We start from the raw sequence: 72089 nt of genomic DNA, 5'->3' as shown, positions 1-72089 counted from the left end.
TGTTCATTGCGGATTATTCATAGGGAAGCAGTATAAGTGTCCATCCATAGGTGAACAGATGAAGGAAGCTCTTTCAATGACAACACTACCCCTACCTCGCTCCTTTCTCCACTCCTTTTTTTCTGAGCAGCTGCTGCCTTTAGAGCTTGCCTAATTATCTTCCCTCCCCCTCCTCCTCTCCACTGCTTTTCTTCTCCCTCTCCTTTCCTTTCCTTTATTCATTCTTTCTCTTCTTTGTTTCCTCTTTCTCACTCTTTTCTTCCTCTGATCCTTCCTTCCCTCCCTCCTTCCTTTTTTCCTTCCTCTCCTTGCTTGCTCTTCCTTCCTTCCTCATATCTGATATCAAAATGACATCCTCACTACCTATGCTTCCTAACGAGAGCCTTGCATACATTTCTGAGTAATGGTTGTTATACATGTCAAGGCTTGAATTCTATGAATATTATATAGGCTAATAAATCCAGCAAAGAACACATGTAAAAATAAATTTTCTTATAGAAATATTGCATACACTGAGTGCCAGAGCATTTTTCCCCTCCTCAAACACCTAGTAACGAAATTTATTGACATATAAACTTAATAAGCTGCTAATTGAGTAATTATTGATTGCAGGAAATGTGTTCTTAAAAGTCACATTAACAATTGGCAGAGAGGCAAAAATAGAACAGACTCAGTTTTTAACTTACTTTATAGCATTACCTTAAAATTGTGAAGAGTTAATCTTATCACACTACACATGGCTGAATTTATAAAAGATAAAATCACAAACGAGTAATGCACAGTTACTTGTTACATATTCTTCCCATTACAACTGACAGCTTCATTAATCATACAGTGTATTTTACTATTAGAAGCTATAAAGGAGATCAAATCTCTTGTAATTTTTCTTCTTCTCTTTCATTTGATAAGTGTGTTGTTTCAGTGTGCAGATAAAATATGGTGTCAGTCACCAACAGTCTCAGGAGATTTTCATTTTTCCAGTAAGGATATCCTTGCTTATTTGCAATGTAAAAATTCCCTAGATCAGGCATCATTTCCCTATAACCTGACCATCGGATCATGTAAAAAGTCTGTGTGCACCTATGCACAAATGTGGTCAACCAGAAGTAAAGGCTGGGGGATAGGAACGACGTTTTTGGTGACAGCGTGTATCGCTTACTGAGCATTGAAGGCATTAATGATGAACACCTCTATTCATCACATAACATTGATTCATAATTAAGGTTCTTGTAAATTACACAGACTGCTGACAGATTTCATAAGCTGTTCTGGTGAGAGGTGGCAAATTCTACAGTTTTTCACAGATTGCCATTGAAGCCGTTGAAAGCATAAATGAAATATAAGAATATTTGCTAATAAATAAGACGGTCTATGTTATTCCCTTTTGTGGTGTGGGTGGAAAAAACATGTTTAAAAAGGTTACCTTCCTACTTGGAAAACAAAGGGTTGTTTTCTTTTTACATAGCCTAGAAAGAAATCCTGAAAGAGATGCTGTCAATCCATACAGAGAAAGCAGATGGACACATTTTAATTTTTTTCTAATTAGTGGGGAAAACGGAAACATGTCTTTTTTTCCCTCTCTTGTCAATTGAGAGAGGGGAGAAGTCAACCGTAAAAATTCTTCTGTGTTTTTCAGTGTTTCCATCTTTTGATTTTTCAAAAGTCTAACTTTAAATAAGATTCTTAGAATTTCTTAGTTTTGGTGATTTGTGTGACACTGATGTACTGTAATTTATACAAGAAGTACTTCAGTGTTGTTTTTCAAGTGCTTCTTGCCAACCTAAGTATTCTAAATATAAACTGAAGAAATTCGGTCTGGCACAAAACAGCTGATGAAATATTCTGGGCTCACATTCCACTATTTTCCCAGAAGACCTTCTACGAGAAGCAGGGAATGTGAAGAGATCTTGATGAAAGTGCAAAGACGTCTGCGGTCCCGGGGCGGGGAGGCTCCATTTACTCCACCATGAGGGGCCTTTCCACTCGGTCACGCAGGCTTCATTTTGGATGGGGACACGGTCGCGGGTTCATCATTTGTGTGGGGGGCAACGGCTCGTTTTCCAGGTGACAACTCTCCCCAAAGAAAGGTGCAATTGGGGCAGGTCCATGGGGTAGGATTTCCACAGATGTGGGACTGGTAAGGGATTTCCTCGATCCCCACCAATGACTAATCAAACCTGCATATTTCACAACACATTGGAGATCTGAGCAACTATTTGGTGAATATGAGCGGTATAAAAAAACAAACGAACCAAAAAAAAAAAAAAAATCCATCTGCACATGTCACCCCCGTGGCGTTTTCTTCCCTTGTGTTTACACAGATAATCCTCTCAGGTCGGGGGTTTTTTACTGATAAAAGTTGAGACATGGTTCTTATAGTTGAGATATGATTCTCAGATAACTTTGGTTTGCTAAGGTTTAAAGACAGAAGATTAGCTTAAAGCTTCAACCAGGGATTTCTATTCAATGACATCAGATGGTCTTGCTTGATGTTACAATACCATGGTGGGGGTGGTGGTTGGGTATGGGGAGGCAGCAGGGGGTATGGAGAGGTCATTCAACAGGGATGACTCCACAGCTGAGGTAACAAGCACTTTCTTACATCTTGGGTACTTTCTCTGTTTTTTCACAAATGCAGAGCATCATTTAGGTTACAGCATTTATGTTTCTTCAAAGCAGGAGATTGTTCAAGAAAAGGCTCACTAGAAGGGGTCATTGGAAAAACTATGGAATTTCTAAATGTTTCCGACGTGGTTATGGTTACAGTGCTGAAGCTTCCTTTTGAAGATGTGATTTGATTTTGCCAGGCCACCCAACCAAGTGTGCCTCAGTTTCTCAGGATGCATGGGTGAGTAGAACTTCAGGGGAATTCAGATGCTTGAAGCCCTTTCCTCCTCTTTCTGGAAAAGTTTCTTAGGAGTTTGTTTCTATACTTGTTCTTTGCCTATTTCAGACCAGCCTGCAGTTAGACCCTGGCAAGTGGGGTCTGGCCCAGGCGGAGAATTGGTGGACCTTATTCCAACTTCTATGACCTTGGCCCCCCAACCCCCTCCCCCCCTCACCACCACTCCCACCCTCACCCCTACCGTGATCTCATGTCTGGGCAGCAATATCCTACTAGTACCATCTCAGCAGGATACTCTGAGCCTGGAAAAGACCCCCTCCCCTACCTATTGTATTTCCCCTTTCAAGAGGTCTTCCACCCATGTCCCTTCACTCCTACTGGGACGTCCTTGATACTTTAGCCTGGCTCTGTTCCAAGTGGGTGGGCTAGTAACTCACTCAGCTTCTGGACCATAGGAGATTGAGGCACCACAATGGGGCAGGGTAAGCAGATATTAAGTAATTCTCATGTAAATGGAATACAGGAGGGTTCAAGGGTCTTGTTCTTGGGTAGTGGGTCATTGGTGGGTCTGCTGCTGCACCTGAAAGAAGCAGGGGTGGCTGCTTACCTCCTCCAAGGGCCTTCTTGACTCAACTCCAATGAGCCCTGCAATTCACTGTCCTCTCTTCCCCACAATGAGTGGTGAGTTTTGCCCTCCCAGGTCTAGCTTAAGCTGTGTAGGAGGGACTGAATGTTTTTCTCTCTCTGACCACGTTGTCCCTGCACAGTCACCTGCTGGGAAACATTGAAAGAGATCCCCATTCTAGGATGCAGTGGGTATGGCCTAAAGCATTCAAAAGAAGACTTGGTTGGAAGACGTGTTGTTCTAAGTTGATGCTATAACATACAGAAAAGTAGATTTAATAGTGCAGAGAATGAGTCCTCATTCACATTTTCCTGGATGCTTTGGATAAGACGTGCAGTCATGGTCACTATCAAGGGAGCACAGTAACTGACTTTGAGAATGTCACTAGAGGCCAGCATTCCCTGGCACAATGGATGACACAGCCCATGAGTAGTATGTAATCAGCAAGAAATAAATGGCACTAGGGGTCTGTGTGAGGCAAGAAAGTCATTGCCTCCCTTCAAGCAGGTTCCTGAGGACCTGGATGGGCATTGCTATTTTTCCATGCAGAGGGAGATTTGAAATTCTTCGTCTGTCTATAGATCACTATACCTCACGTGAGTCCATGAATTTTGTAATGAATTTTGAAAATCAGAATTGTCCATACAGAGAGGGTCCCCACAAAAACAATATTGCACAGACTCCCACACACTCTAGGGGCAGGCCTCCTTCAAGCAACATCTGTCCAGGGTTTAGAGATGTTGGAAGTAAATCATGACACGTGGTGTCATTTTGTTGTGCGGTGATGGTGGCTTAATTTGCCACGGAGACACGTGATTATCATATTTGGCTTTCATTAGTACAGTCTCCCCCCTGGTTCAGGGTTATCCAGTCTATTCTTGGATAATCTTCTTAAGAGTATAAATATTTATTAATTTATTATCCCCTATTTTGCCAAATGCAATAATAATTTAATATGGAATAATGTCAAGCACACAGTGGGTGGTCAATAAATTTATTTGGAAGCAATGAAGTGGTATGCCATATATATCCAGACAAATAGAAGGTGGAGTCTGGTAATTTTAGCCTCTTTTCTTTCCCATTGGTGGTGATGGGAAAGTGCTCCCTCTCCCTAAGCAAAAAAATATATCTCAATATATTCCTGTATCAATATCTATATTTAATTTTCTTTGGATACAAAAAATGGAAAAAGCGAAGAAGGCTGGTTTAAATTCAGACATACTCAAGTTAAAAACAGTAATCTCCATAATGTCAATATCATTCAATGAAAGAGAAAGGATAAAGTTTGGGGGATCTCATTGTTGCCAAAAGATGTTTTATTTAGTTGATTTATCTGAATCAACTAGGTTTTTTTTTTTTTTTTTTTCCTTCTGCACTTATTTTGTAGCCTGTCTTGGTTGAATACTTGTTTAAAACTGTCAGAAAAATTTGGTGTCAAATAAATTGCTACCACTAAGCCTGCATATTATGAACACCTAATGGCTTTGGGAAGTAGAATAACAGTGAATTATTTAGAGAGACTGCTTGGCATTATTGTAAAAAGAATATTTTCTGAACTTGAGTGTTCAAGCTTGTCACTATGGATCCAGGAAGTGGAGGGGGAATGATCTAGAAACATCTAGAACAGTTGATTTTCTGGCTCTATAGTTTGGATCCTGAGGGATGACAATATTTTCTTCTTGACTCTGCTAAATATTCTGGGGTCTTGCTTTTATCTCATTCCCCATGGACCCTGCTCCAAATAATGTAGTTGCTTATTATGTATCATATAGAGTTTTCTCTACCATGATCTCTCTTCACACCATTTTTCACATTTTGAATAATCTCTGATATTTTCCATTTCTCCCTCCAGTTCTACTTCTTCCCCCTGCTTTGTGTCTTGCTAGGCTGAACATTATGAACTGGCGTCAGTGGCTTACTTGCCCTTGGCTTCTGATTGGTTTTGTCAATGGAAGGCACCATCAGGAGTTCAGAGGGCATAAGGAGATCCTGGGGGTGTTCTGCGCCTTAGCCCTTTCCCTATAAAGCCACAGTTGCTGAATTTTCTTCTGACAAGTGCATGATCATTAAAGCTGTTTCCAGTGTCAATAACTGTTCCCACCTTTTCTTTTTTTTTTTTTTCAGACTTACGAGTGGCCATGATTTCCCACTATTATTAGTTCTAGAGTATTTCTTCAACCCAGTACATTTCTCTGTACTTTGCACATATGCCTTCATTGTATTCTTTTTTTTTTTTAAGTTTTTATTTATTTATTTGACAGAGATCACAAGTAGGCAGCGAGGCAGGCAGAGAGAGGTGGGGGAAGCAGGCACCCCGCTGAGCAGAGAGCCTGTTGCAGGCCTCGATCCCAGGACCCTGAGATCATGACCTGAGCTGAAGGCAGAGGCTTTAACCCACTGAGCCACCCAGGCACCCCTCATTGTATTCTCTTAATTGTCCTTTTTAAATGTGCCATTTCACTACCTGTACAGATTCCTTCTGTCTCCTCTGGTTTTTCAGGGTGCATATTGTTTCTAACTGTTATAAACAGAACAGGTCCTGGGTTAGGCTCAGATTGCCACGTGACTATATATATATTTTTTCCATTTTCTCCGTCTCGTCCTAGAACATTCTGATTATCATTGATTAAATGTTAGGATTATGTTTGGCATAGAATTGAAAAAGCTCAATTAATGTTGCTTAAACAAGGTAGAAACTCAGTTCTTTCTTGCATTAAAGAAGGTGAAATGCAGATGCCCATGACATTTATGGAGTCCTCCTGAAGGCATCAGGGAGTCAGATTCTGTCCTTTCAAAACCTGTAACCAAGGGTTAACAGGACTTATAAGTACAACTTCAACTTCTTACTCAAATCTCCTTGTTCTCAGAATGCAGCCTGCCACCAGGTGTCTGTAATATTCTTGCCTGACACCATGATAATAAAATGCTGATTTAGTTTATTGCAAAGATCAAGACTTTACCAAGAAGCAGGCCAAAACCAGTCAGGACTTGAGAATGCACAAGGGTCCCATGGATGAAGTTTGGATTTAGAAGGGCCTAAAACTCCACCTTGGATTGTGCTAAGGATGCCATTCTTCTGGTCATGGATGGCAGGACAACATAGGCAGAAGACCCATGCAGGTGCAGACAACAGAATGGCTGTCACCCTTCCCTATGTACTAACTTCCTTTAGCTGATTCTGAAGTCACATAGCTCTTCTGCCCTGTATCCAGATATTTTTTTTCTGTTTGCCATTAAATATCTCTGTGTCCCCCCTTTCAGGAAGGCAGATTTGAGGCTTGCTCTCCTGTCTCCTCATTTGGGTGTCTCTCTAATAAACCCTTTCCTTGCTGTACCACTCAGTGATAGGCTTTGCTGCCCACTGGGCAGATGGACTTGGGTTGGACTTGGGTGTGGTTATACTTTCCACCTATGTGGGAAGGTCCTAGATGTCTTTTGGATTTCTAGGCAATATATCTGTCTTTGGGGAGAAAAATGAGGGGAGGACAGTTGGGGTCTATGTCTTCCCAGCAAGAAGGCATCCTGAAAATACAGCTTAACTGTGATTAAATTTCATCGGCCAGAGCTAAGTCCAGTGGCTACTGATGCAAGGGGAGCTAGGAAATGCAGTCTTACATCTGGCTGTCAGTTTGCTCTACTGAAAACCAGACTTTTGATACAAAAGAAGGGAAGGATGGTATGGGGAGACAACGTGAAATCTCTGTCAAAAAATGTAACCGCTGTATTCTGCTGATCCTGTGAAGCTTTCAACAGTTTCTCTCCTGGCTATGTCTATCAAATAGATAGAAAACATGCATGGTAGTGATTTATTACTTCCAGTTTCTTATTTATAGAAGGTGGATTGATTTGTCTGTCTTCACTTACTCCTCTTCTTTCCTACATTATTGTTAACATTCTGTAATATATCCTAACAAATTTATGTAATCTACTTGCCTAAAGATATCTCATCACTTCCTTATCACAAAATCTAGTGTCATCTTTCCTGTTCTCATTCTTTTTAACTTTGTTTCAACAATAAAATTCTCCTTCCTTAAACATCTTGCTTGGCTTCTGGCTACAATTTTTTTCTGCTATCCAATACCTCTCCAGATGCACCTGTTTTGGTTTCCTCTGATGGGCTGTCTTCCTAGCTTCCACTGATACACTCTACCATTTTCTAAAGTTTTAGGCCTCCATTCGCCTCTAGGTTCACCCCTTGACTTAATGATTAGATACTATCTTACAGTTGAACTATATTTTGTAATGCCCCCAAACTTGGGCTCCAACTCCAATCTCATGACTCTGAACTACTTTCAAGCAATTTCTCAACATTTCAAAGATGATCTATGAAGCCATAATGCTCTTCCTTCCCAAAGAGTTCTCTTTCACACATTTTTCCCTAGTCTCTGATATGCAACACTTTGAATCACCTTTTCTCAGGTCATTTTATTTAATCTATCATGTAGTCCATCGGACTCTTCTTTTGAAATTTCTTTTAGTTCCATTCTTTCCTATCCTACAGCCAGCCAAATGTTAATACTAGATGCTGAATCAGTATAAAAACTTTTCTCCTCCATCTCCCTGTGTGCAGTTTGTGGTGTGTGTGTGTGTGTGCATGTATGTGTGTGAGTCTTGCTAGTTTTTACTGTATGGTAATCATAGTTGAGGGTTTATTGAGCACATACTGTATGCCAGGATATCGTCCATGTATTTTACATGTATTACATCATTTAATTCTTACAAGAACCAAAGGTGAATGCATTATTGCTATTTATATTTTTCAGATGAGGAGACAGGGGTGCTGAGATATTGAGTGACTTGTCTAAACTCAAATCCAGCAAATGAAAAAGCTGGGACTCAAAGCAGGCAGTCAAGACCAGAGTCTGAACTCTTCAACTTCTGTTATATTGCCTCTTCTGTTGCTATTCGGTTAATGGATCGTGCCATACTGCAACTAAAAATCCTTCAGTCTGCCTGCGGCATCAAGTATAAACTCATCAGTCTCATTTTCTTGGCTCTCTGTAATCCAGCCCTACTTGATACATCCAGCTCTATTTATCACTGAAGCTTAATATATATACTGTGGTATATTGCTTGTTTCATTTTCTCAGTTCCAAAATTCAATTTCTTCCTCAAGCTGCAATGTATTTGCCTTCTCCTGAAGTAATGCTTTCTTGTTCCTGTATCTTGGCAAGCCATCTCCATGCTGTCTGGGCCCCAGAAATCACATATCCCGGAGCTGCCACTGCAGGGCCTGTCCCTTCTCAGACTCATCCCCAGAGTGGAGGGCCTCTGTGTGGGAGAGGGAAGTAAGATGAACAAAGACATGGAAATATCCTCCACTTTGGTGAGTTATTCCTGCCATCCTTTAAACCGGAGCTCAGATACGATCCACCTTATGAATTAATAATCATTGCCAATAACCATAAAAAATAGAAGTTTTCTGTAAAATTCTATATGGGCAAGGCCCCTCCTTTTGAAATGGAGAAAACTGAAGTGGATTGTATTTAAATAATTGACCAAGTTTTCATTGGTTCTAAGTAAGAGAAATGGACTAAAACCCTGGTTTTCTGGCCCCTAAACCAATGTACAGGTCACTCTAGGAATACCTTGGAATTGCACAACAAGTAAACTGGGTGCGTCTTTCTTCCTCCTCATGCTGATTTAATTATTGTCCCCACTGGGCTTCATTGCAAGGTTTCATCTGAACAAAGTAATCTGCGACTGAAACAATTTTGAGACCCAGTATGTTATACTGAATCTGCCCTTCCACCTGTCTGTGTATGGCCCACAAACCAAGAATGGCTTTTACATTTTTAAATGATTAAAAATATCAAAACAAGAAGGCTATTTCATGCCACATGAAAGTTATATGAAATTGAGTTTCAGTGTCAAGGAGTAAAATTACATTGGAACGTATCACACTCATCCGTTTGTGTGCCGCCAGTTGATGGCTGCCTAGGACGTGGAGATGCCTAGAGTGAACAGTGGTGACAGAGACCGCACGGCCCAAAGAGCCTCAAATATCCTCTCTCTGGCCCTCTCCAGAGCCGGCTGCCTACTCCTGTGTTGTACCATGTTACAGAAACATGTCTTACTGAGCTCTTCTTTCTCTGAACTTCTATGCCACTTATAATTCATATCGCACAATTTAGCTGCCTTGCGCGCCTTGTGCGACCACTTCAGAGTTTTAAAGAATTGTTTCATGTATTCTAACTTTTGTCTTTTCTTCCAGACTTCAAAACTCCCATGAAGGCAGGAGGGAGATCTTACACAGCGTTTTTACCCTCCTTCTCCCTTACATAAATAGTTTGTAACATTACTGATCGGAAGGACAGGTATATTTTTGAGTGTACGACAAGTCGGCGTTGAAATTCATTGAGTCCAGGGTCTTACACTAGTTTCCTGTGGAATCCCGGACACTGCATTCATTTGCGAGGGCTGCAATAACACTACACCACAGTCTGGGGGGCGTACCCAAGAGAAATTTCTCTTCTCACAGTTCTGGAGGCCGGAGGCCAAGAGTAAGGGATCAGTGGATTTGCTCTCTCCAAAGGGCTCTCTCTTTGGCTTGCAGATGGCTGCCTTCTCCCTTTGTTGTCACGTGGCCTTCTCTTTGTGCAAGTGACCCTGATCTTATAGGACATCATTCACATTGAATCAGGGCCCCATCTTTATGACCTCTCTGAACCTTAAGTACCTGCCTAACACCCTATTTCCAAATGAAGTCCTGCTGGGAGGGTGAGGCTTCAGTATCTGACTTTGGGGAGGGCATCATTCCGTCAAAACGGATATCAAGAGACAATCTTTTGGGATGCTGCTTTTCTAACCAGATTGTGATACGCTGGAGTAGAAATCAAGGGGTAAGTAAGCATAACATAATGGTTTCATTGTCAGATTGATCAATACTAGTTCAACATTTAATACCGGACTCTCTCTGTTATTATTACTGACTCTAATGGCATTGAGCCTGATTGACAGCATTTACTTTTCTTGTTTCTCATTTCTAGAATGCAAGGAAAGTCTCTATAGTTTCAGACAAATCACGTAAAAGAACAAAGTACAACACTGGAGACCTGGAAGGAAAAGAAAAGAAAAAAAAAAAAAAGAGTATTGTGTCAAGTATACGAGCATTTTCAATACTTACTAATGTCCTTAGAGCAGTTTTCTGTAACCACATGTGGGAACACTGAAAGAAAAACAGCCAAGCAGGCATCCTGTCACTGCCATGTGGTGTCTGTGCTGTCAAAACCTCTCTCTGATAGGACAGTGACTTGAGGCTGTTCATGATCACCACTAAGTGCTTCAGGACTGGTCTCCTGCGCAGTATTGGGCCCAGCAAGTTCTCTGTCCAACTAAACGGGCCATGCACAAAGCAAACTTACTGTCTGACTTTGTCACAGAAAATTTAAAAATTACATAACTTTATAAAGAATAATTACTTAAGATTTCGAGGTGGAGAAAAATATAGAATTATTTTTAAACTTAAAAGTGAAAAAATTGGCCTAACCTAAAGAACATATGGAAGAACACATTTCTGAATCGCGCTCATACTGCTAAAAAAAAAAAAAAAAAAAGTCCTTCTCTAGTCTCAGTTTTTCCCCCACCAGTGATATGCCAATTCCAGTTCCAAATATGTAAATCTCACCACTGAGGTATTTGAGAGTGTGGTTGGTTGTTCAACCAAAATCCCGCTGAAGATTTCCTATCACTGTTAACTTTGATTCCTGTTCTAGATCTCTCTTTCAAGCCATTCATAGCTACTGGTTGCAGGAAGGGATGGCAGGGGAGAGGTACAAGTAGGGTGTGTGCATGCGTGTGTGTGTGTGCGCGCGCGTGCGCATCTGTCTGTGTATGTGTGTATCTGTGTGCATGCATACACACGTGTATGTGTATGTGTGATATTGGAATTGGTAAAGAGGTGTGTCCTGTTCAGAAGAAAACATAAAAAGGGTTAAGCGAAGTTTTTAAAGTATTAAAATAGTATTTGGTAGTTTATTTAGAGGACTCCATACTTGCTTTAAGGAGGTTGTGTGCTGAAATGTGCAAAGGATGGTCTTTGGAGACAGCAAGCAGACCCAGATTCCAGTCCCAGTTCCGCCATGTGCTTTCTAGGTGACCTTGGGGAAACTGGCTTACTTCTCCAGTTATCTAATGGGCGCACAATAGGATTATTGTTTCTACCTCAAGGGTGCATTTTTAAGACTTTTGGTTCTGCAATAAGAAGTTAAAAAATCGTGCAAAAATTAGTGAAACTAGCTCAAAAATGACCTCATTTAAACTTCATGCAAAATACGAAATAGTTATGCAAAAAGAATGCAAACAGCGTTACTGAAATAGTGCAAAAATTGTTCATTTTTTGGATGAATAGTTCCATGTAATTTTATCATATGCACACATTTGTGTAACCACCACCTAATTGGAAATCAAAACTGACCCATTACCACTTAGAAACTCGTGAGGGTGGTTTTGAATGCTGAGTAACTGTCACAGCCTATAGACTCCTATGGCTTCCTTTCAGGGGAATGTTTCCTGATGTTTCCTCCTCCAGGAATCTCAATTATGATAATGGGGCAGGGTCTTTTTTGTTACCAGGCATTTTATGATAATATCTAGGAAGTGTTTACATTAACATAGTTTTGGAAATGACAAAAGGATTTGTTAAAAATTTCTGAACTCGCTGAAACAAGAGTAGTCTTCAAAAGGCTCTTGAGGTTAGAGATATCTTCTGGGAGAACTAGGGAACTTGTATTAAACCTAATTTCTTTGCTCCTCCAACCAGTATCTACCTCTGGGTGTTCTGTGTGGTCAGATCTGTGTAGGGAGGCCACCTTCTTAACATCAGGGCTGGGATTTTCTGTCATACAGTTTTTAATCTTTGCTGACCCACTCTAGGCTGTATAATTTAGAAGTTCTTTCTCTCTTAAGTTCATCTGTTCTTCTGCAAATATTTACCGGGTGCCTTCTCTCTAGCGAACACAGTGCCAGGGGCCTGAGATACAGAGATGAATCCCGGTCCTAATGGAGGTTCACACCCAGCAGGAGTGCCAGCCTAGCCGATGAGCGATTACAGTACAACGGGGTGGGTGCTGGGGATGCGCGAAGTCCTTTGGAGGGCCCAGGGAAGGTTGCTAGCCTGAAGCTGTGGAGAGTATTGAAAGGCTTCACTGGTAAAAGGACATTTAGCTGAGTTCTGAAAACCCCAAAGAAGTTAGCTAGGCCAAGAGAAAGAAGAAGAGTCACCAACATACAAGTGAAACTGACGTACAAGTGAGCGTGTACACCTGCTGTGGATACAAACTAGAGTGGGAGACGGCAGAAGGACACGGAGAGGCGAGGGGGCCGGGTCACATACCGTCTGTGCCTGAGTTTGACTTGGGGCTGTGTCTCCATGCCTGAAATGACCCAGAGCCCTCACTTGCATTGATTCAGGACACCTTTGCTGCACCATCCAGCTGGGGGACTCTCGGTAGAGTGAAACCCCGGCCCTTAATCATGTTACTAATCTTGTGAGGCTCAGCCATCCCGTCATGGGGCCTTTGATTCTGGAATGCTCTTGCTCTTGCTGCGATTATGTAATTTTTATTCTTGCTTTCCTTCTGCTTTGGTTTGATTCCTTTCAACTTAAAGGAAACCTCCAAAATGAGTTTGTGTTTGTACAAACTATATTCATTTCTGTTTTTTTTAATTAAGTTCTATATTCCTGTTTCTGCTTTTTTAAAATATGAATTCAAATTCAGAGAAACAAAGTACCAAGAGCCAATTTACTTTTTTTTTTGTTTAATGTTGAAAATCTATAAGAAGTGATACAGATACTAAAATATTCACGTAGGATTTTAAAAATATAGCACAGAAAAAAAGTGGAATACTTCAAAAGAGAATATGTGTTTCTAGAGGAACAAGAAAAATGATGGACTAAAGCAGATCTCAAGACACAGATTTTATAATGTCTAAAGGATATTAACTCTGACACCAGTCAACTATGATGAGTGACTAATTTTATTATAGCCTTTGAAAAGAATCCTACGCCCCAAGTGATTGTACAACAACTATAAAACCTTGACTGGCGTTCTATCTCGTACAGAAGATTTTTCTTATTTCTCATCTCTCTGGTTAGGGCTACAGCTTTGACCTTCTTTCTGTCACTCTTCCAGAGGATATTCTTAACTCTATCCGCAAGTTCCCATCTTGGAGTATTTTTGAAGCAACTGCATGAGTTAAATGTTACTAGCAGGGTTAAATTCCTGCGTTGCCTTTAAAATGAGGATTTCAAAAGGGCATATTTATATACTTCTAGCTTCCATTTTGTTAGCACCTGCTCCGTTTAACAACTCTTTCTTTGACTGGCCACCATTTGTGAAACACAAATATGGCATTCTATCCAAAAGAACATGGAAGGGGCCAATCTTGGCCATCCCCTGAACTTACCAAAGCAAATGTGTCCAACTTGTTCTAGAAAGTTCTGTGTGCTAGATTCAGCCAGTAATTGCTTGTATTAAATGCTAGGGGTGTGGAAACTGTCTTTGTGTCCTACTAATAAAGCCGTGTCCTAGAAGGTCGGTCAGGATTTCTCTCATTACTGGTTATCCTTTCTGAGTCATGAATATTAAATGGATGAAACTAAAGCGACTATCTATATGAGGCCCAATATACAGCAAATTCAATAAGTCTGGTCAACACTTCAGTTTAACTCTGATTTTAAAAAATTATAGATGTCACGAATCCTTTTGACATAAAGCTATTCAAGGTCTGGGTGTCTCATCTAAAGAATGTCTCCTAATATCTCTTTAGATGATTTGTCTATTATTTTTTTTAAGATTTTATTTATTTATTTGACAGAGAGAGAGACAGAGAGAGTTCAAGCAGGGGGAGCACCAGAGAGAGGGAAGAGCAGGCTCCCACTGAGCAGAGAGTCCAACCGAGGGATCATGAGCTGAGCCAAAGGCAGACGCTTAACCAACTGAGCCACCCAGGTGACCCTGATTTGTCTATAATTGGTAATCATTATTTTTTCTCACAATATCTTTGGACAATTTACATGATTTTAGCTGTCTTTATTTTAAAAATAATGTTAAGAGTTACCAACAAATCTGATTGGTCAGAAAGTTAGTCTGGCCCATCTAGGTCTCAAAGCTCACCCCAGGGCCCAAGCTGGCAATCTGGGATGATGACCAGCATTGGTTGACCACACCAATTAAATTAAGGCAAAAAATTCCCACTCTCTCCTACATTTGACAATCTATATCAGATGCCAGGAAGTCAGACAGACTGCTCAATAATTCTTTCCAGAATTATTCAACCTTGATGATGTCATTTATTGTCAAATGTTTTATTTTTATCCACTTTTAAGGAAAAAAAATCTGAAGCCTTGTATCATTTGGTGAATTTAGTACATTATGTAGAAATCGTTTCTATTGAGAGAAATGTATGCAATTACAGGTAGATGCATGGAAATAAAATGATGATGATTCATCTGTGGTTGGTATTTTCCCAAAGTTGAATTCATTTGAATTAATTCATCACTTAAAAAGATATTGTCTGAGTTGACTACAGAGAACTACAGTCATACAGAGCAACAAGTTTCCAAGTTTAAGATTAGAAGAGGAATCGGTTGTTTGCACTAGTTCTCATTCTTGTTACGACTGTTGTCAAGAGAATGGATTCATGTTGTGCCATTTTCTATTTCTTTGCCATTTTTTTGTCACAAGAACAAGACATGAGAATCTCAATGGCTAGTGTTATCTGTGAAAGGCAGTAAACTATTCTGCTTTAACCTTTTATATGGTCTCCTTTTGATTGACTAGCTATTCTACCCCTTTCTCCTAAGTTACCAATGGTGTTAAAGAAAAGAAAAGGAATGGCTGCCTAATCAAATGGGAGAACATTAAAAAGGTCAAAGCAGTGGACTTGGCTGCTGGCTTTCACAGCATGGATGAAACATTTTTTTAAAGAGAAAAACTTATTCTTGTGACAAAGATTGCAATAAGAATAGAAAATGTCAGATCAAGAATCTATTCATGTGACAATGATTGTGATGGGAATGAAAATAGTGCACACTTTACCCTTTCTTTTTATAATCATAGTAAAGTAACTTCATGCGGTGCCGCTTGGGAGCTGAACTTGAGAATTCCGAAACTGGGGGAAAAAAATCAAAAGGAATAGTGAGGCATAATGTAAGAAGAATCAACATTTAAGTGACCACCCAAGGCATAGACATGTCTCAATTACAGAATGTGGGTGGTTTTAAGTAAAGGTCTGGTAAAATTGGTCTGCAGATTAACCACATAGAGTTAAACAAGAATCCTATTTCAATACTTCCACTGCTTTTGAAATATCAAACTGTGAACCTTTCTTTATTATGTAAATAATACAACTTATTTCTAAGAACATGTAAACGGGCAAGTAGGTCATTAGAAAACCACCACATATTATTTTTTTTCTCTGTGACTACAAATGATGAATTACCTAACATTTCTTTCTAGGTTCTTTCTAGCATCGAACCCTAAGTAGAGACTTGCAGTGCACTCAAAAACTGTTGGATTGAACTGAATTGAGTTTAAAAAGAAAATGTAATTGTTAGAAGTCATATCAGACAGGGGTAGCCCCTCCTAAGTTCAAAGTGAACTCGAATGACTTACTTTAATATGTGTGACAGTTAAGATATTATTACTCAGAACAAAATATAATTAGGACACCAAGAAATATCTCAAGACTGCTATACATTTACTGAGAAACACAACCAAGCAATAAAATGAAAACTTTTTGACTAACTACCCAACTTGTAATTCACACGGTTAAATTTAGGGTGTACCTATGTTTGCAAGCAGAGGCTCTAAAATTGCACCCCTGCTCAGTGACCCTTTGCTAAAGCACTGTAAAATTTTCCTGAAGTTTCGAGGAGGGAGAAGAAATAAAAGGAGGTGGAGGAAGAGGAGGAGGAAAAAGAGAAAGAAAGAGAGGGAAGGAGGGAGAGAGGGAGGAAGGAAAGAAGGAAGGAAGGAAGGAAGGAAGGAAAGAAAGAGGAAGAAAGAGAAAGAAAGAAGAAAGAAAGGAAGAAAGAAAGAATCATATATATTTATACTTTATTTGTGATATTTGTATGTGTATTGGGTATCACTGTGTATCATTGACATATAACATCATATGAGGTTCAGGTGTACAACATAATAATATGATATCTGTGGATATTGCAAAATGATCAACACAATTAAGTCTTGCCAGCATCTGTCACCATTCGTAGTTACAAATTTCTTGTTTGAGAATTTGTAAGATCTACTCTCTTAGCAGCTTTCAAATATACAGTACAGTATTATTAGCTCCAGTCACCATACTGTACATGACATCCTCATGACCTCTTTATTTCACCTGGAGCTTTTGACCACCTTCACCCATTTCACTCTCCCTCCTCCAGCCCCACGCCCCACCCAGGCCACCACCAATCTGTTCTGTATCTATGAGTATGTTTATTTGTAGATTCCACATATAAGTGAGATCATATGGTATTTGTCTTTCTCTGTCAGACTTATTTCACTTAGCATAATGCCCTCAAGATCCATCCATGTTGTTGCAAATGGCGTATTTATGGTTTTTTATTAACCTTATACGTATTGGGAAAGGATAATCAATAACAGACTGTGACTTTAAGACTTCAAAAGACAAGGATTTGATTGATTAAGTTTCTTTTTTTATGATTCCATGATTCTTTTGAAGAGACAGGAGCAGATTTATCATCCACAACTGGAGACCACAAAGTTTACTTATCCCAGAGAATTTGGGGTTTCTTTTCCATTTGTGGGAAGATCCTCAGAGATCAAGGCTGAATCTTGGTGTTAAGCATAAACACCAGTTCCGAAATGATCATCCACATGCTATATTGGTATGTATGTCGCATGATATTGTATAATGCAACCAGCAAGCCTCAGAAATTCTGGAATACACAGACTTGGGGGAAAAAAATAAACAGTAAGATTTAGTTCAAATTTCTACACGCATTTTACTTTGAGGTTTGCCGTCACAGTGTCACTTAGGAAAGGTCTTTGGCTGCAGTTTAGACTGTCAGTTCCTTGAGGGAAGGGGCCCTGCTTGCTCACTCCTGGCACAGGGTCTGATATCTAGGAGGTACCCAATGAGTGATAAAGAGTTGAATTTGTGGCTCTGTTGAAGGGACACTTGTGATTGGTGAGGCACCGAAGCCCTCGGCAACCTCATGCACTCAAATACAGTGGGAGAGTTCCTTACTCAGTTTCCAGGAGAGCTCCCATGATGCCAGAAGCCAATGAGACATTTTTAATACAGCCTTGCCTGTTTCTGAGCGAGCATAACAAAACTCCATCGGGGCTCAGCTGTAGTTGCCGTTCTTTTGAAAGGAGACCTTCATGGCGTATTTCTGCATCAGGTTTTGCCTTGTGGACTTTTGGAAGACCCTTTCCCACAAATGTCTATCCACCTCCTTCAGGCTGACTGCAACATTCTATAGGAGAGCCCGAGGACTCTGGACATGACCCTGGGACATTGCAAGTGGCTCCAGAATGTCACCTTCCAACACCTGTGAATCATTACGTCCTCAGTGTAACTTATTTTCCAGCTCCTGGGCTGCCACCTGACTTCAAAGGAGAGGAAAGGTGATAATGGTTGAAGACAGTGGATAGGGAGAGGTTGGGGATTTTACATTCACCGTGTTGGGGGAACACAATCATGAGAACGATCCTGTGTTAGAATTATTGGAATTAATGAGAATGACTATGTTTTATGCACCTTTATCTGGGAATCAGTGGCAGCACTTTTTTTTTAAGACTTTATTTTTTATTTGAGAGAGAGACAGAGAGAGAGTGAGAGAGCATGAGCTGGGGGGTGCAGAGGGAGAAGGAAAAGTAGACTCCCTGCTGAGCAGGGAGCCTGATGAGGGGCTTGATCTTAGGACCCCGGGATCATGACCTGAGCTGAAGTTAGACACCTAACCGACTGAGCCATCCAGAGGCTCCAGTGGCAGTACCTTTTTAAAAAATAGAATTTAACTGTCTCCTTGTTTTGTGTTTCCACCTGCCCAGGACTTCCTGCCTCAGTCACCTATCGCTCTCCTCAGGAGTAGTAGTACCTGCAGACTTTTCCTCTTCTCTCCCAACACGCTTTTTCTCTACTAGTCAGCTGCTAGCCAGGAGGCGTTCAAACCCAGGAAAACCTGATGTGTGCTTTCATTCATCATTCTGATTCTTTCTACTCCACAAGAGAGAAGCATTTTTCTCTCTTAGGCTAATTAACTGTTGAGAAGAGCATCTATATTCTTAATTTATGTTCTGAGAGCATGTCAGTTTTCGTCTTTGTCGTTTAGAAGCCGTGATTCACAAACAAGGTTGGGTTCATTTGCTGCCTAGGGGGACATTACCGGGGTGGCCCTTGGTTTGATGCAGAAGCAGAATTGACCATAACATTTTGAGAGCAGGCAAGTGTTTTCACTATGTGAAAGAGGTTTGGATCCAGTCTGGAAGTCCTTGGCTACCTGGAGGCCAACACGTTCGATGATTGAATGCCAGCGTGAATGATGAGAAATCATCCATGTCTTCAGCAGATGCCCGTTTGTCCTAACCTCCTGCCTCAGTTAATGTAAATATTCACGTTGGCCTTCACTTTGCCATAGTCTCATGGATTGTCCTTGAAATATAATATCAAAGAATCTGGTTTATAGGTTAGCTACTTAACGCAGTAATTCTTGCTTCTAAGGGATCCTAATTTCATTATAAAAATGTAAGATGGCTTTCTATAGGTTTAATACCGATGAAAAATTTACAAACTCTCTGATTCAAGACCACATTAGATGTAATCATGGAAAAGAAGCAGGTGATGGATGGAAGAAATGCTTCATGATCTTCTTCTGTTCATGGGCACGGTTTTGAGAGATTTGGAACTGGATATAAATTAATGGGCCTGCTTTACCTTTTCAGATAGGGTAGATATTAATTATAAACTCTTTAGAACCAAAAGGAAAAGATATTTTTCTCCCTGTCATCTGCTCTCTTCAATTCAGCAAAAGAATTGACCTAAATATCCTTTTGGCTGCACGGTGGCTGAGAAGTAATGTACTTGCAGCTTCAGAGTCTCAATTTGTCAGGGACCATAGACATCCTTTATCTGAGCTCGGTCCAAATTGAGAAAGCCATGTGACAAAATCCATGATAGCTGACCATATAGCCACTGCTTATATATGGTTAATGATATGGAATTATATATTTACAAAACAATCCAATTTATCTTCTTTCCCTCTGAACAATATGCTAGGTTTTTTTTTTTTGTAATTTTATTTTTTTTTCAGTGTTCCAAGATTCATTGTTTATGTACCACACCCAGTGCTCCATGCAATACATGCCCTCCTTAATACCTACCACCAGGCTCACCCAACCTCCCACCTCCCTCCCCTCCAAAACCCTCAAGGGGAGACAAGCCATGAGAGACTGTGGACTCTGAGAATCCAATTTATTTTTGAGTAACTCTTATTCTTAGAATGTTCTTTTTAATCAAACATAGAACTGCTTCTCTGTAATTTTCAACTCTTACATTTGGTTCTGCTTTCTGGACCATCGTTGAATAAATTGAATTTTACCTGGCAACTATTCATATATGTAGCTGCATGGAGGCTATTCATGTATGTGGCATGCTGGGTTTTGAAATCACACATTCTGAGTTTCTTCGGCTGCTCCTCATACATAATGATCAACACATTTGTGGGTTTTTTTTTTTTTTTCCCCTCTCTTGGGATGTGCTCTACATTGCCAATGTCTTTCCTAAGGTTACACTGGTCAGAACTAAATATATGTATCCAAATGTCAGCTGAATAACAAAAGGTATGGTGGTTCTTTTACCTCCTTTAATCTGAGAAGCCTGCTTCTTATGATGTAGCCAAGAATACCTTGTTCTATTCAGCATTTGCTAATTGAGCTCATGATCATCTGAAAAGCCAGGTGTCTTCCCTCAAGTGCTCCTGACAAATCAGCCTCTCTCCCTTCTGTGCTAGTGTAAACATCTGAAGGGAAAATAATTATATTAAGGACACTGTTAATAGTCCTATAGGGTGATAAAATTGTAGCATTTTAGAATTGAATGTGACTTTAGAAGTCATCTAGTACGATCATTCAGTTTTACAGAGGAGAAATTTGAAAGTAGAGAGAAAATAAGTACATTGACCAAAGAACATGTGGTAGTGTGTATACTAAGGCAGGGCTAGGCCCTCAATCTTTAGATTTGCTGGGATCAGAGATATTGTTCGATTTCCTAACTAAAGCAGAAAAGGAGGAGTCTACTGAGCATTGAGAGAGTGAACTGGTTGAGCCCACTGGCTAATTTTATTCATTGTTATCATTAAATTAAGTAAGCTACATCCAGCCAGAGATTTAAATGAATGGTGGAAGGCAACTTGCCATTTCTGCCACATGGAAGTGTAGAATCACATTGTCTTCTAAATACTCAGCCCCTGGCCACGTTAGGGTCTCAATGGGATTATGCAACTCTATCACTTTTTTTTTTCCTTCCCCTTTTACTTCTTTCAAGTGGCAAAAGGACAGCGTAGCAGAAAAGATGCAGTGGAACTAGAAACAGGAAACCACAGAAGAGAAACTGTTTCTTTATCTTGTTCCTTGGCAGTTACTCTTCTTCTAACAGCGAGAGAGGGAGTGAGGCGGGTTTTGTCAGATAAGCAGCAAGTGATGCTTTGACGAGGTTGAGTACAAACTCCCTGAACATTTCGAATTCATTTTAAGGGAAAGAAAATTTCAGGACTAGTGAGAAAGGTATAGAATCGTGCCCCAAGGTAGTTGTTATGAGTGGGGAGCAGGGTTGATTTCAAGTCTGTGGACATAACCCAATTGCCTGTGCAACTGAACATACTTAGATTCTAATTCCGTGGGCATGGAAAGGTTTCAGCGCTTTCAAGAAATGTTCCCCAAGTTAGTGTGGTGTGAAGTCAAGGTTAATAACCACTGATATGTGGTTAAGAGCTCGGGTTATGCAGTAGGTCAGCTCATTTACATCTAAGCTGATCTCTTACTGACTGTATGCCTTTGCGCCCGGTCAGATATCCCCCCCGCCAAGTTCCATTTCCTCATATAAGAAATGGAAATAATATTGGGACTGGCGTTATTCTTACGACCAACTTCGTAAGCTTGTTATGAAGATTAAATAAATTTATACCTCTCAAGTGCTTAGCACGTTACCAGGTACCCAGTAATCATCACATGTGTATTGGTAATCTTGGATATTTCTTTAGAAGTTTCTCTAAGATGCTATCTTTATAAATATGATACTGATATATATACATATATATGTATATATATGTTTTAAAATTGGAATGTGGGCAGCAAAATGTGAGAATCTGCTAGGAGGGGCTGGATTTTATGGGCTGGCAAACGAGATGTAGTGTATCAGAGGAACAAAGAGGGCTGAAGTGTACTCCTTGTTGTTACAGAAAAGTCTAGAATACCGCATGAGCTACTGGATTAAGAGAGAAGATCAAGCTTTCCAGGAGGTTAACGTACACTGAATGTCTGTTCTGTCCCATTATTTCATTTAATCCTCAGATCCCATTTATGACATCATTACTAATGTTATTTCATTTTCAGACAGGGCTTGGGGTGCGTAACAGACTTGTGAGATACACTGTCAGTAAGTGATGGAGACTCTCAAAGAGTAGTAACTGCCATTTGAATCACAAAGTAACAGTTGTGGACCCGCCACCTAGTGGCCGTCTACCCAAATTGCAGGTTTGTTTATTTGAGGATTGAAGGCTGACTTTCTCAAAGTTTGGGCCCAAAGCTAAGGTTCTGAAGTCCACGAAGGGTATTTGCCTCAATAATTTATCACCACACCAACCAACCAGTTTGACTAAAATCTTATTATATAAGATACAATGTTCTTTCGTCTTCAGAAAAAATATGGATTCGGACTTTATCACATTTGTGATCTTGGACACTTTTCTTAAAACTCTGAGCGAGCTTCATTCCCTCTTACATAAAATAGGGATGAAGTTCCATACTTTTCAAGTTTCTTGATGTGTTAGAAATAATATATAACCAAAGAACTTAGCGCAGTTCCTGGTACATACTAGAGGCTCAGTGAATGACAAGTTCACTTGCTTCAAGGGCACACTTAACTAAAAGCAACTGGGGGGAGAGAAGGAGGAAGTAGAGATGGGAGGGAAGGACGGGGAGAGGAATGGGGGAGGGGAAGGGGAATAAGGAAGGGGCAGGGCAAGGGAATGATATGTAGCAGGGGAAGGAGTTCAGAAACCAAAAGCAGAGAGATAAGAAGTTAATAAATGGTTGGAGTTCCTAAGCGTTTATTCCTAGACATGAAAGTGTGTTTAAGTGACTTTATGAGGATAATTTTGGCTCAATTCCCTTCTTATGTGTTGACTAAAAAACTGAAAGTGAAGTGTGCCCCACTGGATTAGTAGTAACAACAAAAGCAAAGTAATAATACCATAAAGTTACAGTATATAATGGTATAATGAATGTGTCTCTCTATTTTCAAGGTACTGATGAAGACTCAGTAAGGTAATATTAAAAAGTAAAACGCTAGGCCAATAATGGTTGTGCTGAAATGTGAGTTCTCTTCTTCATTGCTGCAGGCACAGCCTCCCAAAATTTCTACAAAGTGTCACTCACCTGCCAGACCTTTAAATAGGCCACTGAATTATAATTTAGAAATCTTAGCTTTTCTCTCCTCTACAGAACGTTGAGAATTTTCTGTGAAATGAATTGATTGTTTGCCTTCACCGGGGATTAAAACAGAGTTATTTTCTTAGTGATTGTGGACTTAATTTGAAAGGCACTCAAGTTTTGTGACCTATATTGAAATATGAGAACGTTTAAATTACATTTCTTGATTTACTTAGTTTACTTGCAATTCAATTCAAAAATTAGTTATGATCGTCATTTTTGTGTTTGATATCTAACTCTGGCGTCCACTCCTCAAGTCTTGTTATCTAAGTTGGTTGCTGTTTTGATCAATCTGACAATTTACAGTAAAATGAATGCAGTTAAATATATATGTGTATATATAACTGACTCATTTGAAAGTTCAGTTTAATGGCAAGGTGATAAGCTACTTCCTTACCTGCTCTCCTAGGAAATTTTAGCATGCCTGCGGCATCTAAACCCTGGAGGCCAACTCTGAATTGTCAACTGTTAAATTTTCCACCCTCAGCTCTTCTAGAAGATTTCATGACAACAGAAAAGAGAGCTTTTATTGAGAAGACAGGTGTTGATCTCACATGGGTCATTGTAAGCATACTTTTTACCCTTACTCAGGCCTTTCTTAAAACATGCAAACAACAAAGCAAGAAGCAATCCAAAGTCTTTCTTCTTCAAGTGAAATTAAGTTGATAGTGCCATCGAAATCATCATCTTTATCTCATTGTCCCTATCGTCAACATTGACTAAACCAATAACCATTGTAAGAGTTGCCCTGGGGTGCCTGGGTGGCTCAGTGGGTTAAAGCCTCTGCCTTCGGCTCAGGTCACGATCTCAGGGTCCTGGGATCGAGCCCCACGTTGGCCTCTCTGCTCAGCGGGGAGCCTGTTTCCCTCTCTCTCTCTGCCTGCCTCTCTGCCTACTTGTGATCTCTCTCTGTTGAATAAATAAAATAAAATCTTAAAAAAAAAAAAAAAGCCTCTACTTTTGGCTCAGGTCATTGTCCCAGGGTCCTGGCAACAGCCTGCATCACATTGGGCTCTCTGCTCAGTAGGGAGCCTGCTTCCCTCTCTCTCTGCCTGCCTCTCTGCCTACTTGTGATCTCTGTCTGTCAAATAAATAAATAAAATCTTAAAAAAAAAAAAAAAGAGTTGCCCTGCAAAATGGTAACCACACAGACTCTGATCCTGCATTATTCTACTGGGGAAGATGTATTTAAATGCATAGTCACAGAAGAGAGATATTAAAATGACCAACGAAGAGACACAGGTGTTGATATCTCTGGAGATGTACACAACAGGAGGCATTATCTAGGTTCATGGTCCACTTGCAGGTATGGAAAGGTCTCTCCTCCGTAGGCACCCCTTGAAATTCTTCCCTGTTTCAAGCTCAAATGACCTTTCTTCTAAGAAGTTTCATAAGATTCTTTAGGCACAATGAATTGTTCCCTTCTCCAAATCCGTAGTGTTTATCCAAGTCTGTCTGATATCAGGGTGAGAGGTGAGTGTCTTCTATATCCACCACAGGCACTAGCGTTTTGCACAGAGTAGTTATGAGAAATAAAGGATCTTTCTAGTCCGCGTCTCTTTTCTCCTGCTATAGTGCTCAGGGATTCTGCTGCTACTCCCCTTCTCTCTCCAGGTTGGGCCACACACCCGTGTGTTCTTCTCCCTGGGAAATGGGACGGAAACTTCTATGTCTTCTTCCTTGCTAGCTCCCCACATAGACTCCTTGTTGTAAAGGTTGTCTGATAATCATTCCAGAGAAACAGACAGAAGATAAGAAAAGGGAACCCTCTTATACTGCTGGTGGGAATGCAAGCTGGTGCAGCCCCTCTGGAAAATAGTATGGAGGTTCCTCAAAAAGGTGAAAATAGAGCTACCCTATGACCCAGAAATTGCCCTACTAGGGACATACCCCAAGGATACAAATGTAATGATCTGCAGGGGTACCCACACCCCAATGTTTATAGCAGCAATGTCCACAATAGCCAAACTATGTAAAGAGTCTGGATGTCCATTGACAGATGAATGCATAAAGAAGATGTGGGGGGGCTGTGTGTGTGTGTGTGTGTGTGTGTGTGTGTGTGTGTGTGTAGTGGAATACTACTCAACCATCAAAAATGAAATCTTGCCATTTGTAACGACATGGATGGAACTAGAGGGTATTGCTAAGCAAAATAAAGTCAATCAGAAAGACAATTATCATATGATCTCACTGATATGTGGAATTTGAGAAACAAAACAGAATCATAGGGGAAGAGAGGAAAAAATAAAACAAGACAAAATCAGAGAGGGAGACAAATCATAAGAGACTTTTAATCATAGGAAACAAACTGAGGGCTGCTGGAAGGGAGGGGGTGGGGGCATGGGGTAACTGGGTGATGGGCATTAAGGAGGGCACATGATGTAATGATGACTGGGTGTTACATAAGACTGATGAATCACTGAACTGTACTTCTGAAACTAATAATATATTACATGTTAATTAATTGAACTTAAATTTAAAAAAATTTAAAAAGGAATAGGAAACTGGTCAGAAGAATAGGGGTAGGGACAAAGATTTAGGATGCTTTGCCAGGTTCTCACAGTCATACTGCCTGGCTAATAGAGTCTGAATATTTTTTCTTTTCCTTTCCTTTTCCTGTTCCTCACCTCTCCTTCCCTTTCCTTTCTTTTCTCTTCCTCCCTTTCTCTTGGTTCTTCCCTCCCCTCCTCCTTCTTTCTCTTTCTTCTCTCTCTCTTTGTGCGGATTCCCCTGTCCTCTTTTATCCTGAGTGTGTGTACTTCTTCAGATTTCCTCTTCCTTTGTCACCGCTTTCTTCCCTCCTGTCTTCCGTAGAGCTTCTACCACGGGAAAAACTACCATTGAGAACTAATACCCATTTACACATCTCCTGGTCTCAAGTGGTCAGTTTTCATATCTGAAACCTTTCCATTGACTCTCAACCTACAGTTCTCTTCTTGGTCCAACCTGATTGTTGGATTGGTTGAATTTCCCCCGAGATATTTACAAAATGAATAAGACATGCCTGGTCCTCCACATCCAATAACTGCTTTCTATTAGAGTGGGATTATAAGTTCAAAATGTTGCAATACTTTGTTATAAGCTATAGAAACAAGGTGTGTTTGGTAGAACTTGTGCAAAGTTAATTCGATGGAGGTAGGATCGTCTTTTCAACAAATGGTGCTGAAACTATTAATATCCATACATAAAAAATGATCTTTGAGCCATATCTTATACCCTATTTAAGACTAATTTAAAGCACATCAAACACCTCCTATATGTAAAATCTAAGCTAAAAAATTTACAGAAAACAGAACAAAAATCTTGTGAATTCAGGTTAGGGAAAGATTACTTAGATATGATGCTAACAAAAACAAAACAAAAATGATTGATACCTTGGATTTCCTCAAATTTTAGAATGCTTGTTCTTCAAAAAAGAATGTGAAAAAATGAAATATGAGCTGCTTTCAGGGAGTAAATATTTAAATTTTTAAATATCTGATAAAAAATTATATCTCTTTATATATAATGAGCTGTCAAACTTAATAATAAGAAAAACCAAAAGCAATTAAAAACAGCAGGTGTACCTGGGTGGCTTAGTTGGTTAAATGTCCAACTCTTGGTTTCAGCTGGAGTCATGATCTCAGAGTCATGAGATCAAGCCCCATGTTCAGGCTCTGCCCTGGGCATGGAGCCTGCTTAAGATTCTCTCTCTCCTTCTCCCTCTGGCCTTTCCCCTGCTCTTTCCCTCTAAAACAAACAAACAAACAAACAAACAAACAAATAAAATCTTTTTTAAAAGATTGGGCAAAAGATTTGGACACTTCACTAACAAAGACATAGTGACAACAAACAAATACATGATGCTCATTAGTCATTAGAGAAATGTAATTAAGACCATAATGAGGTCTCACCTTTCACCAGGATGACACTAGTCACAGAGACAATAAAAAACCATTGGAAAGGATGTGGAGGACTCAGAACTCTCGGATACTGCTGGTGGGAATGTAAAATGGTGCAGCCATTTTGGAAATTTGGAAAACAATTTGACAATTTCTTAAAAAATGGTGCAGCCATTTTGGAAATTTGGAAAACAATTTGACAATTTCTTAAAAAGCTAAGCATGCACTTACCATATGATTCAGCCATTCCACACCTAGGTATTTACCCAAGAGAAACGAAAGCAATATATCCATCCAATGACTTACACAAGAAAGTTCATAGCAGCTTGAGGCTAAGAGTCCTGTACTGGAAAGAATCCACTGGTCCCTCAGCAGGTGAAGGGATAAACAAATCATGGTTTATCCATACAATGGAGAGGTATTCAGCCATAATAAGGAAAATTATTGACAACAAAATAATTATGATTAATAACAGAAGCCAGACAAAAAGAGTACATACTGTATGTTTCCAATTATATAAACTTCTAATAAATGCAAACAAATATATAGTTACTGAAAGTAGAGTAGTGGTTGCCTAGGGATGGTGGAAGGCTAGGAGGGAGGGATAATGGGGAGGGAGGAGGGATGAAAGATATGATCACTATCTTAGTTTTGATGATCATCTTAAGGATGTTTGTATGTGTCCAAATATTAGATTGTACACTTGAAATAGACGCACTTTATTCTATGCCAGTTCTCCCTCAATATAACTGATATAAAAGGTGAAAGGGGAGTTGACAACAGTTACCACATGAAGAGGAGAGTGAAGCGATTGGCTTTATTTTTATCTATCTATTTTATCTATCTATCTATCTATCATCTATGTATGTATGTATGTATGTATGTATCTATCTATCTATCTTTTTATTGTCTAAATTCCAGGATAGTTAACATACAGTGTTATATTAGTTTCAGGTGTACAATATAGTGATTTGGCAATTCTATACACCACTCATCATGATAAGTGTACTCTTAATTCCCTTAACCTATTTCATCCATCCCCCTACCCACCTTCCCACCACTTTGTTTTCTATAGCATAGTTCAGAGTCTGTTTTTTGGCTTGTCTCTTTTTTGCTTTGTTCATTTGTTTTGTTTCTTAAATTGTACATATGAGTGAAATCATACAGTATTTATTTTTCTCTGACTGACTTATTTCACTTAGCATAGTACTCTTTAACTCTATCCATGTCATTGTAAATGGCAAGACGTCATTATTTTTTATGGCTGAATAATATTCCAGTGTGTACACAAACAACATCTTCTTTATCCACTCATCTATCAATGGACTCTTGAGCTGTTATTGTAAATAGTGTTGCAGTAAACATAGGGGTACATATATCTTTTCAAATTAGTGTTTAAATACTCTTTGGGTAAATACCCAGTAGTGGAATTACTGGATCTTAGGGTAGTTCTATTTTTAATTTTTAATTTTTTGAGGAAACTCCATACCGCTTTCCACAATGGCTGTACCAGTTTCCATTCCCAACAACAGTGCACACTTACTGTTTCTTGTGAAACATTTGCTTTAAGTCATGAGAGATGAATGGAAGTTTGCCAGGTAGATTGGGTTGGAGTCAGGTGTGGGAAAGCGAGCTTGCTTTTCTAAGGAAAGGGAAGGGTATGCCCTGTTCTGGATGGTTCATAGGTTGTTGTGTGCTGGGAGCAATACAAAGAGGCTGGAGAAGAGGGCAGGAACTAGGCTCTCTTGTCGGGACTTCAGTTAAGCAGGTAAGAAACCACTGCAAGGATTCAGACAGGAGTGTGAAATGACCATATCTGAAGCTTATGAATAGAATTCCAGCTGCTGTATCAGAAAGAACAGATTTGAGAGGATGTGTGTGTGTGTGAGAGAGAGAGAGAGAAAGAGAGAGAGGGAGAGAGAGAATGAGAAAGAGAGAGAAGGATTGGGCCAGAAGAGATGGAATAGATTCAGGATAGCCAGAAGCAGAGAGATCAGCACAAATCTGATTGCAGTACTCTGAGTGAGAGAGAGTGAAGACCCAAGCAAGAGAATGAGGTGGGAGAGGAGGGAACAGACATGATTGAGCTTATCTGGGTAGAATTTAAAGGATTGTTGACAGCTGATAGCCATTTGAGTTGGGCATCTGAGGGAAAGGAAAGAGTCCAGGATAATTTTCTGGCTCTTTGAGTGGTGAAGACAAAAACCAAGGTAGGTAAAGAAAGGGGAGCAGGCTTGGGGAATCCCAGAATTTGGGGCACACTTGTGACTAACAGGTAGACATAGCCACTAGTAAATGGAAGACAAGAATATAAAGTTAGGAGAGGTTGGTGTATTACACATGGAAAGATAAGTTATGAAGAATGCAGGGCACGGGGGGGGGGAAGTAGTGGCAGAGTGATGAACTTGTATTGTTTCAGAAGTACAGCCATCAAAGACCTTCCTCTCACTCCTCTCTTCCCCAGGATTTAGGCTTTAGAACTTTACTGTGGAAAGGGAGATATAAGTACCCTCTTCATTACCCCTTTCCTCTCTTTCTTCTTCCATTCCTGGAGAATGACATTTTATGTGGTCAGATCTGGAAAGTCTAACTTGGGTTGAGTGAGAGCTTGTGGGGATAGTGAAATGGATCAAGGAGTAAAGACCAGGGGTAAAGAGATGCCTAAAGTGTCCTACTTGAGCAGGAAACAGACAGGGACTGGTCAAAGAGGGCAGGTGTCTCCATGAAGGATGCTAGGACCTAAGAGCAGACAGACAAGAGGTATAAGTGAACAAATTTATGGGGAGACCCATATGAATGTCCACCTTGATCCATTTGAGAATAAGTCCTTTAAGGCTCTAGCCCACATTTGGTGTTCAATAAATGCTTTTGTACTGATGGAGGAACCAACAGTAGGCACATAATAGATGTCTATTAATGGTGATACTATAAACAGGCTGGAGATTAGCTGGGATGGAGTGGTAAGAGAGCATTTGCTGATGCAGCATTATTTTTCTTTTTTGCTACCTCACATTTCTTATTATCCTTAAGCTTCTGTTGTTTTGCTCAGTCCCAGGATTCTTGCTCACATTTAGGGTGGCTTCCTATGCTCCAAATCTCCTTCTGCACAATGCGGGGACTCTCTTGTCCTTTGACTCCTCTTTCAAACTCTCTCATCCACTTGGACTGTTGGTGGGCTCCTCCAGCCTGGTTGTGGGAAAGGATATAGTCTCCCCAGCTCACGGTTTCCTTCCTGTTACTGAAGATAGGCACACCATTTGTGTTCTTAGGTTTTTGTTGTTAATCATTATGGAGAACTTACAAAGATAACAGAAATATAAGTTGTGAGAATGATACCAAAGTTACCAAACCCCACACAATATTCACGTGCTTGTCTTCCACGCTTTCACTAGCTTGTATCTTGTATTTCCTCCCTTCTTTAAAATGAGGCTTAATTTTTTTTTAAAGATTTCATTTATTTATTTGGGAGAGAGAGAAAGCAAGAGACAGAGCATGAGTGGAGAGGGAGAGGGAGGAGCAGACTCCCTGCTGAGCAGGGAGCCCAATGAGAGACTCAATCCCAGGACCCTGGGATCATGACCTGAGCTGAAGGCAGATGCTTAACCATCTGAGCCACGCAGGCACCCAAAACAAGGCTTAATTCTAAGATTCAGAGAGATTACATTAACATATGTCCCACCTTCACCTTACCTGGGGTAAGCGAATTAGACCCCTAATGGCCCTTAGACTAGATGACACATGCTCAGAATATTTCTTCAGAATCCCAAGCACAAATGACTACCCATTTCTACTTTTTAAAAATTCTAAACTGCTCACCTTATTTTTTGTCCTACAAAGGTAATATTTGGTACATTTATGTACATACAAAACCTGCTGCATTCATAATTGAAATAAAACTACAACTTTAGGGACGCCTGGGTGGCTCAGTTGGTTAAGCCGCTGCCTTCGGCTCAGGTCATGATCCCAGCGTCCTGGGATCGAGTCCCACATCTGGCTCCTTGCTCAGCAGGGAGCCTGCTTCTCTCACTGCCTCTGCCTGCCTCTCTGCCTGCTTGTGTGTACTCTCTCTCTGACAAATAAATAAATAAAATCTTTAAAAAAAAAAAAAAACTACAACTTTATATTGTTTGTTCCACTTAAGATTATAAATATTCTGCTGCACTACCAAATAATTTGGAACATGTGACTCTAGTGGCTACAAAGCATTCCACCATATGGATTTACTATAAATTTAACTACTCTTGGATATCTAAATTGGTTCCAATTATTCAATCTTATAGAGAATAACTCAATGAAGTCTTTGTATACCTTAGCTCCATTTCCGATTATGGATTTCAGTTAAGTACCTACAAGTGGAATTTCTTAGGCCAATAGTGAAGTATCATTTTTTTAAAACATGCACAAAATTGCTGTTCTGAAAAGTTACCTTAATTTAAGGGAATTTCTAACATAATCACCTTTGCCTTCTTCAAATCCTGGCTGGTTTTCTGCTGAGGCTTTATCAGTCATCCAGATCTGAATTCTACAAACACTAAGGATCAGGATGTAAAAAAGTCAATCCATGGATTTCAGGCAAGAATACATTGCCAAGAACTTCTATAGCTACATCTTAAAGGTCCTATCCTTTTCAGTATATTTTTACTTTGGAATATTGCAAAATGGTATTAAGAAATCTTATACATTCTTTCCCCAGCATCCCCAAATGTTAACATGTTACATAACAAACCATTGGTACAGTTCTCCCAACCACGAAATTAATATTGATTAAATGGTATTAACTCATTGAAAAGCCTTATGCAGATGTTTCAAATTGTCCCACTCATGTTCTTTTTCTGGTCCAGGATCCGATCCAGGACCCACATCCATTTCTCTTTATTCGTCTCCAATCTGGGAAAGATTAGGTCTCTTTGTTTAAAAAAAGAACAAAAAACAAACAAAAAAACCCCCAAAACCCTTAATTTTTAAAAACTGTACCGGTCAGGTATTTTGTAAAATGTTCCTTAATTTCAGTGTGTGTGATGTTTCCTTGTGCCTAAAATCGGGGTATATATTTTTAGCAGGAATGGCATACAAGTGACATTGTTCCTTTCTCATTACATCTTATCAGAGGGTATAGGATATGGATACATCTCTACTAATTACTCCTGGTATAGTTAGCTTTAATCATTTATTTAAGATGGCATCTGCCAGGTTTCTCCTCTGTAGACTTACTGTTTTATACTTTGTAATTGGTAAGACTCCTGCAGAGAGATACTTTGAATTTCGTCCTTCTAAATTTTCAGTTGTGTGTGTGTTATTATATATATTATATCAGTATGATGGTGTATGGTACCTTATAAATAACTTCTCTATAGCCATACTTAGTTATATGTGTGTAGCTTAAAAATAACTTACCCATAGATATACTTAGGGGGAATCCTCAAATATTTTTTGATAGGGTTACCTGACCAAAAATATTTTGGAAACCGCTCTTCTGGCTCAACTCATGTTCTTTCTTTAGGCTTAAAACATGACTTCCCCATCATTTCTTTTCTTTTCTTTTTTTTTTTTTTAGGATTTTATTTATTTATTTATTTATTTATTTATTTATTTATTTGAGAGAGAGAGAAAGAGAGAGATGAGGGAGGGGAGGGAAAGGGTGCGGGAAGGGGAAAGAATCTCAAGCAGATTCTGCACCCAGCACAGAGCACTACCCAGGGCTCCACCCCATGACCCCAGGATCATGACTGCAGCCAAAACCAAGATGAGTTGCTCAGTCAGCTGAGCCCCTATGCCATTGTTTCTTAGAGAAAACAGTCTATGACTAATTCTGTTCTATTATAACTTTCCCCTTATCCACATTTTATGCTGTCTGTGAACTCTACATATTTGTAACAGTCTGCCTTACCCATTTGCTAGTTTTTAAAACACCCTTCAGGGCACCTAGGTGGCTCAGATGGTTAAGCATGTACTTTAGCTCAGGTCATGAACCCGGGGTCCTGGGATGGAGTCCCGAGTTGGGCTTCCTGTTCAGTGGGGAGCCTGCTTCTCCCTCTGCTTCTCTCTCTCTGTCTCTCATGAATAAATAAATAAAATCTTTAAAAAAAAACAGTCTTCATTTATTCTCATGCTTATCTAGATATTAAGGTAGTCAGTTTACCTTGTGTATGTTATATATGTCATATTGTATGTATCATATTATATATACTGTATTTTTTATTAGTCCATGTCCTTTGAAGCTAGTGTCTATGCTTGGTTTATTTCTATATCTTCCATAATATGAACATAATGCCACGCACATAAAAAGCTCTCAATTAGGCTTTGTTTATTGACTGAGTGAGAGGATAAACATCTGGTACAATGTTTGCATAGTGAGGAAACACAATTATTTTGGTTCAGTGACTATGGCAGATGCTGTTGGGTGGCTAACCAAGTCACCATTTCCAACTTCTTTCTAGCCAACTTCCAGTTAGTGTGTTGAGCACATCATGTAGTTCTAGCAAATGAAAGGGAAGAGGAAGTCTGATATGCAGTTCTGGGAAAAGCTTTTGTTTTTCTCATATAGCTGCTGAAGTTGTGCTTTCTTCCCGCTCTTTGCCTTGAGCGTAGAGATGATGGCTGTGCTGCAGTAGCCTTCATGTGACCATGAACGATGGATGAAAGTAGTGGCACTGTTCCTTATATCTTTACACTGAGAAGCAAAACCAAGAACTGTTCACTTTTGAACATCTTTCTTTTTAAGAATACAAATCCATATAGGCATAAACCCTTGTAGTTGCAGTCTTCCTATCTATTTAGCTAAAATACTCCTGACTTACATTCCAATAGACCAGAGCAACAAGAACTGCTCTTTGATCTATTCAGAAAAGCTTCACTGAGAAGGGAGATTTCATAATCATTTTTGTAACAGGAGAAATGACCTGGGACATTTGTATTTGAAGAAATGGGAACTCCCATGATACAGTGCTGCCTTGGATGCTGTATGGAGGTGGAGATAAGATAAACAATATCAAGGGAGCTCATTTCTGGGCTGTGCCAATGAACAATGCTTGGGAAGGCCAGATATAAGGACAGTGATACACACCTTTAGGGCTTTGAGAAATGGAAACCTGAAGGCCCAGTTCATAATGGGACAGGGAATCATAGGAACTAGGTGAAGAAAATGCAGCAGTGGATACTTTAAAGACAAAAGGAAAACAAAATTCAGAAGCCATTGGAGACGTCGGGCATTTGGGGCGTAGCAGGTGGGGTCAAAAAGTTGGAATTCAAACCTCATTGTTGTCACACACCAGGTGAATGAGCTGGCCAAGTCATGCTTTTCTGAAGCTCCGTTTCCTCCCTATCTGATAATAATAGAGTTTTTATTACCTTTTGTAAGGCATACACCTCAAGAGGGATATGAAACGATTTCTCCCATTGAGGACCAACCACACTGTCATTTTATGCTTCATGTTGTCCAGAAATGTGGACGAGAATTCTTTAAGATGTGTTTTCCCTTCCACTGAGGTTTAACCAGGGCAAGGGATGGTTCTTAATACAAGTTGCCCCTCCGATCTTGGGGTCTTTCACATGCTAGTCTTCCCGTGGTGGCGAATAAAGACCTCAGGCTTTCTGCTCAGCTTCAGAGGCAGTGACAGGAATGTCCATTTTAAATCATCTTTGCAGTTTAAACCCCTAAGAGTTTTCAAGCCAATAGTAGTTGATGAATGTTACATTTTGGTCTTTTCACCTTTTTAAATTGGGGAACCTTGTGTAACATACTATTTTTGGTTCCAGTGCTTTCACTAGTAGGGGTTACTACTCAAAGCCAAACTCATTCAGCCAAGAGCACTAAAAATACCCTTGGTTTCTGCCAGTCAATTTTCTTCTATTTTCACAATTAGTGGTTCTGCCTGGAAACTGCCTGCCAACATGCAAATCTCGTCCAAGGGCTGATGGAAATTTGAGAATGTGCTAAGCTGTGTAAGGTTTAAGAGCAACATTATTCATTCACTATTTGAAATATTTAAACAAATGTAAATCAAAAAAAAAAAGGATGAAATCTCATTATATGAAATGAATGGCTGCTTTCCACTCTTTCTACACTGTAGTCTTGATACCCATTTACATGCCATTTGTAATATTAATATTATCGTAGTGAAATAAATCACATCCTTCACTTTTACATTTTTAATTACATTTTACTGCATTTGTTCTTTTGTTTATAGTTAACTAATAAAATATTTATTACATCTTACATATATGATGTGTTTCTGTATTTTAATCAGATTTTACACATAATCTTTTCTCCCTCTTTTAGTATCTTTTTTATGACCCTACACGCCACAGGATGTTGTTTTGTGGAAAACCTCATTATTTTTTAATGCATGGCTATTTATTAATGTATTGTGTATATAACACACTATGCATTTCTTTGAATTGATGAATACATTTACATCCACTTGAGAATAAAAATTCCCTTAAGGGCCAATCTCACATTTCTCTTGCTGTGTTGCCAGAAGCCTATACTGATTATTTTTCTTGTTTTGTTGAGGAGCGGAGAATGAGAAGGGGAGAAAAGGACAGAGAAAAAAGAGAGATACAATGAGCAGTATTTTAAAATTTCATTTTCTGAGAAACCTTTCTCCTGAGGTAAAAAATTAATGCTTCATTGCGAAATGGAATTTTCAGAGCATGCAAATTAATTTACCCTTTGTGAAAACTTATATTTGATATGCATTTTATGTTGAGCGCTTGACCTGCTGTTTCTCAAGTTATTTTCCATTGTATTTGTTGAATTACCTCCTCTATTGCTTCACCGTGTTGCACTTAGAGGATTAGATATTAATTGAATGATGAACAAAGAACATAGTCCACTATAGTGGCAGGTACCACTGAATACAATTTTACAGCTGCACAAAACAAAGGCTTTTTCTCATTTCAAATTCTGCTATTAACCGTAAGCCTGACTCCCCAAAAGTTGGAGGGTCTTTGCAAACCTTAAGAGTAAGTAAGAGAGAAACAACGTCTCTTTCCTCACTAATTCATTCACTGCAGCATTTGGGAATTTTTCTGGGGCTCACTGTGGGTGAAAGCATGCGAGGCATTCTCTCCTATGACCATTACAATCTTTGAGGGACACCAGTCTGGGCTCTTTTTTGGAATAGCACAGAACATCGTTTAGCATAAATGGCTGGGAAGACCAATGACCTTAGCAGATCTATTCTTTGTTCTAGTGAGCATGAGCTAGGTGTAGGTGGAAGATGGGTGAGAAAGAGGTGGGGAGGTTTTTCTCTTCCCTTCTCTAGAGAGAGTTTTGGATGCTGCAGAGAAAGAATGGTACAGAGAGAAAAATGTCCCTATGTTATTTCCCTTCCTGCTTGTGCAATTTTGCCTGATATCCTCAATTAACTGTACACTTACAGGACCATTGGAAGTATTTCTGTGACAACTCCTTATTTTTTAAATGCTTCTCTCTTTCCAAGAAATATTTAATTTTCATATGGTATGAAGAGGGTGCTGAGCAGGAAATTGATTGTGACCTCCAATTTCAGTAAGTAAGTGTGTCAACTGTGACTGTGCATTCAGCAAATAAGAATAGAAAATGCTTTCTAAGACAGAATATACAAGGGGAAACATTATCATCTAGTCAGAGGCATGGGTTGCACTCATCAGGCTGGCTGTTTTATGTTCTTTTTCTTTTTTTTTAATAGATTTTATTTATTTATTTGACAGAGAAAGTGAGAGAACACAAGCAGGGGGAGCAGAGAGAGAGGGAGAAGCAGGCTCCCCACTGAGCAGGGAGCTCGAGGTGGGACTCAATCCCAGGACCCCAGGATCATGACCTGAGCCAAAGGCGGATGTTTAATGACTGAGTCACCCAGGCGCAGGCTGTTTTCTAAACCAATTGGGCTTTCCTGTGCATCCTATCATGCGGGCTGTACGCAGGATTTCTTCGGCAATTAGGGACACATGGGATACTCTCTTGCAACCTGTGAGACGTAATTCCTGGGGCAGTCAGGTATCCATGACTTCCTAGGCATTCTGCTGACATATCCTTGGCTCAAAGATGCTCTCAGAGGTCTAGATGAATAAGACAACTTGTCACCTCTGTGTTCTCCTGGGACCTAAAGCAATGGAGAGGATTTTTTAGTTATTGTTTGTTTGTTTTTTTGAATGAATGACGAAGAAACATGTTTCAAGATAAAGATTCAGAGTTTGCACAGACCATCTAGCAAATAAGGCTCTGGATCAAAGATAGTGCTGATCTGATGTTCAGAGTCACTTAAATTCTTATCACCTCCGTTTCCTTATGCTAAAATGGTACTAGTAATAATAAAGGCCTCCCAAGTGTTAGCTGTAAATAAGGCTTTGGAGACTTTACCTAATGACTAAACATTTTTCTTCTCTTATTTGTTTTTTTTTTTTTTTTCCTTTGCCCTCTCCCTTGCCATAACAATATGCTCTGGTCTCCTACAACAATGTTGTCTTGGCTCAGCCTCTGCCATCTCTCCCTTTTCTTTCATGAAATCACTCAAGTTTTTAAAGAAGAGCCTTAGTAATTGTCTTCACCTCTGTTAACCTCACCGGCCTGGAGCTTCTAGTCCTAGTTCATGGAGCAAAATAGGTCTTCTAGAAATGGTAATATCCTCCCTGTGTCTTTTTTTCTCTTCTATGCTCCAAAATAACTTTTTAAAAAAGACTTTATTGCTTAGAGCAATTTTAAGTGTACAACAAAATCGAGAAGTACACAGATATCCCGTTCCCTCTGCCCTCACACTTTTAAACCTTCTTCCATTACCGGTATCCCTAGAGCACTATAATTGTTACCATTGGGGAACCTACACTGACACGTCTTTATCACCTGAACTCCATACTTTACATTCGGGGACACTATCAGTGTTGTACCTTCTGCGGGGTTTGGACAGGTGTCTAATGACATGTATCCACCATCACAGTATCATGTAGAGTATTTTTCCTGCCCTAAAAATAGTCTGTGCTCCCCTTATTCATCTCCCTGACCTCCCCCACCCACCACTCCTGGAAATCACCGATCCTTGTACTGTCCCTCTGCCTTTTCCAGAATATCATATAGTTGGAATAGACAGCATGTAGACTTTTCTTGCTGGCTTCTTTCACTTAATAATATGCTTTGAAGTTTCTTTCATGTCTTTTCATGGCTTGAGAGCTCATTTCTTTTCAGCAATGAATAATATTCCATCGTCTGATTGTACTAGTATATTTATCCATTCACCTACAGAAAGATATCTTGGTTGCTTCTAAGTTTTGACAATTATGAATACAATTTCTGTAAACATCCCTGTGCAGGTTTTTTCGTGGACACGTTTTCAACTCCTTTGAGGTAAAACCGATGAGGATGATTTCTGGATAGTATAGAAAATGACTTTCTACTTTCTAACTAGGTAGTTTTTTTAGTATAACGTACTCTTAATCTCTGCAGCATTTCCAACATTGGATGGCCTTCTTCTTTACACCCTCCCCGTAGAGTTCTTAACACGTGGTTTATTCTTTCTTTTCTCTCTGTGCATAGAAAAAATGGCACCTTTGCTGAGAAGTCTCTCCTCTCCCCTGGCTTGGAATAGAGACCCTCCATTATATTCTTTCAGGACACACATTCGACCCTTGCAACACTTAATAATTTGTAAATACATACTCATTTGTCTTTTTTTTTTTTTTTTCTGGGGACCGTGTTTGTGGTGGTTGTTTACCCCTGGGATGGTTGCCTAAGCAAGCATTTTCACCACCCACTCAGCTGCTGTAACTTCATGGTCTTAAAACAGTTAGGCACCCCCATTTGACACACAGTTACTGGAGCATAATAATGCTCAGTGAGTGAATGACATGTATACATCGTTATTCACCTGGTTTTAGGAATGAATAGTTTGTTTCTTTTTATTTTTCACTTGGACTATAGAAGGATTCTCCAAAGCTTTTTAGTCTCGAACAGGCAGTCCATTATTTATATTGTGAATGAAAGTTAGGCCATGGAAGTTTCCTGCTTCATAACTTACTAAGCTGCTTTCAAACTAGTCTTTTTTTTTTTTTTTAAGATTTTATTTATTTATTTGACAGACAGAGATCACAAGCAGGCAGAGAGGCAGTCAGAGAGAGGGGGTGGGGAAGCAGGCTCCAGAGAGCCCAATGCAGGGACTCCATCCTAAGACCCTGGGATCATGACCCGAGCCGAAAGCAGACGCTTTAACCCACTGAGCCACCCAGGCACCCCTCAAACTAGTCTTAAACATATACTCCTGAGTATACAGTTCTCTATCCCTCCAGATCCAACTCTTCCTACCTTCTCAGGCTCTTCACCCACAAGTCTCAGCCATGCGATGGCCCTTTGGCCCTCACAGTGCGTGCCTCAACACTGTTGTGCGTCTGCTCACACTGTCCCTCATCCCCAGACTTCCTTCACCCCTCAGCGTTAACTCATCCTTTGATGTGCTCTTGGATTTTCCCTCAGCCCTTCGGCTCTGGTAACATTTTTATAGACTCCTGTTATTTTGTGTTGATTTGGTATGTCTTCTTTTCTGGTCAGCACTGTACAATTGGTGTCCAATGCCACAAAGTAATCGCCATGAAGGTGTGGACCAGCCGTTTTAGTTTGGCTCCATTGTCTTCCATGTGAAGTATTATGGGTATTCAGGTCTGTTGAATTATTAATAAAACCAGTAACACCTGCTCCAAACTTTCTAATGTGATGTATTCTGGTATGAGAGTATTCTTTTTTTTTTTTTTTAAATATTTTATTTATTTATTTGACAGACAGAAATCACAAGTAGGCAGAGAGGCAGGCAGAGAGAGAGGAGAAAGCAGGCTCCCTGCTGAGCAGAGAGCCCGATGCGGGACTCGATCCCAGGACCCTGGGATCATGACCTGAGCCGAAGGCAGAGGCTTTAACCCACTGAGCCACCCAGGCGCCCCTGGTATGAGAGTATTCTTAATAGAGACATTTGGACTGCTTCTAAGTGCCTCTGAACAGGTGGAACAGATAACAGTTCAGTCAAGTGTGTTATTTGACATCATGTAAATTCATACTATATTCAATTCAGCAAATGGGTTTTTGAGCTCAGAAATTACCTAGAACCTGACTAGTACTCACATAACTACTACAAATGAAGGGAGAAACATATTTTTATTGGCAAAGAGAATAATTGCATGGGTTTCTGTAAGGAATCTAATTCTAAAGTGAAATGTGACAGCACAAGCAATTTGCCTAAAGGCCCTTGCACCACTCACCTGTGAACTATCCTGTTGTTCTCTGTCCCCAGGTAAACCATCAACAGTGGTTTCCAGATGGATGTTAATCACACTGTTATAAGCAAAGATCCTTGCTATTATGGAGATGACTTTTTCGGGAGGTAAGTCTTACTTGGTAATATTGAATTTTTTTTCCCACTTTTCAAAACAGAGCAGGGCTCTCTTTATATAAAATGATCACAAACAGACTAAAAATAAATAATTTAATCTTCTAGGTTTTTTTTTTGTTGTTGTTCTTATAACAACATATAGGCTATTTGTTCGTTCTATTCTCTGAGGAACATGCCAAACCATGAAACCAAAATATCTCAGACCTTTGACCTTTTTAGAGATTCACAATTGACAGTTTGACTTCATCAATTTTACTGATGTTTTTGGGTTCGTGTAGACATTAAAGCCTGGTGTTTACTCAGAGGTGTATTTTGTTCTTCTCTCCTTTTCTGTTTTGCTGTGTTTAAGGAGGCCCTTACTACCAATGTGGAGACATTCCAGAATCTGTGAATCCCTTTCTTTCTCTTGAGCACCCCATCCATTTGTCAAAATGTGAGGATTCAGAGCAGCAAGCTTCAAAACTGCATCCTTGGTTATCAAAAAATATTGAAAGTAGTAAAAGTTAAAACTAAATTCCCTTTATTGCTAGTGGTTTTACTTTCAGGACACAATGAACTAATGAAACGTAGATGTTACCTTTAAAAATGCACTTTGAATGATATATGCAAATGGTGACCAAAGGAAGACACTTGATTTCATGACAAAAAGATTTAAGGTATGCCCCAACAAAAATTATATCGATTATTTTTACTCTCTGGCTGCTCTCAGTGCCACCCGAATTCGTTTTTCTCCATAGCAGTCTGGCAAGAATAAATGTATTGATCCTTGGTGGGGAGAGATAAGTTACTCTCCTCACATCCTACACTGGCAAATTCCATGAACAGAGCAAAATATCATTTCCCTCACTGGTGTACTGTATGCTTTGTAGGATGAGAACTCCGATAGCTAAGCAGGGAAAACTTTCCCTTTCTGTATTTAGGTAGGTGTTTCACTTAAGGAAAGAAATACAAAATCAAGATCACTACGTTTTGAAATTTTGAAACTTCTGGGTAAGTGATGTCCACATCTATGAGAAAAATTTCATGTGATAAGTTGTTCCTTCCTGTGACCATGAAAAAAAAAATCAATAAAGTGTAGTTGGAGTACAAACTCTTAGTGTTTATTAATCTGTTGTTATTAATTTTGTTCTGCATATGTTTAAATATCTGTAATAGAAATTATATATGTTTAAGTGTTTTGTGTTTTTATTAAACATAATATTATATGTATTATTAAGGTCTTTATAATAAAATAATGTATTCTGAATGTTTTATATTATATTGGAATACATAGTATGTAATTAAAATGTGTACATTTTAATATCTAGTTTAATAATATATGACATATATTATTAATAATAAAAATGAATTTTAGTTATTAGGTAAAGTTTTAAAATATGCAATGATATATATAAAACACATATACATATATATTTAGAAATATATTTATTTATATATTTAATCATTAATTTTACACTAAGGATGGTTCACCGAGTAGGTAATAAAAAAAGCATTTTGAGGGTGCCTGGGTGACTCAGTTGGTTAAGCGTCTGCCTTTGGCTCTGGTCATGACCCCAGGATCCTGGGATGGAGACCCCCACTGGGCTCCCTGCTCAGTGGGGAATTTACTTCTCCCTCTGCCCACCTCCTACCCGCCCCCTGGCTTGTGCGCTCTTTCTGTCTCTCAAAAGTAAATAGATAAAATTTTTAAAAAAGCATTTTGAATTCTTTCATCAAGAGTACATTTGTTTTATGGAAAGTTGTTTGAGTTTGTAAGAACACCAAATATTAAGATGGGTTTCCATTTGTTAATGCAAGTTCCTTAATCTGGCATTCTTTCTCAATAGTTATTCAAATTAAATAACTAGCTTTGAACATGATGTTAAAAGCACTACTTGTAGAATGAATTTATGAATGTATTTGTATGGAAGTGGTAATATCAGTGATTAGATTGGATCCTGTTTCTGTCCCTCATCCAGTCCTGAATGCCATCTATGGGCCAAGTAGTTGTGGGGAGCGAGTTGGTGTTGGAGGACAGATGAAGACTTAACCCCTTAGGGGCTCACTTTAAGTATCGTACAAGGTGTCACGGTAATGAATTGAAGTTGCTCATCATTCCCCATTTTGAAGCAGCAATAGAAAAATAGACAGTTTACCTAATCCAGGTTGACCATCTTTTGACTCACTGTGCTATTGGCAGATCTTACAAAAGGATAATATAAAACTAATTTTGAAAATATTCCTAAATATATGTTCAGTCCTATGAGATATGACTTTGATTTATAACTAAATGTGGATAAGGAATCTATATATATGTAAAAAATACAAATATTAAATATATATATAAAAATAGAAAATAAACACTTATAAGAAACAGATTTAAGAAATGATCCTTTCCATCTAATTATGTTTTATAGTCAAATATCATTTTCTCCAAGAAGCTCCAAGCCCTTGTGATTCCTCCATCCATTTTTCAATTTCATTGCCATGGCCCCACTTGCTCTCCTGCCTTACATATGCTTGAGACTATTATTTCTCTGGTAGAAGAAGAAAAAGAAATTTTGTATCATTATGGGATGATAGTGAAAAAAATGAGGGGGCATTGTTGAGCTGTGTGCAGGTAGCCGCAGCCTCCTCACTTAGCTGGGTTTTCCATATCTAACCCAATTCCTGCTAGATGTTAGATGCCGGATAAGCTCTTATTAACTGGAACAAATGGGGAGTCGGCATGAGCCGACTGGGAGCTCAATCTAGCCAAAGCCACCTCCTCGTCTCCCACTTATTTCATATACCTTAGGGATTTCTTCAGATCAAAAACCCCCCAAATATTAATTTTGCTCTCATGCCATTATACCTTAGGATCTAATCAAGTTAAATTACAAAGGAAATAATGATTGCATGCCATTACTTAAGAGGTAAAGAAACTTGTTCTCAGAACTTCAGTAAATTATTAATATATTAATAGAAGAGTTCTTGATTTTTTGGCATAATTTTCTCAAATCATCAAGCCTCAAAGACACTTTTTGAAATAATTCCTGATTAATTTTAACATGAATTTCAGGGAAGGCAGTAACAAATTTTTGTCCCTTTTGGCAATAAGAATGGTATTAGAATGATATTAGCTATAAGAACTTGTTAGTTGGATCCCCATACAACATAAACTTAACAGCTATTACTATTATATATTGTGCCTGGAGGTACAAGCATGACTCTAAAATAAAGTTCTATAAATATTTCTAATAAGAACATGAGTGTTCTGGGTTGTTTTCATTTTCCAGCCCATTTAACAGATTCAGATCATTAAGGATATTACTTAATTTAGAGTTATAATAGAGTTATATTTCTATAAAACTCTATTTTAGAATGAAATATCCCATATAACAAGATAAGTATATGTTCTCCAACTTTTCTACTATTGTCACGTATTTGTAAATTTCATGTAATAAAAGCAACTGTGCTGCATTACACATTTTATCTATTGAAGGACTGTTAGAGAAAATATTTGGAGATATGTCAGAAACATTTTCTTTGCACTTGACAACCATCTGATGGTCAGGAAGGGAAAGAAAAATCAAAGATAAATAAGAACTCATTTGTTTGGGAAGATGAAGTACCAATACTAGACATCACAGCAACAGGAGACTCCCTTGCATGAAATATGATGAATTACATTTTGTATCTGTATTTTGAGTTTGAGGTTCAAGTAAGTTACCCTGGTAGAAGAGCCTAGAATTTGGTTGGAAATGGAGTAAAGTTGAAGTTAAGTAGAAATAGAGATTTGTAACTCCTTTATGGAGAATGGTAACTGAAGATTAAGGAGAGTGAAAACAGGGCTTAAGCCAGAATTTTCTAGAATCTGAAACATCCCTTTCTCTATTTTTTTTTTAGATTATTATTTAAATTGGGTCATATTCTATTAACTCAGTTAAAAAATAATTATTTGGGGTAGACATCTAAAATATTGTAATCTTAAAAAGCAACAGTTGTCTGCCACCAGAATATTATATGGTATAAAATAATGCATAAAATAATCCATTAATTACCAATTATGTAAATATTTAAAGAAATCGGCATTATAAAGTAATTATTTGCTTTGGAAATGTGTCCTACATTCTGACTCTCAATTGTCTGTACCCCAGCCAATTTATTTCTTCTTTCCAGACTGTGCATTTAATCAATGTTTACAGCAAGTAGACCACTAGAGACTTAGTATGAAATGGGAGATTAAATTTTGAAATTTGTTTCAATAAACAGATGAAGGTTTAATAATTTTGTTGACTTTTTAATGCTGATTTAATGGGAGGATTTTTGAGGATCAGATGTTAAGACAAACAAAAAAATGAGCCTGAGATGTATGTTTCTAGGCAAATAAATGAAATGTTTACATCTCTTTTGAAAGGCTTTTTTATAATGACTTCTTCTCCAGTTCCAAACCATATGTTACCTATAAAAGAAATTTCAATATCATAATATTAAAAATAATTATACCTCAGTGACATCAGAGGATGTGAGCTCTAAAGTTCATGAATAGACCAAAGTACATGACTAGTATTCTGATACTTCTAGATTTGCAAAGCTTTATGTTGGTCTACACTAGATGCATTGGAGGCTTCCCCTAAGTTCTCTGAGGACTCTGGATCCAGGAACCCTAGCCTCAAGTTGGCTAAAGGCAATCCATGATTTGTTCAAAGTTGAGCAAATGACTCAGTTAGACTCAAGGAGAAGCAAGGAGATTTTGGCTAGTCCTGGGAAAGATACTCTTTTTTTTCCATTGAATTTAAAAGTGAGGGGATAAACTGTGAAGGTTCTGTGTGAACTTGTGCTTTGTTGAAAATGAAGCCATCATGAATGAAAGATGCATGGGGGGGGACTGAAACCTGGTAACAATACTTGAGCCTTAGGCTGTGTTGCCTCGAAACATTCTTTGTCTTTGTTTTTCATTTTTGTTTTTGTTTTCCAGTTATGGTGCCAAGCTCCTTTTTTTTTTTTTTTTTTTTTTTTAATTCTAAAATCAATTTAGGGAAGAATTCCTGTCACTGTAAGCTTCCTAAATGATAGAACTGTTCTCATGTTGGTGACTTTGAGTTCTCTTAGAAATTCTTGAGCACAAAACCGAGAAGTGTCACATCTTAAAGTGTAGTACCTAGTTCAAGTTATAACCATATCTTCCCCAAAGTTGAGGAGGTCCTCTAGTTCAGTCTGGTCCATCCACAGCTCCAGACTAGAATAGGCACTTTCTCCCTTGTGACTTCACTTGAACACTTTATCTGGGGACTGTGTGACATTAACTGAAACCCTGTTGCCTGGTGTATTCCAAGCAGGAGCCACACCAGACTGCGAGATGCCCCAGGGTCCAGTGACTGGGCATTTTTGTGACAGATATTGGGACATCTGATGACCACAGGTATTCATGACCATGATGATGGATCAGAAATGACTCATGCTGTGTTCCCTCTTCTCCCCGCCTTTTTTAATCATGAAGAGTTAACTATAGACACATGCAACACCCTCCATTTTTCACACTCATTTCAAGGCCCAGGCAGGTGCATCTCTGTGCAGCTCAGTGCTGTAAAAGGCCTTTGTGAGTGTGACCCTGACCTTTAAGACTGTTATAATTTCTGTCCATAAAAACAGGACAGTAACCTTTCATGGCACTTTACCTAATCATCACCTAAAACCAATTATATAAATAATGTTCATTTCCTTGATTCAGGGATAGGGCTGCTGGAACTCCAAGATCTTGGGACTAGAAGACAGGCCTTTCCATAGCAAGTCCAGGCTCTTGCTACCATTCCTTAGTGTGGCTTTGAGCACTTAAGCTACCCGGTAAATTCAAGTACAGTTTTCTGTCTTCAGATCCAGGGACCCATGTTGCTTTCTCCAAAAGGGAGTGTCAGAGAGAATGACCACATGCCATGCCCATGATGTCCCCTCCACCTTTCACCTTCCTTTGACTCTCTCTCACAGCATCCCCAGAGTAAGAGCAAGAATGTGCAGATATGCTTACATGCACACACACATACAGCCTCTTATGACATCACTCTCTTTGGACTAGCCCTGTTTGCGTTTTGTCTTTCTTTCTTTCTTTTTTTTAGTATTTTATGTATTTATTTGACACAGAGAGACAGTCAGAGCAGGAACACAAGCAGGGGGAGTGGGAGAGGGAGAAGCAGGCTTCCTGCCTAGCAGGCAGCCCGATTCAGGGCTCAATCCTAGGACCCTGGGATCAAGACCTGAGCCGAAGGCAGACACTTAATGACTGAACCACCCCGGTGCCCTGCATTTTGTCTTTCTGAGACTTTCCAAGAACTTTGTTTTCAACCAGTGCAAAGATGGTCATAAATTTTTGTTCATGAAAAGCACAAATCCTTGATATCTCTGTTTCTTCCTTTTGATGTGAAGAAAATGGAAGACAGTATTTGGCTGCTTAAACATATTAGAGTCTGTTATTAGTTAATAAAATATGTCTATGTTTACTGTTATTTGCAAAAATGTGTTGTACCGTACCGAATATTTTGTAGTCATTCCAAGCTGCCCAGAAAGAAAAGTCTCGAAGGATATTTTTAGTGTGATTTAAACTCTGTGAAATTAGCTTCTTTTTGGACTTTAATTAGAACCACCCAACATCACATTTTTTTTTCCCTAAAGCGAAACACTGATTCACCTCCTGTAGCTTGCCTCCTAAGCTCGAGGTTGGTCAGGCAAGAGAGAAAGGAAAACTTCCGACTATTTCTACTTGTTCTTCATCACAATGTAATCTTCCTCTGAAGACTGGATCAGAAATGCATCTTGATCCCTGGTGATAGGAAAGTCTGCAACAGCACAATCTTAGCCTTTCTTGGTTTGTTTTTAGAGCCATTCCAAAACCTGACAGCATTTTCCAGGAAAGGTATCCTCCAGGATTGCACAGAGAAATAGCTAAGAGCATTCATTCATGCTTCTCATCTCCAAATCTGTTGGTTTTAGGAGATTATAAAAATTTTCAACTTCTATTTGTTTGAAAATACTTTTAAAGAATAAGTCCCTGCAAAATAGTGACTGCTTTTGAAAAGACATTTCTTTGGTTGTTTTGCATGGAGACACTTACATTCCTAGGAGGAGAAATCTGTGATTTCTGGTTAACAGGTTTACTGGTAACCAGGGATGGTGGGCTTCTTATAGCTCAAATTGTACCCTATCTTTATGAGATCTGATTGCTTGTGCTGTATTTTTTTTTATTGTAGCGGGACAGTACTTATATTAGCAATTTAATTGGAGTTATAAGCACAGAAGGATACTTGCGAGTGTCTTTATGCCCCTGAGAGCGTGCCATTGTTATTTGTTTCTGCTAGAGTCGATAGTCTAAAATTTGTCTGTGAGATATTCAGAGATATTTTTTCTACAGTAAGCATGCCTTGCCAAGCATTTTTGAGAAAATATTTCCTCCCTAAGAGCAGCTCACCCAGATATTGTAACACACACTAGATTGTTTCAAAGAACACAAAGATTGTTTCAAAATCTCCATATTAAACCATTAGAAAAGAAAAAGAAAAGTATTTTTGGTTGTCAGTCAATGGCATCTAGCTGGAATGGATATTCTACTTTTGGGGATTGGAGAAGAAAAGAAACTGATCCCTGTTTTTCTTCCCTCTTCCATTTTGAAAGCAATTATGATAGGTTTAATCCACATACTTTTCTCCAACTGTTACTTAATAATTCACCAATTTATATATTCTTTCCCATTTTTTTCTTAACCTCCAATCTTAAATGTGACTTGGCATCTTCTTTTTGATGTGCTACAAGCACCTCAAACTCAGATTTCTCCCCAGATATGTTCATCCCCTGGCCAACCCTTAGCAATCGGCAGGTGCCATCATCCACCCAGCTGGCCAAACCAGCTTTCTGTGAGTTACCCTGGACTCCTGAACTTTTCTCACTTGCCTTTTCTAACTACTCACTGTCATCTTTTGGGAAAAGACTCCTGGTCTGGGCCATTCTGTCATTTATGATAGCAACAGTCTGCATCTAGATTAGGATTCAATGATAATGAATTTGGAAAGTGGCAACCCTTATCTACCAGCTTTGCTCAGTCCAGTCAGGGGAAGACATGAGATGTGAAAGAAGGAAAATAGAGAACATTGTCTTCTCTCAGATGTTCCCATCTGCATGAACACACAGAGTCCTGCGGTAAAAATCCAGCCCTGCGTTTTAACTTCTGACACGTACCCAAGATGTCAGGAGGCAATCGCACGGAGCATCTACACCTTTCTGCCCACCTGAATCCTCCTGGAGTGAGGGAAACAAAGAGGCTAAAGACTCCTTGCTCCAAAGGACTTCAGAAGGGGCAGCATTCCATCAAATGGGAAACATGGGGCTTTTTGCTGCATTTGGAAGAGGGAATAGGAGCCTTCCATCCACGCACAATTTCATGTGTTGCTGCTAATTTATCATGACAATGATTCATGGGCAAAAATATCTCACAAGCAAAGTGGTCTAATCTCCAGTTTGTTAACAAAGAATATACATAGAAAGTGTGATTAAAATGCGATTTAAAAGAAATCAATCTTTTAAAATCCTTTGAAACCTAATTCCTGGGACTTCTAGTTTTCTAGAATTAATATATTAAGAATTTATCTATTTCTGGGGATGCGTGGGTGGCACAGTCTGTTGGGCGTAAGACTTTTGATTTTGACTCTGATACTTATCTCAGGGTTGAGAGATCGAGCCCCACTTTGGGTTCCATGCTCAGTGCAGAGTCTGTTTGAGACTCTCTCCCTCTCTCTTTGCCCCTCTCCAGACTCACTTTTTATTCTCTCTTTCTCTCTCATAAATAAATAAATAAATAAATAAATAAAATCTTTAAAGAAAAGGAATTTATTTCTCTAACTTCAAGAAATTATTAAACACCCTCAAAATTTAGTACATTTATGTATCTTCTTTTTGAAATATCTTACTGGTTTTCCTTGGAATTCATTTAACTCATCACTGTTCTCAGAAGTAATTTGAATTTACAACAATTTTCTTTTTTATTGCCTCTTAAAATATACAACACATAACAATCTTACATTTTAAATGTAATCACAATGCAAGCTCATGGAGAGTCCTTCCTCTTCTCCACCTCCCATTCTGCCATTAACCCATCATCTGCAAAACAGGGGTTCAGGGGTTGACAGTGAGGGTTCTTCTGGGCCCTCCCGACAGTTCTATAATGTCTTTTATAAAACATAACTACACCTGCTGCTTGACTTAGTCTCATTAGCTTTTTCTCTTCAAAGCTCACTGTATTGACTACTGCAGAATATTCTGCATAGGAGGGGACAGTTCATTTAATGACCCCTCCAGTGTTTTTTGGGGGGGTAATTGGTGGTGATGATGGTGACCTGCTCCATATCAAAGCTACATACTACATATCTCTCAAAAGCTTCTCCTCCTCCTTACTCTCCTGCCAGTCTAGTTTAGGGCACTATCTACTCTCCTGAATTATTCTGACAACTTCTAACTAACCTGTCTGTCTTTCTCCAGCCTTCCTTTCTATCTAATTCATTATCAGCTTGCAACCAATGTGATTCTTTTACCATGCAAATTCTGTTTTATTTATCTCTGGCTTATACTCCTTCAATGGTATAGGGTGAAGCCCCTCTCCTTAGCATGACGCACAAGGCCTCTTATGAAAGAATCTTTCTTGTGTCTATCTTCCCTAATTTCCCTGTCCCCCCTTCACACTTCTACATCCTGGATGCCATACGGAAACATTTGTCATTCTCTGAACATACCCTGATCTTTCTGATCTCCACATCACAGACCTTGCTGCATCCTATGTCTAGAATAACTTGTTTCATTTTGTCTTTCTCGTGAATATCTTTGGACTCAGTTCAAATATCATCTTTATTCTCCTGGCCTTCTTTCACAGTTAGAGACCTCCCCTTCTCTGGTCCTACAAGTGCTTGGTTGTTCTTGTTTTTTTTTTTTAAGATTTATTTTATTTGTTTATTTGAGAGAGAGAAAGAGAGAGAGAGAGCAAGTGAGGGGGAGGGCGGAGGGAGAGGGAGAGAGGGAATCTTCAGACAGACTCTGCACTGAGCGAGGAGCCCAATGGAGGGCTTGATCCCACAACTGACCCTGAGTTCATGACCTAAACCTATACCAAGAGTCTGAGCCACCCAGGTGCCCTACTACTCTGTGTTTTTAAATGACTATCTTCTGTTGGTGCCATTTTTTATTAATTGTGATGTTCCCAGCATTAATTAGATTTCCTGAAAAATAGTAGAGATTAGCAATATTTATTCCCTGAATAAATGAATGAGTGAATCAGAAGGAGCTTTGTTTCAGACAACCTGAAAATGTACCTTAAAGGTAAGAGAGGAAGGGATACAGGGCATGTGCAATTAATCAAACTTTTTTTTTTAATCGATTGACCAAAAATTCCCAGTATTTGGAAAAGATTAATAAAATTCAGCATTTCAGACTCAAAACCCTCGACCTGGTTCCATTCCACTCCATCTTCCCCCAACAATCTCACCTCTACTCTGACCTCTAGTTTTCTCTGGATCTCATTCTTTTACTTCCATTAGTAAGCTTCTGCTTTTCTGTTAGCCTTATGTCTATTTTTTATAGTCTCATGACTCTTGCTACTTTGATCAATCTGACACTTCCATCACACTACTGATCTAGACCGAAGAGGAAAGATGTATCATTTGTGGGTATTATACTTCAATTGAGATCAAGGGGAATTAAGATTCAATTTGGGTTTTGGATGCTATTGCATTTTTTAAAAAATGTACAAGTAGATTTGTGTTCCTTTAAATATATAATAATGTTTGTTACTGTTCTTAATTAGCAAGATTACATTTTTAGATGCTATTTTTTCCAGAGATTTGCCTAAAATTTTGGTAATTGATTTCAGATGAAGAGTGAGACTGGAAATGTCTTCATGGCTTGAATTGTGAGGCCTCACATAACCATGGGCAAATAAAATGGAATTTAATACAAGAATCATTTAGTTATGCCTTTCAATTAAGAAATTTTATGGAAACAATAAAGCACAGAAAATACTCAGTTTCTAATTGCTAACTTTAAAACAAGTGATGCACAATTGAGAGCACAATTTTAAAAATGTAAATATCTAGGATTCTCTGCATCTTCATCATGACCACCAATAGTTATATGATGTTGTTTATTTTAATCATATTTAGTCATATTTTTATCTTTAAGACTAAATGAGGATATTCATCTTGCAGCCTACATTGGTAATAATAAAACTTGATAAATTCTTTGAGAGTTTACTATGTATGGGTCTGGCATTTTGTTTTCATCATTTGATTTAAATCTCACTGAGCTATGAGGAAGGCATTATTTTCTTCCTTTGCTAATGAAAACATGGACCCTCAGAAAGGCAGGTGTCATTGCCAGGATAGACAGATAGACAGCCCTTGAGCAGAGGGGCAGAGACCTGAATCCAAATCTGTCTGACTCCAAAGCCCACGCACACAGCCACTAGTCCCTCCTTCTTGCCACCTGCTTACATACATTGCCTCCAAGCTTAAAGTTGGAAGCATTTCAGGGCAAACTAATTCAGCTCTGTTGCTTTGGGACTTCAATACGTCTCAGCATCAAACTCCTTTGTAGGGCATCTCGTGTATCCAGTCCCTAGATGGGTAGGCTTACAGAGATAAAGGCTGTTTTGTCTTTTTAATGTTCTATTTCTGGACTCATCATTCTGCTTCCCTTGTGACCAGCAGAGAGGAAATGAAATGGTATCTGAGGCTGATTCTTAGGCTGTTGACCCCAGACTTTGCCGGGCAGGAGAATTACAGCAGGAGCCAGTCACAATGCAGATTCTAGGGCCTCGTTCCTCAAGATGAGTTTTAATAAGTCTGGTAGGTGGCCTGGTTGTCTAAATTAGTAACAAGCACCCCCGATTCTGATGTAGGTGATACATGGAACAGAATTTGAGATTCACTGTTCAGGCTTAAGAGAAAGATAATGTAGCTCCCAGAAGGGTCATTTAAAATTTTGTGGTAGCCACATTGAAAAAGTAAAAATAAATCAGGGAAAATTAATTTTAATAATATTTGATGACCCCAATGCCATCAAAATATTAAAGTTGGAATCAATTGAAAAATTATCGGGATATTTTCAAGATTTTCACACCATGTCTCTGTGTTATTTTAAGCTTAGAGTGCTTGCCAACTGAGACCAGCCACATTTCAAGGACTTGATAGCCAGACGTGGCTGCTGGCTGCCATATGTGATAGTGTGAGCAGAGAGCTAGAGGGGGGCAGAATTGCGACTGTGTTTCAAGGTCAAATCACAACTGAGGGGCAGCTGAGTTACCAAGCACGTTTTCAAATTAACTGCTGAAGTTAATTTCTGGTTCCTAGGAACCGGAACCAGGAATGAGAACAAATTGACCAGAATCTTGTGAGGTGTCCTTCTGGAGGGGATGAAAAGTGGAGCAACAGGACAAGCGAAGCAGTGGGGCACCAGGCAGGCAAGATGCGGGTTAATCTCCCCATTCTTGATGAGGCCAGGACCACCTGTGACACACTGTTTGGTGTGCTCTTGCTGGGCTGGGGAGTGGCAGATGGTTGGGGGGAGGCAGGGCTAGTTAAAGTTCAGTTATCTGTACAATGATATCAGAAAAGATTATCTCTAAATCTTCTCCATTTATAAAATGAGATGATTCTGTGGCTATGAAGACCATGCTGTGTGCTTATTGGCAGAGAATAATGTCCTTTTTCTACCTGGAGAAAATGTCTTTCCTATGATTCAATCCTAGTCAGCACTTAAACTTTTGGACAGAGGCTTGAACTTTACCTTATGGTATCCTTTGCTAATATACACGGAATGAGAGTTTTATATCCATTCTTAATTCTCAGTCTTAAAGGACCAGACGCCTTTCCCCAAAAGGCAATATTAAATTGCACCAGAACAAGAGGGCATCACAGCTTTGATACAAAAATATATGGTTAGTTATTCACAAATTACACAAAGCCATGGCTTTTGAGTTGCATTAGAATGGTATTTCTGTGTTGTGCATTTGAAGGACACAGAAGTCCAAAAAATAATATATAAACTACTGACATAGCATTCTGCAATTTGTGATAAATTAAACCTTTGAATTCAGAATGAGATATTATCTCAGATTGCTTCAGATGGCTTGCATATGCCGTTTCATGTACTAACACATCCTTATGGTTCACATATCTCCTATCTCACACGTATACACACATGTATAATCAATAATCAATCAATCATTATTGAGCTTCTATTTAATAACACTATGTCAGATACATTGGCCAAAGTAGGGTAAATTAAAGCTAGAAGATATGGTACTCTCAAACTGTTAGGAGAAACAAAACAGGGGCGCCTGAGTGGCTAAGTCAGTTAGGTGTCTGCCTTCAGCTCAGGTCATGATCCCAGAGCTCTGGGATCGGACCCCGCATTGGGCTCGCTGCTCAGTGTGGAGTCTGCTTCTCCCTTTCCCACTCCCCCTGCTTGTGCTCTGTCTCTCTCTCACTCTCTCTGTCAAATAAATAAGTAAAATCTTTTAAAAGAAAAAAAAAGAAACAAAACACAAAGACTAAAAGGCATATTTGCCAATGTCTGAGACATTGTGTACAAAGTGCATTGACAGTTTAGAGGAGAGAGAGGTCATTCTGGGCTAGGTTAGTAGGGGCAGGATTCTTAAAACCAGAGGAACTTCAATCTGGCCTTGCTGCTGCATTTAAGGTTCCTAATAGTAATGCCAGGAGCCTGCTGTATAATTCATTATAGTCAATTGCAATGGTTAAGCAGGGCCCTGGGGGCACGGTAGGCGTGATGTGCTCTTGACATTGGGTATGATTTCCCCTGTAGCATAGGGTGAAAGCTGCTAGCAGGAGGAGTTTCCCTATTCTAGCTCTAGTAAGCCTGGATGCAAACCCAAGACTCAGAATAGCCCACAGAGATTTCTACACACCCAGCAGAGGACGGACTGGGTGACCTCCTCTGCATAAAGGAAGGATGTGGGTTAGCATGTTCTGCACCGATAGAGATGGTGGAAGGAAGAAGAGAGGGAATTATAGATTAGAAACCCAAGTTCCACTTTTTGACATAACTGCAAATGTGCATATAGTAATATTTATCTTCATGAGTAGTTAGCTGTAGCCTTCTCCACTTTAATTATTCCCATGGACAATAAAAACACAATGTTTATTAATTTCTCAGCAATGATAATGCTAATTAAGATATTTTGCAGTTCTAAAGCTCTTTCCACTGGAGCTTTGCACAAACAACGGATGTGAGAAGTATAATTATAAACCGTATGTAGTTTCAACTGTATTGTTTTGAAATACTGTTTCTAAAATCTATACTTCCCAAATGGATTGCAGGGGCACCCTCGGATCTCACAGATGTTGTCAAGAAGTTTAAGAGATTCTTTGCTTCATGCATGCAAATATTCCAGTTAGGTCTAACTTTTCATAAGGAAGGAGCAGAAGGCTGCATATTGTCATAATCTGAGGCATGTTGGGGCAGGCTCAGCTACTCTTACTTTAAAATATCTTCTTCACTTCGTCTGTCTTGGTGTCCGATATTCCCCAGTTCATGTCTTTTTTCAAAGAAAATTTGAAAATACTTGTTAAATGTGTATGTTTCTTGTATGGGATAAGACTCATAAGCATTGACAGTGTAAGTATGTATTTCAAATTCATTAATCACTACATTACTTAGCGAGGTCTGGAAGACATGGAATTCAAGAAACAAGGGTGCATTTTATAGAGAAGACAGGTACCAATAATGCCAAAATCAAAGGGTGTTTGAGAGAGGAGATGCAATATGGGGACAGTGAGTGACTGGGGAGTTGAAAAGGTAAGGTGTTGAGTGTGGGGATTAGACAGTGATGGTGGGTAAGCAATTGCTTTCAAAAGGAGGAAAAATATAGAAAAAGGAGACAAAGTGACAGGAAGACAAATGTTGCATACGGTTAAAATACTATTTATCATTTATAGTGATTCTCTGGTTATCAGGAGGTAGGAGGAGAAAGGGTCTTATGGTTTATTTATTTTGTGTCTTCTAAAAATAAATGAAATTTGAGAGTCTCACAAGAACACACACATGTTCTTCACTCATAGGTATAAGCTCAAAGTAATTGAAAACAGGTATTCATACAAAAATTTGTACACAAATGCTCACAGCAACATTATTTGCAACAGACGAAAGGTAGAAACAATCTAAGTGTCCATCAACAGATGAACAGAGAGTAAATGTGGTAGATCTCTAAAATGGAATATTATCCTGTCATAAAAAGGAATGAAGTTCTGACAAATGCCACAACATGGATGGATCTTAAAAACTTTATGCCAAGTGGAAAAAATAGCCAGGAACAAAGGATTATTGTGTAATTCCATTTCTGTGAAATATCCATAAATAGGTAAACTCATAGAGATAGAAAGAAGACTAGTGGTTGTCAATTAATGATTGCAAGGGATTAGAGAAGAAAGAGGAATGACTGTTTACTGAGTATAGGGTTTCTTTCTGGGGGTAATGGAAATATTTTGGAATTAGACAGATGTGACAGCTGTATAATATTATGAAGACCCTAGAGGCCACCGTGTTGTGTACTTCAAAATAGTTAATCTTATATCAGGTGAATTATATCTCACTTAAAATAGAAAGTCAGATTTGGAAAATATGGAAAAATGAAAGTTTTGGGGCTTTGTGAAATCTTCTGTGAAACTTTTCTTGCGGTCTGGCTTTCAGTAGAAAGTTGGGCAGATGAAAGATATGGTCTTTGATAAGGTTGAAGCATACGGGACCCCCATGCTCTTAATTAAGGGCAGATTTGTATTCTTTGGAAGCACCTGAACAAAGGTTTGGGTTAACAAAAAACTATGAAATTTAAGTTGTCAAGCAAACTTCTTACCTAAGCAGATGACTTCTTCCATGTTCATATAGAGATGGATCAATGAAATTCCTACTTATAAGAGTGGGTGGTGTCTCAAACACAGATCAGGGTCCTTTCCACTGGGGAAAAAAATATTGAATCCTTAAGTCCTATATATTATATAAAACAGAGCAGTGGTTTCCAAACTATGTGGGTGAAAAAAACACCTATCAGAATAACTTAATATTTATCTTAAATAAACTGAATTCATCCAAATTGGAAAATAAGAGGTAAAACTTTCACTATTTGCAGATGATATGATACTATATATAGAAAACTACATATAGAAAAGGAATTTACCAAAAATTGTTAGAACAAATAAATGAATTCAGTACAGATGTAGGGTACAGAATCAATGTACAAAAATCTGTTGTATTTCTATACACTGATAATGGATTATCAGACAGGGAAATTGAGAAAACTATCTAATTTACAGTTACATCAAAAAGGAGAAGATACTTATGGATGAATTTAACCAATGAAGTGAAAGACATATACACTGAAAACTGTAAGACATAGATAAAAGAAATTGAAGATGACACTAATAATGGAAAGATTTTCTGTGCTTATGGACTGGAAGATCTAATATTGTTAAAATATTCATACTACTCAAGGCAGTGTACAGATTCAACACAATTCATATCAAAATTCCAATGGTATTTTTAATGGAAATAGAATAAACCATCCTAAAATTTGCATGTAACCACAAAAGATTCCAAACAGCTGAAGCAATCTTGAGAAATAACAAAGTTGCAGACATCACACTTTCTGATTTCAAAATATTTCCCAAAGCTATAGTAACCAAAACAATGTGCTATTGGCATAAAAACAGACACATAGATCAATGGAACAAAACAGAGAGCCCATAAATAAACCCGTGCATATATGGTCAATAAATTTATGACAAAGGTGCCAAGTATATACAATAGGGAAAATATAGATTCTTCAGTAAGTGGTGTTAGAAAACTGGGCAGCTACATACAAAAGAATGAAACTGAGCCACTATCTTACATTATACACAAAAATTAACTTAAAATGGGTTAAAGATTTGAATGTTAGACCTGAAACCATAAAACTCCTAGAAGAAAACACAGTGAGTAAACTCTGACATCAGACTTGGTGGTGATTTTTTGGATATGACACCAAAAATAAAGGCAACAAAAGCAAAATAAGTAAGTGAGTCTCTATCAAACCAAAAAGCTTCTGCACAACAAAACCCTTAGCAAAAAGAAAAGGTAAACTACAAATTGGGAAATTTGCAAATCTTTATAAAGATTTGCTTTATAAAGTAATTCTGCTTTATAAAGATTACTAAGTAGCTTATGAATCTATATTAGAATTTAATTTGTTAATTTCATAAAGCATAGAATCTTCTTTTGTACTGTAGTTGTATATGTTTATATATGTATATATACATTTATATATATTGAATTCTAAATATTTTGAGTGACTATGCTATTATTGAAATCAAAGGAGGGGCCTCATACCATGCCATGTGATATTAGCCTCACTCCCACAATGTGCCCTAAATAATTTCTTCAAATTTATACACTCTGGTGACCATGATTTGAAAACAACTGTTCAAAGTCACCAAACCTAGTTTACAGTAATTAAATTACAAAAGAGAGAGAGAGAGAATATGTAGGAACACTTATATTAGTCAAAGTTTTATTGTACCTAATTGAAATTAACACTTAGTCTGTAGGGGACAATTTTATCCCTTTGACCTCCAGGACTATATCAAAGGACAGATTTTCTACAACTTTCAAGAAGTGGAGATGTCCCTTGGATGTGTATCTCCATAATTGCCAAACATGGACACCTATCAAAGCATCTCTGGCCACTGAAAACTAAGGATCTCTGGATCTTTGTTATATGTTATGTGTCAATTTTATCTCAGAAGATTATGTTTTAGTAAATCTAGAGCAATTTTAATGCAGCTAGTTCATGGGGCCTGCCTTTGGGGACTATTCTTTTAGCCCTTACTTTTTACTTTCTAAGCTCAAAGTATAAGGAATGACTTATATTCAATGTACAATTTATGTTATAGTCTTCTTAAGATATTTTTATAGAAACTGATCAAAAGTATAGTAATGTTTAGTTGTGAAACAACTGCATATAAAATGACCTACTTGGATCTCATGTAGAATCCTGACCTCAGAAACTCAGAACTATAATTTATTAAGGCCTCAACCATAATTCTATACTATGTGGAAAACATCTTAAGTCTTTGGGTTGATTTTTCTGTGTCCTTTGATTATGAGAAAGCAGAACTAACATTTCCAATATGTATTTATTTTAGTTTTTAAAGTCCAGGTTTGCCAACTCTATCATGGTTTATAAAAAGAAATAAAGATGCAAATGTCACAAAAGTGTGACCAGATATTGACCTACTTAATGGAAACTCCTCAATTATACTTTCCCTGATCTTCCTAATAATATTGCAAATTCCTTCTCCCCAAAACTGCCTGTCTTCGTTTCATGCTTTGCTTTTCCTCATAGCTTCCACCACCATCTGACATACTATATATTATTCTTATTTACTTTTTGATGGTCTTTCTCTGCCATTATAATCAAAGCTGCATGACAGCAAAATTACTGAGAAGCAGCCATATGATGACTATCCTCTTATGTTGTGTTTGGGGATGGAGATAATCCATGAATAGGACAGATCCAAACAGTCAGGTAGGAAGGGTCAGAGGGTGAAGAAGAGCTGTTTCTTAGCACTCGATGAGAGGTGCTAAGTGGGTTAGATAAGAAGAGGACTTATATTCAACAGGGTCCCTCCAAAGAAAATAAACATCTTATGAGCAAAATGACAAAATTGGAAGACTCATCAGTAAGGCCTTAAATATTGGTGTAGATCTGATCTCTCTGTTAGGACCCTTCCCTCCCCAAAATAACTTCTTGTTATCTCTCATGTTGGCAGGTCAAGGATCAACAGTATTCAGACAGATGATACTATATCTTTGAAAGTTTTCTAGGACCAGTAGTTAAATGATCACCTCCTTATCCAAGCACCAGCAGTCTATCTCACAGATCACCTGTGAGGATCCTCTCTGCTTATGGAACTCATATTACAGAAGTTGTTTCTCTAACTGCAACAAACCCGTGGGAAGATCCTATACTCAACCTGTGTCTTCCTGTCCACCTTCCTGAATGAAGGTTTACAAAGGAACTTCCAGGGGAAGATCCTCTCCTTAACCCACTGAGGTGGGAGAAACATATCAGGATGGGAGGTTGGAATGGGTATCTGATTTTCCAGGCCCAGTGAAATTTAATGCAGAGCCCTTGTTCAAAATTCGGCATTTCAAGATAGCAATAATAGAGAATTAAACCAAGTGAGGGACACTTCTGCGTACAGCCCTGCTGGGAGGTGAGGTAGGCAGGTCAGGGAAAGCTTCCTTGAGAAAGTCATTACATGACCTTTAAAGAAGAGCTGTTTCTAAGGTAGAAGAAACACAGAATAGGAAGACAGGAGCAAGTGGTCTAGAGGGCCCATCAATGAATGATATGAGGAGCAAGTGTGAAACTTTATCCAGTGGGTAAAATTTTTTTAAAGATTATATTTATTTATTTATTCATCCAGAAGAAAAAGAGAGAAAAAGAGAGAGTGCAGGAGCAGAGTTAACAGGGGAGAGAAGGGGAGAGAGAAGGAGCGGGAAAGAGTTTTAAGCAGACTCTGTATGGAATGGGAAGCCAGATACAGGGTCAATCCCACTAACCAGAGATCATGACCTGAGCTGAAACCAAGAGTCAGATGCATAACATACTGAGACACCCAGGTGCTCCTGAGGGTAAGTAAAGGGGGAGACATGTTTGTTTGTACCACAAGAGGGTCTCTGGGAGTCTTGTGAAAAATGGGTTAGAAGGGGTGAGCCTTTTGGCAAGAAGACTTTTGACATGTGGAGGCAGTGTAGTATGTAGTATGTAGTATGAATATTGTATGTAGTATGTAGTATGTAGTATGAATATTGACCCCAAAGATACAGGTCCTAATCTCTGAGACCTGCAAATATTACCTTATGCATTAGTTTACTAGGGCTGCCATATCTAAGTACCACAAACTGGGTGGCTTATACAACAGAAATTTTCTGTTTCATAGTTTTGGGGGCTACAAGTCCCAGATTAAAGTGTCATAAATTTTGGTTCCTTTTTAAAAAAATTTTTTAAATTTTTTATTAACATATAACGTATTATTAGCTCCAGGGGTATAGGTCTGTGAATTTCCAGGTTTACACACTTCACAGCACTCACCATATCATATACCTTCCCCAATGTCCATAACCTAACCGCCCTCTCCCTACCTCCCTCCCCCCGGCAATCCTCAGTTTGTTTCATGAGATTAAGAGTCTCTTATGGTTTGTCTCCCACCCAATCCCATCTTGTTTCATTTCTTCCTTCCCTACCCCCCAGGCCCCCCACTTTGCCTCTCAACTTCCTCATATCAAGGAGATCATATGAAAATTGTCTTTCTCTGATCAACTTATTTCATTCAGCATAATACGCTCTATTTCCATCCACGTTGTTGCAAATGACAAGATTTTGTTTCTGTTGATGGCTGCATAGTATTCATTGTGTGTGTGTGTGTGTGTGTGTGTGTGTGTATACATATATATATGTGTGTGTGTGTGTGTGTGTGTGTGTGTGTGTATATATATATACCACCTCTTCTTTATCCATTCATCTGTTGATGGACATCTATAGATGTTGATGGTTCTTTTCATAGTTTGGTTATTGTGGACATTGCTGCTATAAACATTTGGATGCATGTGCCCCTTCGGATCACTACATTTGTATCTTTAGGGTAAATACCGAGTAGTGCAATTGCTGGGCTCTAGGGTAGTTCTATTTTCAACTTTTTGAGGAAACTCCATGCTGTTTTCCAGAGTGGCTGCACCAGCTTGCATTCCCACCAACAGTGTAGGAGGGTTCCCCTTTCTCTGCATCCTCGCCAGCATCTGTCATTTTCTGAGTTGCTAATTTTAGCCATTCTGACTGGTGTGAGGTGGTATTCATTGTGGTTTTGATTTTTATTTCGCTGATGCCGAGTTGATATGGAGTACTTTTTCATGTGTCTGTTGGCCATCTGGATGTGTTCTTTGCAGAAATGTCTGTTCATGTCCTCTGCCCATTTCTTGATTGGACTATTTGTTCTTTGGGTGTTGAGTTTGATAAGTTCTTTATAGATTTTGGATACTAGCTCCTTATCTGATATGTCATTTGCAAATATTTTCTCCCATTCTGTCAGTTGTCTTTTGGTTTTGTTGACTATTTCTTTTACTGTGCAAAAGTTTTTGATCTTGATGAAATCCCAATAGTTAATTTTTGCCCTTGTTTCCCTTGCCTTTGGCGATATTTCTAGGAAGAAGTTGCTGTGGCTGAGGTTGAAGAGGTTGCTGCCTGTGTTCTTCTCAAGGATTTTGATGAATTCCTTTCTCACATTGAGGTCTTTCATTCACTGGGAGTCTATTTTAGTGTGTGGTGTAAAGAAATGGTCCAGTTTCATTTTTCTGCATGTGGCTGTCCAATTTTCCCAACATCATTTGTTGAAGAGACTGTCTTTTTTCCATTGGACATTCTTTCCTGGTTTGTCAAAGATTAGTTGACCATAGAGTTGAGGGTCTATTTCTGGGCTCTCTATTCTGTTCCATTGATCTATGTGTCTATTTTTGTGCCAGTGCCATACTGTCTTGATGATGACAGCTTTGTAATAGAGCTTGAAGTCTGGAATTGTGATGCCACCAACTTTGGCTTTCTTTTTCAACATTCCTCTGGCTATTTGAGGTCTTGTTCCATATAAATTTTAGGATTATTAGTTACATTTCTTTGAAAAGAATGGATGGTATTTTGATAGGAATTGCATTAAACGTGTAGATTGCTTTAGGTAGCATAGACATTTTCACAATATTTGTTCTTTCAATCCATGAGCATGGAACACTTTTCCATTTCTTTGTGTCTTCCTCAATTTCTTTGAAGAGTAATTTATAGTTTTCTGAGTATAGATTCTTTGCCTCTTTGGTTAGGTTTATTCCTAGGTATCTTATGGTTTTGGGTGCAATTGCAAATGGGATCAACTCCTTAATTTCTCTTTCTCCTGTCCTATTGTTGGTGTATAGAAATGCAACTGATTTCTGTGCATTGATTTTATATCCAGACACTTTACTGAATTCCTGTATAAGTTCTAGCAGATTTGGAGTGGAGTCTTTTCGATTTTCCATATAAAATATCATATCATCTGCAAAGAGTGATAGTTTGTCTTCTTCTTTGCCAATTTGGATGCCTTTATTTTCTTTTTGTTGTCTGATTGATAAAGCTAGGACTTCTAGTACTATGTTGAATAGCAGTAGTGATAATGGACATCCCTGCCGTGTTCCTGACCTTAGTGGAAAAGCTCTCAGTTTTTCTCCATTGAGAATGATATTCGCTATGGGTTTTTCATAGATGCCTTTGATGATATTGAGGTATGTACCTTCTATCCCTACATTTTGAAGAGTTTTGATCAAGAAAGGATGCTGTACTTTGCCGAATGCTTTTTCAGCATCTATTGAGAGTATCATATGGTTCTTGTTCTTTCTTTTATTAGTGTATTGTATCTCATTGATTGATTTGCAGATGTTGAACCAACCTTGCAGCCCTGGAATAAATCCCACTTGGTCGTGGTGAATAATCCTTTTAATGTACTGTTGAATCCTATTGGCTAGTATTTTGGTGAGATTTTTGCATCTGTGTTCATCAAGGATATTGGTCTGTAATTATCTTTTTTGATGGGGTCTTTGTCTGGTTTTGGGATCAAGGTAATGCTGGCCTCATAAATGAGTTTGGGAGTTTTCCTTCCATTTCTATTTTTTGGAACAGTTTCAGGAGAATAGGAATTAATTCTTCTTTAAATGTTTGGTAGAATTCCCCTGGGAAGCCATCTGGCCCTGGACCCTTGTTTGTTGGGAGATTTTTGATGACTCTTCAATCTTCTTATTGGTTATGGGTCTGTTCAGGTTTTCTATATCTTCCTGGTTCAGTTGTGATAGTTTATACATCTCTAGGAATGAATCCATTTCTTCCAGATTGTTAAATTTGCTGGCATATAGTTGCTCATAGTATGTTCTTATAATTGTTTGTATTTCTTTGGTGTTAGTTGTGATCTCTCCTCTTTCATTCATGATTTTACTTATTTGGGTCCTTTCTCTTTTCTTTTTGATATGTCTGGCCAAGGGTTTATCAACCTTATTAATTCTTTCAAAGAACCAGCTCCTAGTTTTGTTGATTTGTTCTATTGTTTTTTTGGTTCTTATTTCATTGATTTCTGCTCTGATCTTTATTATTTCTCTTCTCCTGTAGGTTTAGGCTTTCTTTGTTGTCCTTCTCCAGCTCCTTTAGGTGTAGGGTTAGGCTGTGTATTTGAGACCTTTCTTGTTTCTTGAGAAAGGCTGGTATTGCTATATATTTTCTTCTCAGGACTGCTTTTGTTGTGTCCCACAGATTTTGAACCATTGTGTTTTCATTATCATTTGTTTCCATGATTTTTTTCAATTCTTCTTTAATTTCCTGGTTGACCCATTCATTCTTTAGTAGGATGCTCTTCAGCCTCCATGTATTTGTGTTCTTTCCAAATTTCCTCTTGTGATTGAGTTCTAGGTTCAGAGCATTGCAGTCTGAAAATATGCAAGGAATGATCCCAATCTTTTGGTACCAGTTGAGACCTGATTTGTGACCCAGGATGTGATCTATTCTGGAGAATGTTCCATGTGCACTAGAGAAGTATGTGTATTCTGCTGCTTTGGGATGGAATGTTCTGAATATACCCTATGATGTCCATCTGGTCCAGTGTGTCATTTAAGGCCTTTATTTCCTTGTTGATCTTTTGCTTGGATGATCTGTCCATTTCAGGGAGGGGGGTGTTAAAGTTCCCTACTAATATTGTATTAATGTCAATGTGTTCTGTTGATTTTGTTATTAATTGGTTTATGTAGTTGGCTGCTCCCATGTCAGGGGCATAGATATTTAAAATTGTTAGATCTACTTGTTGGACAGACCCTTTGAGTATGATATAGTGTCCTTCCTCATCTCTTATTATAGTCTTTGGCTTAAAATCTAATTTATCTGATATAAGAATTGCCACCCCAGCTTTCTTTTGATGACTATTCGCATGGTAAATTGTTTTCCACCCCCTCACTTTAAATCTGGAGGTGCCTTTGGGTCTAAATTGAGTTTCTTGTAGATAGCATATTGATGGTTGTTTTTTTTTTTTTTTTTTTTTTTTTTTTTTTTTTTTACCATTCTGATACCCTGTGTCTTTTGATTGGGGCATTTAGCCCATTTACATTTAGGGTAACTATTGAGAGATATGAATTTAGTGCCATTGTATTGCCTGTAAGGTGACTGTTACTGTATATTGTCTCTGTTCCTTTCTGATCTACTACTTTTAGGCTCTCTCTTTGCTTAGAGGACCCCTTTCAATATTTCTTGTAGAGCTGGTTTGGTGTTTATGAACTCGTTTAGTTTTTGCTTGTCCAGGAAGCTTTTTATCTCTCCTTCTATTTTCAATGATAACCTAGCTGGATATAGTATTCTTGGCTGCATGTTTTTCTCATTTAGTTCTCTGAATATATCACACCAGTTCTTTCTGGCCTGCCAGGTCTCTGTGGATAAGTCTGTTGCCAATCTAATGTTTTTACAATTGTATATTACAGACTTCTTTTCCTGGGCTGCTTTCACAATTTTCTCTTTGTCACTAGGACTTGTAATTTTTAACCTTTAGATGATGGGGTGTGGACCTATTCTTATTGATTTTTGAGGGGGGTTCTCTGCGCTTCCTGAATTTTGATGCTTGTTCCCTTTGCCATATTAGGGAAATTCTCTATAATAATTCGCTCCTATATACCTTCTGCCCTTCTCTCTTTATTCTTCTTCTGGAATCCCAATTATTCTAATATTGTTTCATCTTATGGTTATCACTTATCTCTCAGATTCTCCCCTCATGGTCCAGTAGTTGTTTGTCTCTCTTTTGTGCAGCTGCTTTATTCTCTGTCATTTGGTCTTCTATATCACTAGTTCTCTCTTCTGCCTCATATATCCTAGCAGTAAGAGCCTCCATTTTTTATTGCACCTCATTAATAGCTTTTTTGATTTCAGCCTGGTTAGATTTTAGTTCTTTTATTTCTCCAGAAAGGGCTTTTATTTCTCCAGACATGGTTTCTCTAATATCTTCCATGCTTTTTTCAAGCCCAGCTAGCACCTTGAGAATCATCATTCTGAACTCTAGATCTGACATATTACCAATGTCTGTATTGATTAGGTCCCTAGCCTTCATTACTGCCTCTTGTTCTTTTTTTTTGTGGTGAGTTTTTCCGCCTTGTCATTTTATCCACATAAGAATATATGAACGAGAGAATAAAATGCTGAAAGGGTGGCAAAGACCCCAGAAAAATGTGCATTAATCAAATTAGAAGAGACCCCAAATGTGGGAAGAAGAAAGGGAGTAAAAAGAAGTTCAAAAAATAAAAAAATTGAAGAAAAAAGAAAATATATATATTAGACTGGTGAATACAACAGAGCCACTCACTTGATTCTGGGAGTGTTTTGGTCTCTTAGAAGAAACTACCTCCCAAAATTTTAAAGAAAGAAAGAAAGAAAGAAAAAATGTGTGTGTGTGTGTGTGTGTGTGTGTGTGTGTGTGTGTGATATACAAAAATAAGGGTAAACATGATGAAGGGATGGAATATGACTGTAAAGATGAAACTTTAAAAAAAATTCTAAAAAAAGGAGTTGATAAGATAAGTTGGTTGGGAAAAGAGAGAAAAAGAAGGTGGAGAGAATTTGCTCAGGCTGGAGACTAGAACAAACCCTGTGCTAGATTCAGGGTATATTTTGCTCTATTAGAAGAAGTTGTATCCCAAAATTTTTTAGAAGAAAAATCCCTATGTGTATGCAAAAGAGAACATTAGATACAATGAAGGATAAAATACGACTATAATAATAAATGTTCAAAAAGATTTTTTTAAAAGAAAGGTATTGTTAAGATAAACTATTTTAAAAAAGTTAAAAGAGGAAAGAGTAAAAGTTAAAAAAATTATACTAAGAAAAAATATAAAAATAAAATTAAAAAATTTAATTAACTTTGCAAGACTAAAGAATCATGGGGAGAAAGAGTTGAATTCCATGCTTTGCTTTCCCCTCCTCTGGAATTCCACTGTTCTCCTTGATCAGTGAGCTTGGTCTTATCTGGATTTCTTGCTGATCTTCTGAGGGGCCTGTTGTAGTGATTCTCAAGTGTCTTTGCCTGAGGCTGAATTGTGCCACCCTTGCCAGGGGCCGGGCCAAGAAGTCTATTCCGGTTCATTCTTGGGAGCTTTTTTTCCCAAACACTTTGGACCAGAATGAAAATGGCGGCCTCCCAATCTCTGACCCAGAGGAGTGGAGAGCTCGGGGCCCCACTCCTCGGTGTGCCCTTGGAGAAAAGCGCTGCATCACTCCCATCTCCCTGGCCTCCAGTCGTGCTCCGAGCTCCCCTGGCTTGTGACCAAGTGTCTCTGTTCCTGGCACACAGCCCCATTTGGAGTCTCCAAACCCAGCAGATCCCTGCCACTCTTCCAGGGGGGGTCTCCCCAGATCTGCCACTTGTGGGGTCCCTGCTCAAAGAACAGTGGCCTGATTGTGCCATGGATCACAGTTTAAGGTAATCCTGAGCTGAGAGGACACTCCTCTGCTCCATCTCTGTAGCCAGCTTCCCTGCTCTGACACCTGCGAGCTCTGTTACACTCAGACACCCCCGATCCTTCTGTGACCCTGTTGGACCTGAGACCATGCTGCCCCTGAGAGGGCTCCACCCCTGCTTAGCCTCTGGAGTGATGTCCCTCAGTGGATTAGACTTCTAAAAGTTCTGACTTTGTGCTCCATTGCTCCACCACTTGCCAGGAGCCAGCCCCTCTCCCTGCGGTCTGTCTACCTGTCACTTTGGATTCACTTCTTTGCAGGTCCTACCTTTCAGAAAGTGGTCAATTTTCTGTTTCTAGAATTGCTGTTCTTCTTCTCTTTGATCTCCTGTTGGATTTGCAGGTGTTTGGAATGGTTTAATAACTATCTAGCCGAACTCCTGCAACCTGATGTCATTTCAGCCTGCTACTCCTCTGCCATCTTGACTCTTCCCCCCAGTTTTGGTTCCTTTTGAGGGCTGTGAGGGAAGGCTCTTTTTCCAGGACTCTCTCCCTGGCTTGTAGATGGCAGTCTTATCTCCTTATCTATTCACATCTTCTTCCCTCTATGAGTGTCTCTGTGTCCAAATTTCTCCCTTTTTGTAAGGACACCTGTCATGTTTGGTTAGGGCCCATCCTAAGGACCCCATTAATTACTCACCCCAATAAAGAATCTATCTCCAAATAAAGTAAAATTCTGAGGTACTGGGGAGGGGGTGTTTATATTTTAACATGTGAATTTTAGGAGGACACAGTACAACCCATAACAACTTATCTGGTTACAACTCAGCAGATGTGTTTAAGTTAATGATCTTGAGATGGGAAGATTTTCGTGGATTAACCAAGCAGGCCCTAAACACAACCACAAGTGTCCTTTTAAGAAAAGGGCAGAGAGAGGGGTGCCTGGGTGGCTCAGTGGGTTAAAGCCTCTGCCTTCAGCTCAGGTCACAATCTCAGGGTCCTGGGATCGAGCCCCGCATCGGGCTCTCTGCTCCGCGGGGAGCCTGCTTCCCTTCCTCACCCTCTGCCTGCTTCTCTGCCTACTTGTGATCTCCGTCTGTCAAATAAATAAATAACATCTAAAAAAAAAAAAAAAAAGAAAAGGGCAGAGAGAGACTGAGACACACAAAGGAGAAGAAGGCAATGTGACCTCAGAGTCAGAAATTAGAGTCATACTGTCAGAAACCAAGGATTGCCACAGCCTCCAGAAGCTGGAAGGAACCAGGCCCTTGATTTTGGCTCAGTGAAACTGAGTTGAGACTGCTGGTCTCCAGAACTCTAAGAGAATAAATATGTGCTGTTCTAATCTGCCAGGGATGTGGTAACTTGTTATAGAGACCATAGGAAACTAATAAAAGAGGCAGGCAGCATTTAAGCAGGAAAGCTGATGGCTTAAACTAAGCCTAGAACAGAAGTAAAGGAATAAAAATTTCTATGGGAGGAAAATCACATGGAAAGATGAATAATTAACCAGGTGATGTGGGAGGAGGAAAAACTGTCTTAGCTGGCCACTGGATTTCTTTCTTAAGTACCTTCCATTCTTAAATATAGGGTACAACACAAGAGAAACTGGTTTGAGGAATTCAGTCATGGGTTCAGTCTTAGGGTTATAGTGTTTGCTCTTTTCGTGGATGTTCAGGTCGAGGTGTCTTTGGTCTCATGGCCAAAATGCTAAAAGAGAAAATTCTAGACATTATGGAATGTTTTTGTCATGACATCCTCCTTCCTACATTGTGATTTTTATAAAAAATTCTATTTCTGTTAAATGTTTTCATTGTTATACATTTGGTAAAGCCCATGTGTGTGATGTCAGTGTTTTATGCTCAATCCTTAGACTTTAAGAGAGATAAGCAAGTTTTTCATACGTCCTAGTTTGCCTGGACCACGCCAGCTTATGCCTATTGTCTCACAGTCCTATCAGACTGGCTTCCCCTTTCATTCTGAGAGTGGGAAGTAATAGACAACATATTCTGTGCTCATCTTGACAGAGGAGGTCCTTTCTGTCTTTCCTTTTTATTATAATTTAGCCTTGCTGCTGGAGGAAGTGAGACAATGTACATACTTGGATGTTGACTATCAACCCCAGAGCCCTGCTTTCAGCTGAGGGTAAAGAACACAGCCTCTGGGGAGATGTGTTTGGTAAGGACATGGGAAGAAAAAGTACTTGTTTCAGGGATTGCCAGAATGAGAATGGGGACTAAAGACTCTGCTTTCTTGCCTTTGGGCTGACTAAATGTTTTCTTTGTTTGTTTGTTCTTGTTTTTGTTTTTCATTTTCTAATATTTGCAATTATCTTGTCAATGTTTGCATCTCCACTCATGGGCACTCGGTGTTCACTTTGAAATGAGTGTACATGGCCTTGCATGTGACGGCATGTTAGAGTTTTCATTTTCTGCTTCCTACCGCACAGTAGCACACCTGAATGAGCTCTGAAATGCTTAGAAATGCTGAGGAGAGCAGATGAAGCATGGGCTTGGAGGATGTCCCCACGTCATTACCCTGTCGGTCAAATGTGACACTGGAGAATATTGGGTCCCTAGGAAGTGGTCTTTATTCTCTAACAGTATGTCTTGCTACAGAATTGAGAGTCATTTTGTCACTGGGATCACAGATGCAATATGGCACTAGGAACATCCTGTTGCATGGATGTGGACACTCCTTTTAGTATAAGAGTATGTCTTCCAGGTTCCTAATAAACAGACTTTGAACAGAAAGCTTCTCATATCCTATTAGCCATATGTGTTAAGTGAACTAAAATTATTGAATGTCAGATACTACTAGTTGCTTCTCAAAGATAATCTAATCTAATTGCTGTAAGTAGCCTGTAAAATAGATAGTAGAATTATTCCCACCCCAGATGTGGGAACAGACTGAGAGGGCTAAGTTTGCTTCCTGTTTTTACAAAACAGGTGTAAGGCAAAGATGCGACTTGCCTTCAGGTCTTTCTGACTCAACTCCAAAGCCTGCTGTTGTTTTATCTTGTCACGCTGAAAGGTGAACTATAAACACAACTATACCAACTAAAAGACAAGACCTGAGAACTGTGTGTGTGTTCAAGGACCTCACTGTAATAAAACAGATTGACCGGGGTGGGGGGGAGAGTAGAGGCTGCTCACGGCTTGTATTGATCATCTGTGGAGTAATATTAATACTATAGAGGTACTGTTCAAACCCAATTTGAAATACACTGGGCTGGTAATATCAGATGTCTGCTCGTTTAAATGGTATCTAAAAGTAGGCATGGAGTTTAGCTGTTTCCTTCTCCCTCTCCAGATGCTTTCTCAATAGTTCCTACTCTTGGAGTGGATGAGGAAGTTTATCTTTCTATTTCAATGGTACTTTGTATTTAAAGTTACATGGAGGCCCAGGATGGAAGACCACACCATCCTATAGCAACGAGACTTTATTGCTCTATTACAAGCATTGCTTCATATCCTGATGTTGAAGTCTGTCCCCCTTCAGAGCATAAAGCAACCAATGCAAAGTGCTTTGTCGTCCATGATATATGCTAAAATCACAGGTGGGGAGGTGTGAAGAATTTTTATTCTAACCGTCTTTATGATGTTAATGATTCTCTCTACAAAACCACTTCATTTTATGTAAAATTAAAAATTCATAACCTGTGAAACCCATAAAGACTTTGTACCAGCAAACTGGTGACTACTATTGAAATAAGTGTAGTCAATGCTATTTGTACTTTTATAGACAAACAAGGAAAAAAAAAACTTTAAAAATTCTTTGACCCTGCTTTTTGCCATCTGAATGGTCATGGTTGAGTGGAAAATCAATGAAGTGCTGTGAGAATTGCACCTCAGTGTTGCCGACAAGGCACACAAAAATCCAACTTTTCACATGAGATGAAGATTGCCTTTGCTTCATTTACTCTCTTAAGACACATTAAAATCAAAGCTATCACCCCATTTGGCCATCTGTCAATGCTCACTACACAGTAAGTGGGTCGACTTTGTTCCTGGATCACCAGAATAGGAGGATGTTTTGTTGTTGTAATAAATGGTTTTAGGCTTAAGAAAGAGAAATAAATCAATGCAATTTATAAAGTTGGGATGGAAATGTTAGATGCAGTTTTCTAAACTACAGAGAATTACATATGGGTGAGTTGCAATAAAGAAAGCATAGCTTTAGCAGTTTACAAAAATAAATGCTTAAGATGAAATAAATTAATGTATAGCCTTTTATTTGGAATCATCCCTTGCTTTCGTAAAATGCATGCAACAGTTCTTTGCTCATTAAATTACAAATTTCATATTTGAATGTAATATGGTAAATAATGGCTCCCAATTTCCTTCCTAAAGTTCAATTTCCAAAGTGTTGCTTGGAGTACAACAAAAACCTGAAAACCCAGTTTCTGAAGTTTCCCAGACAATTGTTCTCCTGTTTATTAACAATACACTGCCTTTTAACAATGGTTTGTATTTTCAGACTGAACATACTGAATCCAGTTTGCTGACCCTGAACTCGGTAAGAGACGAGTGCTCGCTCTGTAGGGGCCCGATTAATAGAACTTGTGTGGCCAACATTTTCAGAGCTGTTCCAGGGAACAGGGGCTCCCTGGGCAAACTGATGGGCACGCAGAGGCTCTTGTTCTCCTCACAACCAAACTCCAAGTCTACTTCCTTGGTTTACCATTTGCAGTAGATTAGGTTCTGGTTTGTGTTAGTGGATTTGAGAAGGCACAAAGAGTAATGATGCGTAAGGAACTGTTTAATAACCAGTCAGCCACAGATCCTCTAACCACGATTTTATACAGAGATTTGTGATTTTGTCTATTGAAAAAAATAGAAAGAATAGCATCCTAAAATGTGTCATGTTGGAAATAAAACCCTAGTAATATTAAACTCCAACCAAAATGGTTTCCTCACAAAAGGGACTTCTTTTCTTGTCAAGGCTCAGTTTGTTTTGGTGAGAAATCTATCGAGTTCTAATATTATCACTATGTCTCTGAAAACAAAGTAAAATAATAATAGCAATGCAATAGAATCTCCTGAAATGTGGAACACCATTTCTACTAGTTCATAGGTATTCTGTTTGAGGCAACTCTTTGTATCATTTCTTTATATCTTTGGAGAGACACACACAAGCTTGTTTAAACACTCAGGGAAATCTATGCCAGAT

The sequence above is a fragment of the Martes martes genome, assembly GCF_963455335.1.
Source record: "Martes martes genome assembly, chromosome: 4".
NCBI classification, from domain to species: Eukaryota; Metazoa; Chordata; class Mammalia; order Carnivora; family Mustelidae; genus Martes; species Martes martes.
Note: the sequence above shows the minus strand (reverse complement) of the source record.